A 72,089-nucleotide genomic window follows, 5' to 3' on the forward strand; every position below is an offset into this window, starting at 1 on the left:
CAGTTTAACTCCACCATTTTGTCTCAGTGCACACGTGTGAGCCCACTCACCCAACTCCTGAGATCTTATCAGGAAGCCTCTGATCACCAGTTTCAGGTGTTTCTGTCTATTTAGAGACTGCCTTTCTCCAGCACTGGCTATGACCAATTATGCTTTTAGAGAGACAGTTAACATCTGCTTGATCATCATCTGATGGTGAGGATAGTGTGTGCTGGTAGGGGGAGCTATCTCCTGCCATACTTATCTACCTACTGTAACAGCTGGATGCTGAGAAGTCCAAGATCAAGGCACCAGCAGGTTCAGTGTCCAGTGAGGCACCATTGCTCATTGATAGTACACTGTTACTGCATCTTTACATTGTAAAAGGCAGAGGGGAAAGAGAGCAAGATAAAGTGAGGCAACTGTCTGAAGCCTCTATTCTAATTTCATTAAGTCATGAGGGCATAGCCCCAAAAGCCCCACCTCTTAGTACTCTCACATTTTGCATTATGTTTCAACACATGAATTCTGGGTGGGACACAGCTTGTAAACCATAGCTCATCTATATTCCAGTTTTATGTTGCCAGACCAAAGTGATGTTTCTTAACATGCCATATTACACTTAGTTTATCATCCTAAAGTTTTGTTTGCATATTTAAAATGAGAGGCCTTTAGCTACTAATCTGTCATCTATTTCAAAAACTAACTGATAGGGAACATAACCTTCGTTTTTGAACAAAATTCAACCCTAATCTTCCACTTTAAAAATAGATTTGGGCAAAAAGTTATATAACTTGTTGTTAGAATATTATCACTATACTTTATATGTCCCTGTGGAAATAGGGTCTCTCTTTCCTTTCTATTTCCATCACGTTTTATTTATGCCCTTCAACACTGTGCACTGGCACAATACCCGTTACAGGAAACATGTGTCCCAATGGGCCGCCTGCCTGTTTAGTTCTGCAGAATTTCTCTCCCTTATTCCCCTAAGACTTTGCAAAGAATGCTCCGGTTTGGCAGCCAACTCTAGGTGCATACACAGATTGTGAATGCCTCTGAATCAGCTGCATTTGGCCCGGGGCGGTGGCTCATGCCGGTGGTTCTGGCCCTGTGGGAAGCCGAGGCCAGTGGATCACGAGGTCAGGAGTTCCTATGGTGAAACCTCATCTCTACTAAAAATACAAAAATTAGCCGGGCATGGTGGCACGCATCTGTGATCACAGCTACTCGGGAGACCGAGGCAGAAGATTCACTTGAACCTGGGAGGCGGAGTCTGCAGTGAGCTGAGGTGGCACCACTGTACTCCAGCCTGGGCGACAGAGCAAGATTCTATCTTTAAAAAAAAAAAAAAAAAAAATCTGCTGCATTTTAACATTTTTAAATCCAAATGAACTAACATCAATACCTAATAGAATAAAATTCATAAATTGCCTATTGCTGGCTAAATATTGTTAATTAAGGTGTAGCTCTAATAAAATTGAGGCCTGGTGTCTGACCTCAGGATATTGGACTGTGTCACAACGGGGATTATTTAGCCATTTTCTTTGTTATAGTCAGGGATTGAATTGCCAAACCCAGCCATGCGAATTCAATCAACTAGAATGCCTTGAACATCTACTGTGTTCTGGCTTTCAATTGCAAGGTATGTGTCACAAGGGAAAATGACTCCAAGAAAATCCTTTTCCATCACATAACAAATGAAGTCAAAGCCCATGCCTATCACCTGATGTGTCAATAGCCTCATCTTAGTATTCCCGTGACTGGAGTACCCAGTAGTTTGTCAATAATTGTTGCAAAGAAAATCATCCTTTAGGATATAACATAAAAAATTTGTGTATGCAAATTTTTTCCTTTAAGGAAAACTATAGCTTTCACTGAAATAAATTTTCATCTTAGGAGTTTAATTAGCATACACGATACAAAAGTCCTGACAAGTTGAAACAGTAGTTTTCAATCTTTAAAATGTTAAATCGTTGTTTGTGGTTATGGGTTGTTTTCACATGGGCTATTTTGTTAGCTATTTAGTACTACCCGCTGAAGAGGCAACAATAACTTTATTGATAAGATAACTGATGCTCCGGGTGCTTAAGAAACTCTTCTCAATTTAACACTTCCCTTCTCCAGAGAATGAAATGGCGTTGGGAAATCAAGCTAAACCTTTGGAGAAAAAAATTAAACTTGCTTCCTTTTCTGCCTTTCTTAGGCAGAAATCGATTTTCTATGAATTAAAAATGCACATGTAAAAACAATGCTACAAATGGAAATAATAGTGTTGGGTGTTTTTTTTTTTTTTTTTTTGTAATCATTGTTTAGGATTAGCCTTACTAAGCAAAAATAAATGCCAAATTGTCTAAAGGAATAAAACCGGTTAAATTTTATAAAAATTTTCAGTTTTATGTGCGTATAAAATATTTCCTTCAAAACATCAGAATGTAATGAATTAGCTAATTACTTTTAGCCATTAGCATCTTTGCTGCTAAGAATTTAACCTACAGGTAAACAAATATATAGGATGCTCAATGAAAACTGCTTTAAATAGAAAATTATGACAAATTTCTGTCATAATTAAACACCAAAAAAACCTTTAAATAACCCCAAAGAACAAAAATTTAGTAAACATTTTGTTGGATACAACTGACAAACATCACCTTTATTTTCTTTTTCCAAGATATGACAAGAATGAGTACTAAAAAGGAAAACACTGTTATCTTCTGTAACACCCTCATGTGGTGTAAAAAAAAATAAAATAAAATTATCTCTTAGAGAATAAAAAAGAGATCTTAACCTTAGAAATTATCTTCTTCTGTCTTTACAGGCATGCATAAAAGTAGAGCTGCTATAAGAGTGGGTCACCTTTTCACATTACACAACATAAAAAAAAATACCTTCATAGCAGAATGAAATCTATTTCCTTTGATCTTGTTACAGTGAGAAAGGGCCAGAATGGACGTAAGGTCTCATTTCTCATGTATTTACGATGAAGGCATTAATCAAGATAACACCATGTCTCCTGTAGCGAAATCTGTGAATCAGGAAACATACGGAAACAGTTTCAGAGGAGTACGTATTTTCTTGAGATTCTCTGCATTCACAATCAAAACACCCCCTGTTCAATACACCTCGTATATTTCCAACCCAACATCTCCATTTGTGTTTCCCAGAACTGCAGTTAAAATGATATATTAGCTCATGTTGGATGATGTGTAAGAGCACCCCATGAAACATTCTGGCAGCGGTGGACCTTCTAAGACAGTGTGGGGAATCATAACACCTACCCCTGGGGAAATAGTCAACTCTAGCCACTGCAGACTGCGTGTGCTTTCGGCGACTTAAAAAAAAAAAAAAAATGATGATTTTACTTACCAAATGTCATTCATTTGAGGTTCTTATGAGGGTGGTCAGAATGGGGCATCCTTGTTCATATGAATTACCAGACTTAGTAATATAAAGAGCATTCGGAGCCCAAATGCCAGGGAAACTTCTACATCTCTATGTCAATAGTCACAGCTTATTATCAGTTCCCATCAAGAAAAGACATTTCCCACAAAATCAAAATATTATTACAGGCTCTCCAGTTCCATTATTGCATTATCATCAGCTTCTCAGTTGAGTTGTTGGTGCATTATTTTCAACAGCTTAGAGAAGCTTCAGCTCTTTGTCTGTCTACCTTGGACCATACCAAGTGTTTAGCTTCTGTTTGGGCAATGTGCTCCTGGATGCCACCAGTATAGGACAACAGTCTCTAAAAATCTGATTTAACAGTATGTGAACATGATATCGCTGTTTTAGCATCACAATTGATGACCTGGTTAGGAAAAGTTGCCTCTTTGGGCTTTTTATTCAATAATCAGCTATTAAAATCAATTTTAATTGTTTTAAAAGGACTTCACGTGAAAGTAGTTACTGATAATGAGAATTTAGGACTACATTTTAACATTTCATCCACTTTTTAGTATGTTAGTTAAGGAATTAGAAAAAGTCCAAGAATTATTAAAAGGTATTCATCTCACTCTCACACTAATTACTGATATTTTAAAATCCATTTTTGTTGTTAATTGACAAATTATAATTGTATATATTTACAGAGTACAATGTCATGTTATGATATATGTATATGATGGGGAATGGTTAAATCAAGCTAATTAATACATTGCGTACTTATTTTCAAATAAGAATATTTGAAATTTATGCTCAGCAAGTTTGAAACACATGATACATTACTATTAACTATAGTCACCATGCTGTGAGTAGAGCACAACCACTGTATTCACCCTATCTAACTACTCGATGCCCTTTGACCAACGTCTCTCTATTGCCCTGTCATCCTCTAGTCTCTGATAAATGCCATCCTACTTTCTGATTCTTTGAGTTTGATTGTTTTGGATTCTACATATAAGTATTTGTCTTTCTGTGGCTGACTTATTTAATTTAGTACAATGTCAGCTGGGTTTATTCACATTGTTACAAATGACAGAATTTCCTTCTTTTTAAAGGCTGAATGATGTTCCATTTCATATACATACATTTTATTTATCCATTCATCCACTGATGAACACTTAGGTTGATTCTACATCTTGGTAATTGTGAATAATGCTGCGATGAACATGGGTGCACATATCTCTTCAACATACTGATTTCAAGTCCTCTGAGTGGATACCTAGAAGTAGAATCAATTGTATTCCATCATATATATATATACATATATATATATATATATACACACCACAGTTTCTTTATCCACTTGTTGACTGATGGGCATTTGGGTTGGTTCCTCGATTTTGCAATTGTGAATTGTTCTGCTATAAACATGCATATGCAAGTATCTTTTTCATATAATGACTTATTTTCCTCTAGGTAAATACCCAGAAGTGGGAATGCTGGATCAAATGATAGTTCTACTTTTAGCTCTTTAAGGAATCTCCATACTGTTTTCCATAGTGGCTGCACTAGTTTCCAACAGTGTACAAGTGTTCCCTGATCACTGCATTCATGCTAACATCTACTGGAATACTACTTAGCCATATAAAGGAATGAATTAACAGCATTTTCTGTGACCTGGATGAGATTGGAGACTATAATTCTAAGTGAAGTGACTCAGGAATGGAAAAGCAAATATCGTATGCTCTCACTGATATGTGGGAGCTAAGCTATGAGGACACAAAGACATAAGAATGATAAAATAGATTTGGGGGACTTTGGGGGAAGAGTGTGGGTGGCAAGGGATAAAAGGCAACAAACATGGTTCAGTGTATACTGCTTCAGTGATGGGTGAACAAAATCTCACAAATCACCACTAAAGAACTTACTCATTAACCAAATACCACCTGTACCCAAATAACTTATGGAAAAATAAAATAAAAATAAATAAATAAGTAGCTCATATTAAGTTCTAGTATTCAATAGTATTGTAAGTCAATTATGCTTAATACTTATTTATTATATAATTCAAAATATTTAGAAGAATTTTAATGTTGCCAACACAAGAAAAGATAAATGTTTGAGGTGACAGAGATCCCAGTTACCCTGTCTTGATAATTACACATTGTGTAAATGTATCAAAATGTCACAAATACTTCCAAATTATGCACAACTATAATATACCAATGAAAATACAAAAAAAAAAAAGAATCCCTTGAAAAGTTTAGATCAAATAAGATTAGTATGAGTAAATTAATGGAGTATCTGTTTTTAAGTTAGTGAACATTTAGAAAAAAAATAAAAGCTTCTGCATGGTAAAGGAAATGAGAGTGAAGAAACAGCCTATAGATTAAGAGAAAATATTTGCAAACCTTGTATCTGATAATGAGTAAATATCCAAAATACATGAGAAACTCAAACAACTCAGTAGCAAGAAAACAAATAACCCAATTTAAAAACTGATTGCTGGATTTTTTTATTTGTCAAACTATGTTTGTCTCCAGTGTTCAAAGAACGGGCTTTTGCACTAACTGACCTAGGTTTGATTCTTACTTCTACGACTAATCAGCCGTGTTAGTTTGGATAACATACCTACCCTCCTTGATTTAAATAGGAGCAACTCTTCTAATTGCAAATTGCAGAAACCTGACTTAATTACCTTGCAAATAAAAAACAAAACATAGTGGTTCACATGACAGAAACACAAAACTGCAGCGTTTAAGCTGAATTTAGAAAGGACATAATTCCAGGGCTTCACAGCATCTATTTCTCTCTTTTCTCTGTCTCAAATTCATTTGCTTTTAATACATATAGGCTTTCTCAAGCATCATGAAATAGTTGATTTTAGTTTTTATTCCAATGATTTTATTTAATAATGTTTAAAATCATTAACACATTGAACAAATATTTCTTTAAGAATGCAGTTAGCGGCCAGGTGAGGTGACTCACGCCTGTAATCCCAGCACTTTGGCTGGGGCGAGCAGATCACCTGAGGTCAGGAGTCCAAGACTGGCCTGGCCAACATGGTAAAACCCTGTCTCTACTAAAAATACAAAAAATTAGCCGGGCATGGTGGCACATGCCTGTAATCCCAGCTACTCAAGAGGCCGAGGCATGAGAATCGCTTAAACCTGGAGGTTATAGTGAGCCGAGATTGTGCCACTGCACTCCAGCCTGGGTGACAGAGTGAGACTCCATCTCAAAATATATACATATATAAATATATATAATTAGCACACCAAAAAGCAAATTAATATTTTAACATTAAATATGGAACAAAAAGCTGATGCATTAGTATTTTTAATGAGAATATAAAACATCAAATAGAAAAATAATTCAAATAAGGACAGAAATTAATGGCTTGCTCATTATTAATGAATACTCTTCATTATAAATATAATTTGGGGGCAGCAAATATTTAATCACGTCTCACTACACACAAGGAAATAATTAGAATGAACAGTTATAAAGCTAGTGTCATTTTTAGTGAGCATGCTCTATATTTCAGATGCTTTACACATATTCTCACGTCTGTTTGTCTCAATTCCTATGGGTTTAAGTATTATTATTATTTCTCCGTTTTAACATTCAGCAAACTAAGGCACAGAACAATCAAGTAACTTAAGCTCATACCACCTAGTTAATAGTACAGTGTGTACTTGAACCTAGCTTATTTGAATTAAAAGCCTATGCTACTGACTACTAAAAAACACTGAGCAAAAACGTATAGATCAAAACCATCAGGGCTTGTACATCTGTGTGTTTTTTTGCAGCACTTTTCCTATAACCAGTTCTGACTACCTCTCAATTCAAAGCACTCTTGCTCCAGGGAAGGTAATTAAGAGTTATGGCTTCAAGGGACTTCCTGCTAGGTCACCAGCTGAATTTCCACGTGTTAACAAAGATAATGTGAGATGTAAATACACAACATAATTAGGCAAAAATGGGTGTTTAAATTAGGAGCAAAAGGCCCAATTTGCTGGAAATATGCACAATGAAAACCAATTACCCATGTGGAATGTGCTGACACTATTATTTCCCACCATATCAGACACATGCCATTGCTTATAAAATTGTCTGTTCTTCAGTTTTTACATTGTTTTAAGCTGCCATTGCTGTTTAAATCAAAGTAACACTGATGTAATGCTTACCATTTCAGGATGGTCCTTCCGCTTGTAAAATTCCTGTGTATTCTTTCTCTAATTTCCTTTGACTACCAGCTTGTCTTTCTTTTCCTATTACCAGCATAGTAACCCAGTAAAGTATGGCCAGCATTCTGCAAAGTGTTTTCTATAAAAGTTCTATAGGATATAATTGATATTACATGAGATCTATATTTAGGAAGTTTTAAAAGGACCGGGAGATGTTTTGAAATATTTTGCAGAACTTCTCAAGGATATTGATACGCAAATAGGTTCAGAAAGAAGATAGAAAATGCAACGTTTCCTCAATATGTTTGATCCAGAAACACTGTTCCTCGAAGCGTGTCTCTAAACTAGTGGTTCATTACACACGGGGGGACACACCAATAGGAAACATTTCAGTATACTATTTCTGCCTCCTGTTCATTCTTTTTCTAACTGTCAACAGATGTAGTTATCTGTCTGATATTAACATGCATCAATACATGTACACTTATTACATACATACTTATGTGATGGAGTCTGCCTAAGAAGCTTTACTTGATTTAACTCAAAGCAATCCTTTGAAGTGTTCTTGTGAAGCCAATTTTACAGATAAGAAAAATGAAAATCTGAGAGGGTATGGGAAGTGCCCAAAGTCACTTGGCTATTTAATGGTAGAACAGATGTAGGAACTCAGGCTATCAGATTCTAATGTTACCGTTCAAATGTTTTAGCAAAGGATGTAAAGAAAGGCCTTCATGTCTCAAACACTGTTGCTTTTCTTTCTAATACTATACCACCCAGCCTTTTTATTATATTCCCTCTATGAATTACATGGTAATGGAACAATTTATAAGCTTTTTAAAACCATGTTACTAAATTTGATACTACTATAAGATAAGCAAGTTTACACTTTAATAAAAAAAAAAAAAAAAACTAGGAGTTTTTAAAGTCATCTGGATAATCAATACTCCTAAAAATATTTTACTGATATTTTATAATAATGTTAATATAATACCCTACAAACTGAATGTATATGCAGAAATGTACGGATTTGTCTACCTGTAGAAAAAATAGCAAAAAAAGGTGTGAATGAAAACATCAAGATCATTTTCTTGATCTCATCAGCTTTAACTACATTGGAAACAAATGGAGAAATTACTGTTTAATCCAAGTTTTCAATAAAACAAATGGCAACATTTCTAGTCATGTATTTCCCATGTCAGTTTAAAACCCTCAGGTATTTAAAAATACCTGATTTTAAAATATCAAATATTTCAGTTTGGGATAACATTTTTTATATGAGACAGAGAAACTACAACCATTATCTGTGATATTGCTTAATATCTACCAAGAAAGAGGCATTTGAATGTAATTCAAAGAAATATTTAACAAATGCATTATATGTCTTAGTCTGTCATGAGATTTTTTTTCAAAACAGGAAGTACATTTATTTGGTTTAAATGTGTGTCCTCCTTTTTCTTTTTCTTTTTTTAAATATATTTTAAATTCTAGGGTACATGTGCATAACATGCAGGTTTATTAGATATGTATACATGTGCCATGTTGGTGTGCTGCACCCATGAAACTCATCATTTACATTAGGTATATCTGCTAATGCTATCCCACCCACCCCCCACCCTGTGTGATGTTCCCCACCCTTTGCCCAAGTGTTCTCGTTGTTCAGTTCCCACCTGTGAGTGAGAACATGCAGTGTTTGGTTTTCTGTCCTTGTGATACTTTGCTCAGAATGATGGCTTCCAGTTTTATCCATGTTCCTACAAAGGACATGAATTCATCCCTTTTTGATGGCTGCATAGTATTCCATGGTGTATATGTGCCACATTTTCTTAATCCAGTCTGTCACTGGTGGACATTTGGGTTGGTTCCAAGTCTTTGCTATTGTGAATAGTGCCGTAGTAAACATACGTGTGCATGTGTCTTTATAGCAGCATGATTTCTACTCCTTTAGATATATACCCAGTAATGGGATGGCTAGGTCAAATGGTATTTCTTGTTCTAGATCCTTGAGGAATCGCCACACTGTCTTCCACAATGGTTGAACTAGTTTACAGTCCCACCAACAGTGTAAAAGTCTTTCTATTTCTCCACATCCTCTCCAGCACCTGTTGTTTTCTGATTTTTTTAATGATTGCCATTCTCACTGGTGTGAGATGGTATCTCATTGTGGTTTTTATTTGCATTTCTCTGACGGCCAGTGATGATGAACATTTTTTTCATGTGTCTGTTGGCTGCATAAATGTCTTCTTTTGAGAGGTGTCTGTTCACATCCTTTGCCCACTTCTTGATGGTGGTGTTTGATTTTTTCTTGTAAATTTATTTAAGTTCTTTGTAGATTCTGGATATTAGCCCTTTGTCAGATGGGTAGATTGTAAAAATTTTCTCCCATTCTGTAGGTTGCCTGTTCATTCTGATGGTAGTTGCTTTTGCTGTGCAGAAGCTCTTTACTTTAATTAGATCCCATTTGTCTATTTTGGCTTTTGTTGCCATTGCGTTTGGTGTTTTGTCATGAAGTCCTTGCCCATGCCTATGTCCGGAATGGTATTGCCTAGGTTTTCTTCTAGGGTTTTAATGGTTTTAGGTCTAACATTTAGGTCTTTACTCCATCTTGAATTAATTTTTGTGTAGGGTGTAAGGACGGGATCCAGTTTCAGCTTTCTACATATGGCTAGCCAGTTTCCCCAGCATCATTTATTAAATAGGGAATCCTTTCCCCATTTCTTGTTTTTCTCAGGTTTGTCAAAGATCAGATGATTGCTGATGTGTGGTATTATTTCTGAGTACTCTGTTCTGTTCCATTGGTCTATATCTCTGCTTTGGTACCAGTACCATGCTGTTTCAGTTACTGTAGCCTTGTAGTGTAGTTCGAAGTCAGGTAGTGTGATGCCTCCAGCTTTATTCTTTCGGCATAGGATTGTCTTGGCAATGCGGGCTCTTTTTTGGTTGCATATGAACTTTAAAGTTGTTTTTTCAAATTCTGTGAAGAATGACATTGGTAGCTTGATGGGGATGGCACTGAATCTATAAATTACCTTGGGCAGTATGGCCATTTTCACAATATTGATTCTTCCTATCCATGAGCATGGAATGTTCTTCCATTTGTTTGTGTCCTCTTTTATTTCATTGAGCAGTGGTTTGTAGTTCTCCTTGAAGAGGTCCTTCTCATTCCTTGTAAGTTAGATTCCTAGGTATTTTATTCTCTTTGAAGCAATTGTGAATGGGAGTTCACTCATGATTTGGCTCTCTGCTTGTCTGTTATTGGTGTATAGGCATGCTTGTGATTTTTGCATATTGATTTTGTATCCTGAGACTTTGCTGAAGTTGCTTATCAGCTTAAGGAGATTTTGGGGTGAGACAATGGGGTTTTCTAAATATACAATCTTGTCATCTGCAAACAGGGACAATTTTATATCCTCTTTTCCTAAATGAATACCCTTTATTTCTTTCTCCTGCCTGATTGCCCTGACCAGAACTTCCAACACTATGTTGAATATGAGTGGTGAGAGAGGGCATCTGTGTCTTGTGTCAGTTTTCAGAGGGAATGCTTCCAGTTTTTGCCCATTCAGTATGATATTGGCTGTGGGTTTGTTATAAATAGCTCTTATTATTTTGAGATACATCCCATCAATACATAGTTTATTGAGAATTTTTAGCAAGAAGGGTTGTTGAATTTTGTCAAAGGCCTTTTCTGCATATATCGAGATAATCATGTGGTTTTTTCTTTGGTTCTTTTTATATTATGGATTACATTTATTGATTTGTGCATGTTAAACCAGTCTTGCATCACAGGGATGAAGCCAACTTGATTGTGGTGGATAAACTTTTTGATGTGCTGCTGAATTCGGTTTGCCAGTATTTTATTGAGAATTTTTGCATCTATATTCATCAGAGATATTGGTCTAAAATTATCTTCTTTTTTGTTGTGTCTCTGCCAGGCTTTGGTATCAGGATGATGCTGGCCTCATAAAATGAGTTAGGGAGGATTCCCTCTTTTTCTATTGATTGGAATAGTTTCAGAAGGAATGGTACCAGCTCCTCTGTGTACCTCTAATAGAATTCGGCTGTGAATCCGTCTGGACCTGGACTTTTTTTGGTTGGTAGGCTCTTAATTTTTCCTTCAATTTCAGAGCCTAATATTGATCTATTCAGAGTTTAGTCTTGGGAGGGTGTATGTGTCCAGGAATTTATCCATTTCTTCTAGATTTTCTAGTTTATTTGTGTATAGGTGTTTATAGTATTCTCTGATGGTAGTTTGCATTTCTGTGGGATTGGTGGTGATATGCCCCTTATCATTTTTTATTGTGTTTATTTGATTCTTCTCTCTTTTCTTCTTTATTACTCTTGCTAGTAGTCTATCAATTTTGTTGATCTTTTTAAAAAAACAGCTCCTGGATTCACTGACTTTTTGAAGGGTAACCTGACCTTTCTGTCTGGCTGCCATTAACATTTTTTCCTTCATTTCAACTTTGGTGAATCTGACAATTATGTGTCTTGAAGTTGCTCTTCTCGAGGAATATCTTTGTGGCATTCTCTGTATTTCCTGAATTTGAATGTTGGCCTGCCTTGCTAGGTTGGGGAAGTTCTCCTGGATAATATCCTGAAGAGTGTTTTCACACTTGGTTCCATTCTCACCGTCACTTTCAGATACACCAATCAGACATAGAATTAGTATTTTCACATAGTCCCATATTTCTTGGAGGCTTTGTTCATTTCTTTTTACTCTTTTTGCTCTAGACTTCTCTTCTCACTTCATTTCATTCATTTGATCTTCAATCCCTGATACCCTTTCTTCCACTTGATTGAATCAGCTACTGAAGCTTGTGCATGAGTCATATAGTTCTTGTGCTATGGTTTTCAGCTCCATCAGGTCATTTAAGGTCTTCTCTACACTGTTTATTCTAGTTAGCCATTCGTCTAATCTTTTTTCAAGGTTTTTAGCTTCTTTGCAATGGGTTCAAACATCCTCCTTTAGCTCAGAGAAGTTTGTTACTACTGATTGTCTGAAGCCTTCTCTCAACTTGTCAAAGTCATTCTCCATCCAGCTTTGCTCTGTTGCTGGCAAGGAGCTGCATTCCTTTGGAGAAGAGGCTCTCTGATTTTTGAAATTTTCAGCTTTTCTGCTCTGGTTTCTCCTCATCTTTTTGGTTTTATCTACCTTTGGTCTTTGATGATGGTGACTTACAGATGGGATTTTCGTGTGGATGTCCTTTCTGTTTGTTAGCTTTCCTTCTAACGATCAGGACCCTCAGCTGCAGGTCTGTTAGAGTTTGCTAGAGGTCCACTCCAGATCCTGTTTGCCTGGGTATCACCAGCGGAGGCTGCAGAACAGCAAATACTGCAGAATGGCAAATGTTGCTGCCTAATCCTTCCTCTGGAAGCTCCGTCTCAGAGGGGCATCTGGCTGTATGAGGTGTCAGTTGGACTCTTCTGGGAGGTGTCTCCCAGTTAGGCTACTTGGGGGTCAGGGACCCACTTGAGGAGGCAGTCTGTCCATTCTCAGATCTCAAACTCCATGCTAGGAGAACCACTACTCTCTTCAAAGCTGTTAGACAGGGATGTTTAAGCCTGCAGAATTTTGTGCTGTCTTTTGTTCAGCTATGCCCTGTCCCCAGAGGTGGAGTCTACAGAGGCAGGCAGGACTTCTTGAGCTGAGGTGGGCTCCACCCAGTTCGAGCTTCCTGGATGCTTTGTTTACCTAGTCAAGCCTCAGCAATGGCAGACGTCCCTCCCCCAGCCTTGCTGCCACCTTGCAGTTCGATCTCAGATTGCTGTGCTAGCAGTGAATGAGGCTCCGTGGGCATGGGACCTTCCAAGCCAGCACGGGATATAATCTCCTGGTGTGCCATTTGCTAAGACCATTGGAAAAGCACAGTATTAGGGTGGGAGTGTCCCGATTTTCAAGGTACTCTCCATCACGGCTTCCCTTTGCTAGGAAAGGGAATTCCCTGACTCCTTGCTCTTCCCGGGTGAGGTGATGCCCCACCCTGCTTCAGCTCACACTCAGTTTGCTGAACCCACTGTCTGACAAACCCCAGTGAGATGAACCTGACACCGTAGTTGGAAATGGAGAAATCACCTGTCTTTTGCGTTGCTCATGCTGGGAACTGTAGACTGGAGTTGTTCCTATTCAGCCATCTTGGATCCTCTGACCTGTGCTCCTTTTTCTAATAAACATTAGTTAAAACTATATTAATTGTGTGGAATAAGATGCTATAACTACAATATCTTTCTTGGGAATGCTTTTTAAGTTAGGCACGAAGCATACATTTAACATTTCTGACTATAAACACTACATATAATCTCTATGAGGGTAGGAAATTTTTTCTTGTGTTTGCTGGCTTCATTAATTAATAAATCTCTAGCTCCTGGAATGATGCCACCATATAGTAGCCTTGTCATAAATATTTGCTGAACTTGAATATTCAAGGTAGAAATAGCAGATTAAGGTAAAAATATAGAAACTGTGAAAAAGAAAAATTCGTAGTAGTGACAGGATTTGTACAGAAATACAAACTTTGGATGTCTGGGAATAAAGGCATCCTTAAATGCAGTGTTTCTCATATTTCAGTCCCCAGATCAGCAGCACCAGTAGCATCACATGGGAACATATTAGGAATGCCAATTCTTGCTGTGCCCTTCAACCCTGGATCTGCTGAATCAGGCACTCCGGAGGGGAGGACAAGCAATTTGCGTTTAACAACCCAACAGGTGATTCTGATGCACAAACATTTGAGAATCATTGCCTGTTTAGACCATAAACAACCACATCCCCAGGGAGCTCAGGCTTCTGGCAGCAAGTATGTAAAACTGAATCATCCCTAGAGAATGTCACTTGTCATCAGCTAAAGCAGAGATCTATGGTTGGCATTAGGACTCCACAGTGAAATCGATCATGTGACTCAACATTTGACCTGAAAGTCTTATCATTTAATGATTCTGTAATTATATTTTGGATAAGGACCAAAAGTCACTAAATATTGATCGGTCTACTCCTTAGAAGAACTTCATAAAAAACATATCCCTTTCTCTGTTTCTTCGGAGAAAGATTCCCAAAGAGACATTTAATGTTACAGTGTGCACATGCATTCCAGATATGTGCTAAACAGTCATTAAACCCAGTTTATAGTTGCTAAAATTGTTCACCACATCTCTTTTATTTTTTGCATCTGTTCACTCATTTAATCAACAAGTAAAATATTGTGTACCTGCTATGTCGTATGTGTAGTGCTAGGTGCTAAAGTTAGAATTTTATGAAAAAGAGCAAGCATGGTCTCCGCCTTCAAAGAGCTTATTATCCAATGATAAAACCAATGCCAATTGAATAATCAAATAGACACATGTAAAATCTCAACTGCTGATACAAATTACAAATGATCTGTGTCATGAGAATATGTGATAGTTGGATTTCCCATTTAAAGGTCAGGAAAGATTTTCTTGAGAAAAGATTATTATTCTGAGAGCTGAAGGATAAAGTTTTTTTTTTTTTTTTTTTGATTCTGCATTTATTAACTCCCCTTTCTCTGAACTCCTAATCTATTTGAGTTCAATAATACTCACAGCACTTTTCCTCGACATTTTATGTATGAATTGCAAGTTACCTAGGGAAGTCTCTTAATTCCTATTCTTTTCCATATTCTTCATCTCCCATAATGCTTGATATGAATTAAGAAATCAGCTTTTATATTTTATTAATTACTAGTGTTTTAACAGTTGTTTACAGTATCACTCTGATAGGTTAGAGTTTCAAGAGGAATGAGATGGTATGCTCATTTGGTATTATAGAGGAAAATATGTATAATAAAATAATTTTTCAAAAATAGTTGTATAGCATTCCAGAATTAACAAGAACTGGGAACTGTTACCACATCCAGGTTTGACGGAGAAAAGAGGAATGATCCTTGAAACCCTGACAGAAAGATGGAGCTATAGGATAGGTAACTAAGAGGTACCCTGGTCATCATTGACTGGAAACACAGTCCATGCCAACCTATGACACAGCAGGTTGTGGACATGGGACAATATCCCCAACTGTATTACTTCACTCCCCTCCCACTTTTCAATTTACTACCAGTGCTTTCAATTGACCATTCCCAACTGCAAGCTAGAAGACAGGAAATCAAGTTGACAACACCCATAATGATTAAATGAGTGAATAAATGAAAAAAAATACTACTTCAAGGAACACAGTACAGGATGGATAAGGGTAGGGAGTAAGAGTGGATGGGGAAATGAATAATATCCAATATAATCAAGACACATATACTGGACTGTTAGAAGAAGGAGGGAAGGAAGGAAGGAAGGAAGGAAGGAAGGAAGGAAGGAAGGAAGGAAGGAAGGAAGGAAGGAAGGAAGGAAGGAAGGAAGGAAGGAAGGAAGAAGGGAGGGAGGGAAGGAAGGAAGGGATGAAGGAAGAAGGGAGGGAGGGAGGGGGGGAGGGAGGGAAGGTTCTTGTGATGTGGATGGCATTTAATCATAAGCCAAGGTCAGATGTCAGTCAACTTCTCTGAGCTGATGAGATTCATGGTGCTAAAAAACAGAAATTGCTATTTTTAACCTTTTTCAAGTGACACAGAACTTTTCTGTCCCTTGGCTTCAAATTTTTATCATTTAGCTAGATAGCCAGAATTTGTCTTTCAGTAATGGGTGGTGAGCAGGGTCATTTCATACTTAAGAAAAGGAAAACAGAAAAGTAGTAATTAGATAGATTCATTGTCACAATCATGTTAAAGCCCAGTACAACAATACTGTAATTTTAAAGTAATTTTAATACTGTAATTTTAAAATCCATCCAATTCCCCATAATAGTTGAATACAAAAATAATTACTTTATAATCATGTAATAACCTTTGTTGAAAAAAATTTCTATTTGATAAAACACAAAACCTTCAAAAATATAGAGTCTCTGCAATAACTCAATCAGTGAATTCAAGCCTATGAACAGATAAAATACATTCCGTGAATCTCATTTCTCATAGCACTTATTTCCAAAGTTGATATTTAATTTTAATATTCTTTTTTAATATTACAACCCAACAAACTACAGTCTAATAAAAAAGTTTAATATTTAATTTTGACTTTAATTCAACAAATACTGACACCTAAAATCTACTGAGAATTACTTACGTACTAGATAACCATAAAAAGTGCTATGTGACAAATTCAAGAGAGAGTGTCCTGAAGTAATATGAGAAATCTATGGGAATTATTTTTTCCTTTAGAGTATAGGACATTTCATAGATATCTACTGTACAAGATGAACAGCACAATCAGACCTTAAGTAGATATGAAATAAGAAATCAGCTTTTATATGTTATTAATTACTAGTGTTTTAATAGTTGTTCACAGTTTAAAGATGTTTCCATATTTACTATCTCATTTGTACTCACAAGCATTATAAGATGGGTTCATTTATATATCATCTTTTATAGATGAAATTATTTTTGCCATTTCATAGATGAAAACAATTATGATTCAAAATAAGAGATTCAGTAAGGGGTTGAAACTAGGCTTTTGTTATATTTTGTTTTAGTCTATTAATTTATCCTAATTCAACATGCTGCTCCACCTCAAAGAAAAGAAAGAAAAGATCTGCTTGTGAGAATGAGAAAATAAAGAGATACGATAAATACAGTGGATGGATTCATCCAAATTTGAGCCTGCCTACGTTGGTGTTAAAGGCTTATCTATTCTAGGTTTTCTAAAACATTGGCCAGTTTCTCTCTCCTGTCTAGAGCAAGAAACATTCTCCTCTGTCACTTTGCACAAGAATGGGAGTGTTAACCATATGTCAGGACAGATCCCAACAGTGGTAATTACATTTTTGTTTCTGCGCATCCATTAAATTGCTGCCATGTTCCCAACCAAGGTGGCAGTCCATCTAGTGAGGCTGATGAAATGACCCTCAGCTTCCTATCTGTCTGAGTCTGTTACTTATAAGAGTGCTTCAGGCACACTTCCAGGTGGCAAAGCATGTGTGTCAGAACAAGCTCATTTATTGTCAGCAATCGAGGGCATGGAAGGCCCTGTGCTAAGATTTCCACAGAGATAGTCTCCTTGGTAAAGAAAATGACTCCCTTCCCACCGTCCTCTGCTTCCTGTAAATGTCTAGGTAAACTGTCATCTGGAAGAAAGCTTGAGTTCTATCTCTGAGCTCTCCTGGCTGGTGCCCTAATCCTTCCACCAGTGTGACTCCTGTCACATTAATTACAGCCTTTTCAGTGGCCTTTATGTTTCCTAAGGCTCCAAGGAGCAATTAGCACCGTTCGCTGCCTCAAACAGATTCTCACTCACAGAGGCCTTATTTCTAAACTTGTTTGTCATTATTTGATCTTAAGACATACACTTTCCCCTCTTTAATTACTGAAATTGGCAGAAATATGAAGTCTACTGCAAGGGATTCAATGGCAAATAATTGAATATCATTTTTAACAAGCTTTTGATTGAAATTTAACATACATGTAGAATATTACACAACTCTTCCTATCATCAAATTAATAGACACTATGTAACCACCACCAGGGCCAAGAAAGAAAATATTACCTGCATGCTGGAAGCATTCCTAATGTTTCCTCCCAGTGACTACATTTATGGTAATCACTGTCCTTACTTCTAAATTCATAGATCATTGTAGCTATTTTTACCTTTATACAAACAAAATAATACTGTATGTCATTTTTTGTATATTGTTTCCTTTGTTCTATATTGCGTTTGTGAAATTCATTTATTTCTCTTGTGTAGCAGTTAGGGTGTTCGCTCTCACTGTTAAATATTGTAGGAATATACCAACTTTCCATTGCAGGAATGTACTGGAATGTATCTATCCATTTGACTGTTAGTGGTAATTTTGAGTAGCTTTCAGTTGGAGGCTATTACAAATAATGTTATCATGAACCTTCTTATGCATGACTTTGTTTAATCATGTGTGTGCAGTTTTGTTGAGTATATAATTAGGAATGGAAATAGTAGAAAAGTGAGCATATGTATTTTTAGCTTGAGAAGATTCTGCCAAACAATTTTCCAAAGTGTTTTTACTAACTGACAGGCCAACAACAGTTTATGAAAGTTCTAGTTATCTACCTTCTGTGAATACTTGGTCTGGTCAATCTTTTCTCATGTAGGCTGTTCTATGGGTTTTGTGGTGATAGCTCATTGTGAATTTAATTTGCATTCCTTTGATGATAATGATATTGAGTATTTTTTCATATGCCTGTTGGCATTTAAGTATCATCTTTTGTGAACTGGCTTTAATATATTTAACTCATTTTTATGGTGAGGGGAGGTGGTTGGCTATCTGTTTATTAATAAGTAGAAGTTCTTTATATATATAGTAGAGGTCCTTGTAGGATACATGTATAACAGCTTCCCCATGCCTGACTTTTATTGTCATAACAGTATCTTTTGATAAGCAAGACTTCTTCATCATAATGTAGTCCATTTTTATCACTATTTCTTTATGGTTGGTACTTCTCAATGTCCTATTTAAGAAATGTTTGCTACCCAGAGTCATGAGGATGTTCTTTTATGTTTTCTTCTTAAGTGCAAAGTAGCAGCCAAGAGTTTTCTTCCTTTAGTATAAATCAAAGGTCAAGATTCACTTTTTCCCACATGAACTTCTAACTTTCTGATTGACTCAGTCCTGTTTATTTAAAAGAAAAAAAAAAGCCCTTCCCTGGAGCACTTCAGTAGAGCCTTTTTCATAAATCAGGTGATTATATGCATCTGAATCTGTTTCTTGACTCTATTCTTTTTCCATTGATCTATATATCTGTCTTTGCTCCAATACCACATGTTCTTAATTTCCATGGCACTATAGTAAGTCTCAATATCTGAAAAGTCTTTCAACGTTGTTATTCTTTAAGATTATATTGGTCATTTTGGTCCTTTTCATTTCCATGTATACGTTAAAATCAGTTTATTAATTTCCGCACACAAATTCCCACAATATATAGTTTATAAGACATCCTCCTTCACCACCTCATAATTATTATAATTATTACCAATGTTATTATTCTGCTGTTGTTGTCCTGTATAGGGATATTCATATATGCTCACACATTTACCTTTATCATTGCTTTTTTATTCCCTCATGCCTTACTATTTTTCTATCTCAGATCATTTTTATTTGCCTGAATAAAAAAAAATTTAGTATTTGCATTAGTGTAAGTACACTGATGACAAATTATTTTATTTTTTACACCTAAAAATATATTTATTTTGTTGCTGCTTTAAAATTATTTTATTGCATCATCTTAGAGATTAATAATACTGATAATCCCACTGACTTGTTTAATAAGATTAATTCTACTCTCTTCTCTTTACTGTTTCTACTGAAATGTTAGATGTCAGATTGGTACTGATTTGAGGCAATGGTTACTTGACATTGGAAGTCAGCAGTATTCCTCTAATGCCTTTGGGTGTGAATATTTTCATATTTAATCTGGTTGGGTTTTAAAACAAAATTTATAAATTAATAAATTTGCAAGTTAATGTCTTTAGTTTTGGAAAATCTTTTTTTTCAAATATTGCTTCTGCTTCTCATTTTTTCTCTCCTACACATCTGGAACTGCAATTACAAATATATTACATATTTTTTGCTAACCCCATATTATCTATTGTGTCCTTTTACATAGCTATTACCTTTTCTGCTCTCTATGCTTCAGGCTATAAATATTCAACTGCCTCATCTTCTGTTTGTCTACTAGTATCTGAAAGTTATCATTCAACTCATGTATTAAATTTTGAGTGTTAATCACTCAATTCTTTCAGATTTAGACATCTAATATGATTCTGTTTCACTGGTTTTAATTCTCTACGGACAACATATCCATTGTGTATTTACTTTCTTGAAGATATTAATTAAGTGACTTTAAAGTCTGTATTTGATAACTCCAATAACTGGGTCATCTGTCTTTTTTTTTTCCCCCTCTTGGCCTTATCTTTTATATCCCTAGGAATTTTTTATTGAATGCCAAATATTACATATAATATTACTTGTAGAATCTCAGAATGTTGTTACCTTCTGTGAGGATTCATCTTTTTTCTTGTAGATCAGTTGGAATAAGGGCAGATAACCTTAATTAGCTCAAGGTCAGAACTGACTCTAAGCTGTTTTGCAGTTTTTTAAGACCAGATCTGCCTCTGATTCTCCGCTACTCCTAAGTGTAAGGGTTCCAACTGAGAGCCTGCATTGTTAATAGGCTGAGTCCTGAACTACTTTCCATGTAGCAGTAGCAAGCACCCCTCCTGACTGGAGATATTCGGGATTTATTACAAACATTCCAGACCTCTAATATTTAAATAACAATAGCAGTATAAACATTCTGAAACAAAGGGTCAGTAGTTAAGTTTAATTCCATATTGTACCATCAACATAATGATAGAAATGTGAGTTATCTTATAAGGTAAATTAACAGCAACAAAAAAGACTCTGGTATATTGATATCAATGTACGGAATTTACTTATATATGTGCAAAAAAAAAAAGATTAAATTTTTCTTGATTAGTTCTAAATATATAACAATGGAAATTCATGCACTCGAGTGATTTTTCTGTAAAATTATTGTGTCAAAATCTGAGCTTGTAGAAACTTAAAAATTGACTTGGATCATGGCATTTTGTAATTTCAACCTCTCTTTTTTCCTTAAATGAAAGGCACAAGGGGTTTCTTGTTCTTTTCATTTTTTTTTTGTTTGTTTGCTTGCTCTTTTTTTGTCAAAATCAGCAAGTAAAACAAAAATCAAAATTTCAGCATACTTCTTAAAGTTCCATATGTCTGTGGCAACTAGAATAAAAAGATTCAGGGAAAAAAGGCACTACGCTGTCAAAGCGAATTCACCCAATAGTCAGAATGTACTTTATAAATATGTAATTGGTGTTTCTTCAAGATTATCCCTGGGTAAATATAATAAGGTGACTAATTATTTGGAAGATTTACAAAATGAGATGCAGAGATGTCAGACACCATTCATGGAGAATGAGATTGTATGGCCAAAGCCCTTTAATTTGCTCTAGTGTATGTGAAATTTTAGAGTTAGTTTGTTATCTTCTCTAAAATTAATAACTGCTTTTCACATAATAAAAAGCCTTTTATATTGTACATAATGGTCATTGGTTCTCATCACTACAACGAGGAGAAGATGAAAAATAATAGATTTCATTTACTTGAATAAGGAATTAAATGAGCTAACATATACGACCTCTCAAAAATAATAGGAGATATGTTCTCAAAAGAACAACCTAATGATGGTTTCAGAGATCTTTAAAACGACAGACTGATTTATATCCTTAATGAAAGAACCTAATTTAGTGGATGAAAGCATTTTGGGTGGGTTGGGAAGCCTGGGAAGGGGAAGGGTATGCATTTGAATTTGAAATTCTGTTCCACTATTTAAAAGCTGAGTAACCTTAGGCAAATCACTTAAGGACTCTAAGTCTCAGTTTCTTCTGCTATAAGTTAGAGGTAAAAATGACTTCCTTGTATGTTTGTTCTATGATTTAATGAATTAATTTGCAGGGCTTGATATATGATCTTGGCTAATATAAAAAAAGCTTACATTTAATCCTCATAAACACATTATTGAAAAGGTATTATTAGTTCTTTAGGAAGAAGTAAGGCACGTGCCCAAGGCCACACAGCTACTAAATAATGGGGCCAGGATTTAAGGCAATCTTTCAGGCAATCTTGCCCTACAGTTTATGTTTCAAACTGCCTCTCTGAATAAATACTTGTTCTCTTATTACAAGTATGCTAAAAATAAAGGCACATGGATTGATTGATGGCAATATACCAGTTGGTGGTTGTTACAAGGGGATCTTCTTACATTTTTGAGAGGAGATAGTCCTATGCTGTTGTTTTTCTCTTGTAAGGAAGACATAACATATTCATTTGCTATCTAAGCCTATTCAACCCTGTGTCAGTAGCTATAATTATTTGTCACTTCTTTCTGTTATTGTATTTGCTTTCATATTCCACCCCTTATTTTAGAGAATTAAAGCTAAAAATAGGATTTCAATTCCAAAAACACAGTAACACACCCCATGTTATTGCCAAGGCTTACCTTCTTTTGTTTGTGTTTTATTTTCTTAATCTGTGATCTTTTACTTTATGACATGTCATTGGAAAACTTAGTTGTCTAAAACAGTGGTACCCAGCCTTCTTGGCACCAGGGACCAGTTTCATGGAAGACAATTTTTCCACAGACCAGAGGGGCAAGGGGAGTGTTTCAGGATGATTCAAGCACATTACATTTACTTTGCACTTAATTTCTATCATTATGACATTGTACTATATGGTGAAATAATTATACAGCTCACCACAATGTGGAATCGGTGGGAGCCCTGAGCTTGTTTACCTGCAACGATGTGGTCCCTGATATTGTTTGGCTGTGTCCCCACCCAAATCTTTTCCTGAATTGTAGTTCCCATAATCCAAACGTGTCATGGGAGGGACCTGGTAGGAGGTAACTGAATCATGGGGGCAGCTACCTCCATGCTGTTCTTGTGATAGTGAATGAGTTCTCACAAAATCTGATGGCGTTATAAGGGGCTTCTCCCCACCTTTGCTCTGCACTTCTTTTTGCTGCTGCCTCATGAAGAAGGACGTATTTGTTTCCCCTTCCACCATGACTATAGGTTTCCTGAGGCCTCCCCATCCATGCTGAACTGCGAGTCAATTAAATACATCTCTTTCCTTTGTAAATTACCCAGTCTCCGGTATGTCTTTATTAGCAGCATGAGAACAGACTAATACAGTCTTATCTAAGGGTGATGAGAGACAGTGACAGGAGCATTAAGTCCCATAAGGAGCACACAACCTAGATCCCTCACATGCATGGTTAACAATAGGGTTTGAATTCCTATGAGATCTAATGCCATCGCTGATCTGACGGGAGGTGGAGTTCAGGTGGTAACGCGAGTGCTGGGGAGTTGCCATAAATACAGATAAAGCTTCTATCACTTGCCCACCACTCATCTTATGCTATGAGACCCGGTTGCTAACAGTTCCAAACAGGTCTGTGGCCAGAGTTAGAGACACCTGGTCTAAAAGCATCTCATGCCAGGGCATTCATGAATACTTCAGTATTCATCATGTACTGGGTGTAACAATGCTTCAACATCCTGTGAATGTTATGCAATTTTTTTTTTTTTTTTGAGACAGAGTCTCACTCTGTTGCCCAGGCTGGAGTGCAGTGGCATGATCTTGGCTCACTGCATCCTCCGTCTCCCGGGTTCAAGTGATTCTTCTGCCTTAACCTCCCAAGTAGCTGGGACTACAGGTGCCTGCCACAATGCCCAGCTAATTTTTTGTATTTTTAGTAGAGACGGGGTTTCACCATATTAGCTAGGATGGTCTCGATCTCCTGACCTCATGATCCGCCCGCCTTGCCCTCCCAAAGTGCTGGGATTACAGGCACAAACATTTTTTAAAACAAACTTCTATTGAAATTCATAAAGTGAACACTCTTGTAACCAGCACCCGGATCAAAGAAGGAAACATTACCAGCACCTGAAGACACAAGATCCCTATGACCTGACCCAGTCACCTCCCCGCAAGGGTAAGCACACTGTGCTGTCTTACAATGCTACAGGGTAGTTGTAGTAGTTTCAATTTCATATAAATAAAATCATAGTATGCACTTTAAAAAGAAGTTTTCTTTGCATAGTTTGTTAGGTTTATCTATGTTGTGTGTAGCTGTAGTCTATTCATTCTTATTGGTCCATAGAGTTTCACTGTAACTATAATACAGTGCATATATATTCATTATACAATTTAAAGATTTTAGGATTATTTCCAATTTGAAGCTTTTAAGAACAGTAATGCTATAAACATTGCTGTACATTTATTATATGAATATATGTACATATTTCTATTTATTATATACCTAGAAATAGAATTGCTGAGACATAGGAGGGCTCATTATTTTTCAATATATTTCATTTTTCAAAGAGTTTTAGATTTTTAGAAAAATTGAGAAACTACTACAGAGAGTTTCCATATACTTGCATCCAATTTCCCACATGATTATCATTTTGTTATACTACATTTGTTACAATTAATAAGTGGTATTCATGTATTAACAAACTTTCATGTGGATGGTTCCTGACTTGCTATGGTTTGTCCTAGATGTTTTTCACTTTATGATGGTGCAAAAGTGATTCACATTCAGTACAAATCATACTTTGAGTGCCTATATAACCATTCTATTTTTTACTTTCAGTGCAGTATTTAATAAATCACATGAGATATACAAAAAATCCATTATAAAATAGGCTTTGTGTGAGATGATTTTGCCTAATAGTAAGCTAATGTAAGTGTTTTGAGCATGTTTAAGGTAGCCTAAGCTAAGCTAAAGTGTTTGGTAGGTTAGATGTATTAAATACATTTTAGCCTTACGACATTTTCAACAAAGATGAGTTTATCAGAAAATAACCTATTGAAAGTCAAGGAGCATCTTTTGTTTTTTGTTTTTTGTTTGTTTTTGTTTTGTAATTTTCTTTAACTTAATGTATTTTTTTTTTATTATACTTTAAGTTCTAGGGTACATGTGCATAACGTGCAGATTTGTTACATATGTATACTTGTGCCATGCTGGTGTGCTACACCCATCAACTCGTCATTTACATCAGGTATAACTCCCAGTGCAATCCCTCCCCCCTCCCCCCTCCCCATGATAGGCCCCGGTGTGTGATGTTCCCCTTCCCGAGTCCAAGTGATCTCATTGTTCAGTTCCCACCTATGAGTGAGAACATGCGGTGTTTGGTTTTCTGTTCTTGCGATAGCTTGCTGAGAATGATGGTTTCCAGCTGCATCCATGTCCCGACAAAGGACACAAACTCATCCTTTTTTATGGCTGCATAGTATTCCATGGTGTATATGTGCCACATTTTCTTAATCCAGTCTGTCACTGATGGACATTTGGGTTGATTCCAAGTCTTTGCTATTGTGAATAGTAACCTAATGTATTTTTTCTGTTCCAGGTTCTCAGCCAAAATATCAGATTATATTTTGTAGTCATGTCTACTTAAGTTCTTCTTGGCTATGGCAATTTCACAGACTTTTTTTGTTGTTGTTTTTGAGGACTATATTAGTATGTTCTCACATTGTTATAAAGAACTACCTGAGACTGAGTAGTTTATAAAGAAAAAAGGTTTGACTCACAGTTCTGTAGGCTGTACAGGAGGTATGGCTGGGGAGGCCTCAGGAAACTTACTATCGTGGTAGAAGGGTGAAGGGAAAGTAAGCACCTTCTCTTGGCAGCAGGAGAGAGAGAGAGAAGGGGGACATGCCACACACTTTTCAAACAAACAGTTCTCATGAGAACTCACTCACTATCAAGAGAACAGCAAGGGTGGATGTCGGCCCCATGATTAAATCACCTCCTACCAGGCCCCTCCTCCAACACATGGGAATTACAATTTGACATGAGATTTGGGTGAGGACACAGAGCCAAACCACATTAAGGATTTTGAGTGTTTTGAGGAGTAGTGGCAAGTATTTTGTACAATACTCCACACTGGAATTTTTCTCATGTTTTTCTCATGATAAGACTGAGATTGTGGGTTATTTGGAGAAACACCTCAGAGATAAAATGCCATTGCCATCATATCATATTCAGAATACATACTAGCAACGTGATATGACTGTTGTTGGACTTTATCACCTAAATTATGTAGGGTTTGTCCTTTTTCTCCACTGTAAATTTTCTTTTCTTCTCCTACCCCACTCTAATTTTTGTATACTTTGGAAGGAAGTCACTGTGTTTAACCCACACTTACAGAGAACAGAATTACTCTCCCACTCTTTGAAGACAGAGTATTTACATAAATTATTTGGAATTCTTCTATATGGGAGATTTGTTTCCTTTCCTCCATGTATAAATTTACTCATTCATTTATATCAGTATGGACTTATAAATATTTAATTTATACTTTGAATTGTAATGAGCATGTTATTGATTAATGTCCATACTGTAAGAATTTAATATCCACCAACTCAATGTGGAATTCCCAAACAATACTGTGATGTCCTTCTGGGAGACAGTGCTCTGTGAGTCTCCCCACGAAACTCTACATATATGTCAGGCAGAGACACTGTATTAGTCAGGATTCTTCAAAGACACAGAACTAATAGAATGGATGGATTGATTGATAGATAGAGAGAAAGATAGATAGATAGATAGATAGATAGATAGATAGATAGATGATTGATAGATAGATGGATAGATGATAGATAGATAGATAGATAGATAGATAGATAGATAGATAGAGGATAAAGGGGATTTATTAAAGGAATTGGCTCATGTGATTATGGAGGTTAAGGAATCCCATCATAAACTGTCTGTAAGCTGGGGAACCCAGAGAATCCAGTGACATTGGTTCATTCCAACTCCAAATGCCTCACAACCAAGGAAGCCAATTGTGTAACTCTCAGTCTGAGGCCAAGGCCCAAGACCTCTTGGCAATTGCTGGTGCAGGTTTCAGAGTCCAAAGACTAGAGAATCTGGAGTCCTAGTGTCCATGGGCAGGAGAAGAAGGGTGACCCAGCTTCAGAATAAAGAGCAAATTTGCCTTTCCTCTGCTTTTTATTCTCTCCAGGATCCCTGCTGATTGGATAGTGCCCCCCACATTGAGGGCTGATCTTTCATACTAAGTCCATCCACTCATAGGCCAGTCTCCTCCAGAAATGCCCTCACAGACACACCCAGGAATACTTTACCAGTTATCAGGTATCTTTTAATCCACTTCAAATTAACCATCAAAGACACTAACTCCGTTTTTGCTTTGGACTAAATTTTCAGGGATGTTTGGATACCAAACAGCCTTACATGATGAAGTACTGTGTACCTCCAGGGCAGAAGGCCATTGTGTTTACTGCTCTGTATAAAACACTTGGGTCCCCTAAGGTCAGAATTACTCATAAATGATGCTAACCCATTGTGTGGGTGGTGTCTCTATAGACTCCTCTACATTGTCCTTATGGGATTTGGGAGCAAAGTGAATTGGTACTCATGATTGTTTTGCTGTTAGTAGTAAACTCCTTTGTCTTTTACTCTGCAGTCTAATGACTTCTGCAAGCTTTCAAAAAGCTGTGCTATACTGACTTCTTAGCTTGCAAGCAAAGTAACATCTCAAGTCCTTCACAGTTCTGACAACCCCTCACAAAAAACTCACCAAAAAAAATTAATGCTCACAACAAAATATGTCTACTACTCTCCCATGTCAAAGTTTTAATATAATTTATGTTCAACTGCCAGTCGCCCCGCCCACCTCCCTGCACTGATGGCACCTACTCTCAAAGCCACTTGTAAGAGTCTCACCTTTGCCCTGGCATATGATGCCACATAGTGAGCCAGTGTCTGTGCCAAGGGCACTGAGTCTCATTGCTCACAAAACTCAGACTCTTGGAGTGAGACCAGTGCTGGCTATGAGAAGCAGCAAAGAAAACGTCTCCCTCTCCAATTTGATGTTCCACGCAATCTGATACATGAACCCAAACTACTTCTTTAACCTAGAATCCATTTTTTTTGAGACAGAGTCTTGCTCTGTCACCAGGCTGGAGTGCAGTGGTACAATCTTGGCTCACTGCAACCTCCGCCTCCCAGGTTCAAGCAATTCTCCTGCCTCAATCTCCCAAATAGCTGGGATTATAGGCACCCATCACCACGCCCGGCTAATTTTTTGTATTTTTAGTAGAGGCGGAGTTTCACCATGTTGGTCAGGTTGGTCTCGAACTCCTGACCTCAGATGATCCACCTGCCTCGGCCTCCCAAAGTGCTGGGATTAGAAGCATGAGGCAACGTGCCCAGCCCAAAAACACTTTCACACACATGTGTTTCTTCTTTCTGCATTGAGGTTTCAAAAATATTTGGGAATTTCCTAACTAAAGTTACCCATAAGGGTTGCAGCTATATCTTATTCAGTCTAAAGGTTTTCTCTAAACAAAGCAAGGGTGTGAAATTTGGTTTCTGCAGATGTAGCTTTTGTGCAACACTTAGGGTTATTTTGGTCATGAATAATAGAAACCACAACCCAAGTTGGCTTATGTTAAAAAAGAATTAATTTCCCTTCTTAACAGATTGAATTAAAAAGGAACAAAAAAAAAGGCCATGCAAAGCTTGATCCGGTTTACATATGTACTTAGCCTGTTGTTCTCAATGGCAATGTTTTTTCAGCCTGCAAGGGTGCAGTTTCATTGCAAAGCAGACTATGTGTGGCTTCAAGATGGCAGCAAATAGCTACCAGGAACGATGCTCTCTCATTTCTCATTTTCTGAATGAGAGAGAGCATGACTGCCACTACAATCAAACAACAAAAACCTTAGTCTTCACTTCGTTGTCTCTGTACATCTTGAACCCATCACTTTGACAAGGGTATTAATCTGTAAAGATCATTTTAGATTGGCAAGGAAATGTGTATAATTCCATGTAAACCATTGGCAGATACATAATGACACAATGCAACATGTAGCTAATGAGTACTGGAGAAGCACAAATATGTATTAGTGTGATAGAAATCACTGGGAAGTCAGGAGGCTCATTTCTGCTACTAACTGGCTGTTGAATTGCACATTCATCATTCAAACTCAGCTAAATGACCCCATTTGTGAGATGGAGATAATAATTCCTGAATCTATCTTTGTATACACACACAGACACACACACACACACACACACGCACAGACACACATACACACCAGTTTCTCACCAGGGTTCTCAGTGATATTTCATATATCAAATAACCTAGTGAAGGTAAAAATATATTGAAAATGATGAGGCATTATACGCATTTTACCTCCCATCTAGCATTAAAATTTATTCCCTATTTGCCAGATCTATATTTAAATGAGGCCAATTGCTCATAAATTATCTAGTAATCATCAGTCAGCTTCAAATGTTGCAATATCAAAGGTTTTTTGTTTTTTGTTTTTTTTTTTCCTCCTTTCACTGTCCTTCTGAAATCTCCTGCAATATCAGATATTTTCTACTCAGGCAGTAAAATGTGTTTCTCTAATGCCAAGGAAACAATTATTTAAAGCTCACCACACACACTAAGAGACAACATGCTTATGTATGAGATGGGTAGAAGGTAGCATCAATCAATATTATAATGCCAGGCACACAGGAGAAAATAAATATTAGGTGATTTGATTACTCTTTTCTTCCAAGTATCAAATGCTCTTTAAAGTTTCTTACTGAAATCACTCTTTATCTTTCCCATTAGATAAGGTATGGGTGTTAGCCAAGAAAGTAATGGTTTTGTATGTGTAGCCCAATAAATAGAGCTTAAAAGTTTATTATCAAACATATTGCATGCTGCAATAAAAGTGATCTATGCTCCTGAAGCCCATTCAGCACATAGAAAAATGCTGAAGGGCCACGATGGGTGTTTGTCAGCCCCTTGGAAAGGCAGCTCCACGTGGACGGAAACATCAGCTTGCCAGAATTACATTCTTCTTTCAGTCTCGAATACAAAATCAGTTCCAATTGAAAATGCTTTAGAGAACATGCTATGCAAATGGAATGGATTTAGCATTTACCAAATGAATCAAATCTGGGCTCTGTAGGAGCCTGGATCTTGAACCACATACTGAACCTGAAGTCTAATTCCTTTAACTTCCTAAAAGTTCTTATCTTTGCAATCATATGGCACCCTTCTCTTCTACATCAGAAGTTGCGCCCCGGTGGCGGATGAGGCCATTCTTGCCTATAGATGTGCATTGTTTGGCTTGCACAGTGTTTCAAAAACACTAACAGCTGCTCCACATAGACAGAGAAGGAGCCCAGGCAGGCTGGTTCCTTGGGCTTAATATTGCCTCATGATGGGAGGTCAAGTATCAATTATAATCTATCTATATGTCTGCCCTGCTGCTTTTGGCTTTGTTTCTTCATTTGTTTGTTTTAAGGGAGAAATGATCCTGTAAGCCTACGTTGCAGAGAGGACAGGAAGCAGAGAAAGAAAAGGAAAGAGGTGTTTTTCTTGTGGAAGTGAAGAACATTTCACCTTCTTTAAGAATAAGCAAAATTTTAAAAAAGTGGTAAAGTATACTCTGCAGCTTGCTCTTCTCATTTCTGTTGCGTTTTCACCCTATGAGGAATCTGAGTTTGAATTTCCTGTACTAGATCAACCAGAATTCAAGTGATAGCTGTCATCCTGCCATACTCAGCGTGCAACTTGTGTTTTCCCCCCAATTATTTACACTGTTCTCAGGCCTTGGCATGACTTCCTTGCCCCTCATCCTCTTAAATTGAAAGCCCCTTCACTGACAGGTAATATCCCATTTCCTCTTTGAAGGCTCTATCATGCCCATAATTGTAAAGCAATAGTTAACAAGGTGACATCTCTCATTGCTATGCTTCAAATATCCCCTCAAAAACTCACGTTGAAATTTCATCCCCCAATGTGGCAGTGTTGAGAGGCAGTTAGGTGGTGAGGTTTCTGTCCTCATGAATGAGCTAATCCTTTCATGAATTAACGGGCTAATAAATTAATAGGTTAGCATGAGAGGGAAAATAGGGGCTTTATAGAAAGAGGGGAAGCGATCTGAATTGGCATGTTAGTATGCTCAGTTTCCTCACCATGTGCTGCCAGGCATTACCTTGGGACTTTGCAATGAGTTTCCACCAGCACGAAGGCTGTCACAAGATGCACCTCTGAACTTTGGACTTCCCAGTCTCCAAAACAGTAAGACATAATTGTATTTTCTTTATAAACTATCCAGCTTTAGGTGCTCTTACACTCATGTGGATAACTTTTGTATTATTAAATTCTTGTCTTATCACACCATCAAAATGGTAAACAGACAACAAGCTCCAGTTGCCCTGTGTTTCCTACCTGTTTTGTACATACCTAATATTCTTCCATTGGCTTCCTGATTGATTCTTATCCAAGCAGCAAAGAGCAAAGATGTTGTAAGACCTCCAAAACGGCATTGGCAAGTTTAGAGCAGGGAAGTCACTCAGCATAAATTATCTCCTCCTTTCTTTTGTTCATTTCCCTCCCTCCTTGAACACAGGCTGAAATACCATCCGGACACTAAAGCCCCGCACCCACATCTTGAACCAGTCTGGTAAGCCACCTGGACCCAGACCCATATGCATGGTATGAATTTTCTCTTTAATAGACAATACAGTGAGTAGTTAAACATGTGTAAACATATAAATCAACTAGAGAAAAGTAATCCTTAGGGATACAGACTGCTCAGTGTGTTTTGAAAACATTCAGCAGGAAGATAATGCCAAAGGGATTTCACTAGAAAACTACACTTTATTTCTGTGGCTTCTTGAGTAGCTAGGTTTTAAATATTTGGGTTTGGAGGCTTTACTCTTAACTCTGTGGCCTGCTATGTTTAGTGTCTGTCTTTTTATAAAATAATGTCAAAAAGAAGCTGTCAAGTTCATCCTAAAGTAAGCATATCCGGTAATTTTCATCTTTTACCGAAGGTTTTGTTCAGGAAAAGAGCCTGCAAATCTCATAGGATGAAGAACTTTTCAGAACTCATAGATCTCATTTAATTCTTTGATCTAGAGAACAATGCCATCTTTCTTACTGTATTTGGGTATTTCAGAGGATTCCATTCCTGGTTCCAAACAGGAATCATTGACATATGCAAAAAAAAAAAAAAAAAAAGCAACAGAACTGAGGACCTCCCAAAAAGTTTGTAGTTTGGTTCTGTGTGGTTTATTTTTATTCATGCTTTACTCAAGCTGGTTTGCCTATTTCACAAGCATATGCACCATATGCGAGCAAAGACTGCTAAAAGCTTTTTTAAACAGAAATCCTAAGAAGGAAGAAATGAAACTAAACAGAAAGAAAATGAAATTAGCAGTTCTTTGTAATGTATGCTTAGAAAGGAAGGCTGACAAAAGAGGATTCATGTTCCTAAATTCTTAGTAGATGCAGCAATACGTTTATAAGGAGTGGAGGATTGAAGAGATAAATTTAAAATTATGTTTCATTTAAAAACACAGCTCCCTAAATGAGAACCAAGAATAAACACAAATACCCACTGCCTTGGTTTTTCTGATAGTTGTATTTGAAATGGAATCATCTAGTAGGATACAAAAACACACAGTTGAAATCATCTGACATTTTTCTTTGTTCCTTAGCATATTGAATATGTGTAGCTTATGAGTACAGATTTAAAGATCCGGAAGAAACCAGATTTTATCTAACAGCCCAATAAATCAGGACTTCTTTGTTTTTGTCTTATAGTCAGAGAGGCAAGTCATACAACTCACTAAAATTCCAGCTTGTTAAAGGAGAGAATAAATCAATTTTTAAGGAATCTGTGAAGATTAATAACACTCGGTACTGAGTAGGCCCTCATTAAATGAGTTTTGAAATGTAATTTAGATGTGTAAGCTAATATTTTATAAATGCTTATCTTTTGAGAAAAAAATAGCTTTTACAGTCATCATTGTGTGGTACAATCAATAGATTTCTTTTCAAGTTGGAAATTTAATAAAATATTGCCAATGTAACAAAGAAAACTGAGGCAGAAGGCAACATGTGAATTTTCTAAGTTCATTCAAATAAGAATAGTACCACTTCCAAAAAATAAATGTTGCTACTTGCAACCTACATCTGATCCTATCCACCAATTACACTAAATATTTCTAAATATGAAGTAGAGGAAAACAACTAGCCTTTTTGTCATTACTAACCTCATAGACACCTTGTGTTAGTCTGTTCTCACATCGCTATAAAGAACTCCCCGAGACTGGGTAATTTGTAAAGAAAAGAGGTTTAATTGGCTCATTGTCCCACAGGCTGCACAGGAGGCATGGTTGGGGAGGCCTCAGGAAACTTACAATCATGGGGGAAGATGCAGGGGAAGCTGGCATGTCCTATATGGCTGGAGCAGGAGGAGGAGAGAGCAAAGGGAGGGGTGGTACATACTTTCAAACAACCAGATCTCATGAGAGCTCTCTCATGAAACAGCACTTGAGAGATGGTGCTAAACCATTAGAAGCCCCACCCACTGATGCAGTCACCTCCCACCAGGCCCCGTCTCCAACACTTGGGAAATGTTAGATTCCACATGAGATTTCAACATGATGAATTCAACATGAGATTTGGGTGGGGACAAAGAGCCAAACCATATCACACCTGGACCACAGAGTACACAGCTGTACAGCTGTGTATCTATAGGATACCAGATACCAAGCTGCAGCTCTGAGAGGCTGGATGTCACTATGAATGCAAACTTGAAAGCCAGACTTCCTGAGTTCAAAACTCATCTTCATCCCTGTATTGGTCTTCTGCTGCTATGTAATAAAATACCACTAACTTAGTGGTGGAATTTAAACTGGGAGACATTCATTGTCTCCCCGTTTCTGTGGTTCTGGAGTCCAGGCACAGCATAGCTGAATTCTCTGCTCATGGTTTCACAAGGCTACAATAAAGCATAAGATAGATGCATTGTCACCTGAAGCTCAGTGTCCTCTTCCGAGGTCATTTAGGTTGTTGGCAGGTTCAACCTTTGTGGCTACAGAGTTCATCGCTTGCTTCTTCAAGTTCAGCAGGCAAACTGTTTGCTAAAGGAAATTTTCCGGTCTCTTGTTTAAACACTTTCACTTGATTAGACTGGGGCCCCCCTCCAAGAAAAACTGCCTTTTTAATTAACTCAAAATAAACTTATTAAAGACCTGTATTAAATTGGCAAAACCCCTTCACTATTGCCATATGCCATTGGTTGGAAGCAAGGCACAGGTTCTACCCATACTCTAGGATACAAAATTGTACAATGGAATGACTCATTGGGGTAACTTTAGAGTGTATCTGCATCAATCACCTCTAAGACACTCAGTTTTGTACAAGCTGTTGAACGGCTCTGAGGCTCCCCTTTTCGAATCTGTAAAAGAGAACAGATGAACCTGCCTCCTAGGATTGTTTGAGGATTAAATAAAAGCTTATATTTAGAGCACTTAGCACAATTACAACACATTCTTAGAATGTGTTAGTTATTACTTTTCAATGAGTATATTGTGCAGAAGATAAATGAACCATTGTAAAGCAAGTTTGAGCTACCTTGAATAGTGAAGTAATAGTGTGTGTGTGTATGTGTTTGTGTATATATATATACACACATATTTTTATGTGTATGTAGGTGTGAATAATTCATGTATACCTCACATATATATAAGGTAGTCTCAACAAACCTTTAAAACTTATATTCTCCGGTCCTGCTTTAAGATTAATTATAGGGAGAAGTGTATCTTGAATTAACAAATTATCATCTCTTTAATTTCTAATTGCACAGTCTTTCAAATAAGTGTTAGAACTTCATTTATAAGAATCTGGTAAATAGAAGTGTTTCCCAATCATGTTTTATAAAACTCTTATTATTAATAAACTTTTATTTTATTAGATGTATTAGGTCTTGAAAGGATCACTCAGTCAAATAAATCCACAATATTTGGTTTTAAATAATGTTTTAAAGTTTATTTCAAAATTTTCAAAGTGCTGTGGAACATGGAATCTCTTTTCTCCCTTATAAGTTATTCTAGGTCTCTTATTTTTCAAAAGACCCTCCAGGTTAACTCTGGGCTAGAAGTTCACACTAGGAGGAAAAATCTCAAACACATGCCTTTAATCGTAACTTATTTTCCCTCTTCAGCTCCTATCCATCTCTGCATGACAATTCATGTTTCGTTTTGTGTTTGCACTCTTGTGTACCAGATGTAGTCCTTAAGATATTTAACTTAATTTTCACAATGCCACTAGGAGATAAATAATTGAGACTTCATTTTATGGAGTCTCATGAAGATTAATTCACTTAAACATGTCCCACCGTTACTAGAAGCCAGTTGTCAAAGTCAAGTCTTCCCAAATCTGTGTGATTTCCATTCCATGGCTGATGGCTTTCTAGGATAAAAGTTAGTGTGGTCTAATGCTCAGATATAGCAGCAAAGAGCACACACAGCTAATTAAATCATTACCCTTTACTAGGGAAGAGGGCATAAAGAATATTTTGAACTCTTGAATCACAAATATATGCCTTGGTAAGAATTTTCTGCATACTAAATTCCACTATGTAGCTAATAATATTTTAATGCGTTTTAAACACATTTCTATATGAATGAGGTTAGGCATGATTGCCCTTGTAATAAGAAGGAAAGAGTGGGAAAAATTAGTTCACTAAATAGACAAGTCTTCAATTTTCAAAATTTCATTGTACAATAAAATAACCTGTAATGTTTTTAATTTTTTTAATTTAGGCCTTACGGGAAGGAATATGCTTATACATTTAAGAATAGCAAGTCTACTACTCAACACAAAGAAAGGAGCAGTATCCAAGATGTGTTTTCTGAGAAAAAAAAACAAAAAACAAAAAACGAACAAAAGTAGCATGCTGATCGCTTTTTAAAAATTAAATAATTTCTCTTAAAAAAAAAAATTATTTGAGTTCTGGGATACAAGTGCAGCTTTATTATATAGGTAAATTAATGTCCCAAATGTTTATACAGATTATTTGGTCACTCAGGTACTTAGCCTGGTACCCAATAGTTATTTTTTTTTCTGATCCTCTCCTTTCTTCCACCCATCACCTTTAAGTAAATCCCAGTGTTTATTGTTCTCCTCTTTGTGACCATGTGTTCTCATTATTTAGCTTCCACTTATAAGTGAGAACATTTGATTTTCACTTCCTACATTAGTTTCCTAAACATGATGGCCTTCAGCTCCCTCTATGTTCCTGCAAAGGACATGATCTCTTTCTTTTTTATGGTTGCATAGTATTCTATGGTGGATATATACCACATTTTTTAATCCAATTTGTCATTGATAGGCATTTAGGTTCTTTCCATGTCTTTGCTGTTGTGAGTAATGCTGCAACAAACGTATGTCTCCATGTGTCTTTATGGTAGAATGATTTATATTCTGGCCAAGGCTGTGGGAGCCTACCTCTTGTATCAGTGAGACCTGGATGTGAGACATGGAGTCAAAGGAGATCATTTTGGAGTTTTAAGATTTGACTGCTCCGCTGGATTTTGGACTTGCATGGGGCCTGCAGCCCCTTTGTTTTGGCCAATTTCTCCCATTTGGCATAGCTGTATTTACCCAATGCCTGTATCCCCATTGTATCCAGAAAGTAACTAACTTGCTTGCGATTTTACAGGCTCATAAGTCGAAGGGACTTGCATTCTCTCAGATGAGATGTTGCACTGTGGACTTTTGAGTTAATGCTGAAATGAGTTAAGACATTGGGAGACTACTGGGAAGGCATCATTCATTTTGAAATGTGAGGACATGAGATTTGGGAGGGGTGAGGGGCGGAATGATATGGTTTTTCTGTGTTCCCACCCAAATCTCATCTTGAATTCCCACATGTTGTGGGAGGGAGTTGGTGGGAGGTAATTGAATCATGGGGGCAGGTCTTTCCCATGCTGTTCTCATGATAGTGAGTAAGTCTCACCAGATTTGATGGTTTTAAAAACAGGAGTATCCCTGCACAAGCTCTCTTCTTGTCTGCCACCACGTGAGAGGTGCCTTTCACCTTCCACCATGATTGTGCGGCCTCCCCAACCATGTGATACTGTTAGTTCATTGAACCTCTTTCTTTTGTGAATTGCCCAGTCTCGGGTATGTCTGTATGAGCAGTCGGAAAACGAACTAATACATATTCCTTTGGGTACATAGCCAGTAATGAGATTGCTGGGTCAAATGGTAGTTCTGTTTTACTTCTTTGAGGAATAGCTACATTGCATTCCACAATAGTTGAACTAATTTTCACTCTTACCAACAGTGTATAAGTGTTCCCTTTACTCCACCACTTCACCAGCATGCTATATTTTGACTTAAAAATAAATAATTTCATAGTGTTTTGTTGTTATATTACATTTGCTCTTTGTGAAAAAGTACTACACTCTTGCAAATGGAACGTATGTGGTTGTCAAAACTTCTGGAAGTTCCACCATGTTGTAAAGTTCAGGTGCTCTAAGTCTTATTGTGGGAAATAAGGCATATGGCTAGAAATAAAAGGAAAATTAAAAAGAAAGATAAGGAAAATATTACCATAAATATGGTAAGTTTTTATGTCTCTTATTGTACCAAAGATAACTGAATGCATTTGCCCTTCACAACTTAATTTTACTATTGAAGAGTTGACCAAGATATATTTTATGCTTCATCTCCACTTCTTCACCTTTTCCCTGTGGGCATCCTTTAAATTCCCTTTCACCTGAAATAATCAGTGTGAAAATTGTGGGGCATGGAAGAGTTCTGAATTGTTTATTCCAGGTCCTGGATTAACCCCTGAAATAAGTTTCTATCCATGCCAGGAACAGTTATGTTATTTCCTGTGATATCTTTCAAACATTTATTTTTTTTCCAAATTTATTACACATATTTTATTCTTTTCATGTGCTTATTTGATTTATATAGTTAACTCAATATGCAGGGTATTTTAAGATAAAGAAATGAAAAACTTTTAGTGTATATTTGGTTACAATGAAGGCTAACCTAGGCCTTGCCCTCTAGATCAGTGTTATTCAATAGAAATTTCTGCAAGGAAATGTTCTACAATTTCTTCAGTGTCCAACAAAGTAGCCACAGGGGTTATGGAGCACAGAACATGTGGCTAGAGTAGCTCAGAAATTATATTTTACATTATATTTATCTTTAGTTCATTTAAATTTGAAGAGCCACATATGACTAGTGGCTATCATGCTGGAAAGCACAGACATGTACTTCTAACATGCTTGTATTATTATCACTCTTATCAGTTAAGATAAAGTTTGGTTCTGTGAAATAGTTGATTAAACGAGGTGGGAGTTTACTTCTTTCAAGATCAAAAATTTTTAGTGGAAATCTGTCTAAAATGAAAGGAATAGGAAATTATATTTCAGAGATGTTAGCAATCCTTACTCCATCTTACATTTGGTTCCACCCCTACGTGATCCCTACTCCTAGGACTATTTTATAACCCAAGATGTATGGAATTCCTTGTACCAGCTAGAAATTAGGTAGAGATTTTTAAAAAGAAAAAAACAAGGCACATTGTTATTTCCATCAGTCTTTTAAATCTCATTCCCTGGTTCTCAGAACCTGATCTTGACACCTGCTCACATTATGCTGTCTACAATTAGTCTCAAGATTACATGTGACTGCAAAGGGCAATTGGGAATGTGCAGCCATTTGTTCAGAAAAAAATAAAATTAGTGATTTTATTGCTATGGAAGGAAGGGAAAATGCAGGTTGAAATGATCATCAGCCTGTTCTTCATCACTTACTAAAAAGAAAATAAACTTAAAAGAGGCAGAGAAAGAGTGTATCAGGGGAAAGGCTGGCTGCTGAAAAAGAAAGAAAACATTCTAAAGATGAAATAATGTCACTCAGTTTAATTCCCTAAGATGGCTTCCATTTTATATTTGTAGGTTTCACAAAGATGAATTTGGAAACAAACAGATGTAATTGCCAACATTTCAGGGTACATGTATGTATCTTTTGATGTTACTTTTGAAAATTTCACGCAGATCCGTTTCCCCCAGACTATGGGCTACTGTTCAATATAGTTCTGCTCACACACACACACACACGCACACACACACATATATAAAGCACTTTTTCACTTCTAAATTCCATCAACAGCTACTACCTTACTGCCTAGAGGACAATTCTCTTCTTTTAGATAAATCAGAAAGCAACTTGTGTTAATGCAGAGAAACAGTGGTAGCCCTGACTAAGCAAGGTGTTATATATAGATTTATTTAAAGCTGTGTCATTTGCTCTGGGATTTCCTGACTGCTTTCAGAATCCTCTAAGCTGGTGCTACTCCAAATATGGTTGGTCCAATCACTAGAGTCTTCCTCTGAAATATAGAGAGATAAGTACAGAAATTGTGAGTAAGCATTTAGGAACCTGTATAGTGCTTGACAGACAAAAATATGCCTGTTGAACTGAGAATAAAAATTGGAGTCTTATGGTTTGCATGTCTTGTTAATTTTTCCTGTAACCTTTATTATATTTTATAAAAGTAATGGTCCTAGTTATATTGGATTCTTTTAAAAAAGAAAACAACTAGTTATTCACTGCAGATAGTCAGAAGCAAAAATCTAAGCCCCTCTTCCCACCTTTCATTTTTGCTATGTAATGCAAATGCTATGAAATTTTTTCCAGCAAAGTTTCAACTGTGACCACAACCACAATTAAAAGGCAATTGTTGTTTTACAAATGTTAACAAACACAAAACAAATCTCTGCACAACATTCTTGAGTTGCACACTGAAAGAAGAGTACCGTTGTCCTATCTCTGTTCCAGGGAATGTGCTCAGTGGCTGGCCAATTATGCTTAACTTGGGACATATTCTGAAAATTACAAGAGGAAGGGAAAAATTCAGATTAGCAGGGTTGTGATTGTCGCACAGGTTTTGTGTGGTGGTTTTACACATTAAAATAGCACTGCGGAAAGAAAATCCCCAGAGCTGGCTGCTTACTAAAGGAAGACACTACCAATATGTGCCTTAGTTTCAGGACCGTATCACAGCCTTCAATCCATCCTCTGTTGACTCATTCCACCACCAATTAAACATATGTAAGTTACAGAGACCCAGAATTCCCACAAAGTGCTCCTGCATCAGCCTAATTTCTCATTATCACTCACAGATTAGAATTCTCTTGCTTAAACCCTAAAATAAAGTTAAAGACAGTAGAAAATAGCAAGTCTAAAAACACTCCCAAAAGCATAAAAGCAAAAACACAATTTAAAATGTATCATTTTCATTAAGGTGAAAAAAATGTAAATCAATTTGCAAGTGTAATGAATTTACATTTCACAATCTCTACAAAATTTCTTTCTTCTATCCTCTTTTTCTAAATATATATTTGTCTTTATATGTAAATATTATATAAATTTATGTATAGAAATACATTTATTTATATATGAATTATATACTTCTATTTCATATATATAAAATGTAAGAAAAGTAAATCCTTTTCATATAGATTTATGACTTTGTTACTTTTTTGGTTATAGAAAAGAATCAAAAAGAAAGAGCATTAACATCTTAGTTTTTTAATAAGTCATTCTAGAAGTTGGCTCCAATATATTTTTCCAACCTCTTGTCTTCCATATCTCATGTTCCATCACATCCTGGCTACTTACTACCACACAAACTTGCTATAAATGTTTTGCTTATGTCTTCAATTCCTTATTCTGAAAGAATTCTTGAGGACAAAGACTAAGTCTTCTTTATCCTTGTCTACCCAGAACACTGAAAAGGGAGTAGCTCATAGAAGGCATTCAGTGACTGTTTTTCAATTAAAGATTTTCCTTATTCTCTCTTCCTCATCCAAGTGCTTAGACAATTGCTTCCAGGATAACTAAATTTTCAGAGAACCTCTTCTAACGTATCTTTATTCTTCATATTACTAAAGCAATTAAACATACACATATAGAATCCCACTTATTAGATATAGAGGAAAAAAAACAAATTAAAATATCACACATTTTTCCCCTCTCTCAATAACACAGAATAATATCCTTCTATTCTAGGCATAGTTTTCTAAAAAAAGGTTGATACAAGCAAAAACGGTGATATTAATGAACTTATTAATATTAAGAACATGATGGATGGATATCCATTTTTAGTTGCTTGGTTTATTTCTAGGGGAAATTTGCAAGGGGTAAAAATGCTTTTTGGGGTATTCTTGGGACTGCAAGTTGTTTACAGCATTAGTGTTAATTTCTTCCTTTCATGCTACATTCACTCCTAGCTATACAGCTTGTCCACTGGAGTTAGGTAGCTTTACACTGCTCCATCTCCCCAAAAGCAATTGAATCAGACAAAGAAAGCTTATCTCTCCTGTGGTTTATTTCATTCTAAGACATAGTAAAATAACAAGAGGTGCTGCTAATTTTAGCTGAAATATTTTTACCTAAATAGGGAGACACATTTATTAAATCACACTATTCCAGATGAGTAATTTTCATCAGTTAAAAATTATTTTTTGATTCATAATATAGCCTGAGTCAAAACATATTAACTATATGAACACTGACTATTAGTTTCATCTTAGATTTTATCAATCAGTAAGTTTAAAGGTGAGTAGGGAGACAAAGGAATGTAAAAATTTCTATAGGAAAAAAAATTGCTGACACTCATGACCATTTTTTAACCCAGTCCATAAAAGTAGAATATGCCACCAAATGTTCAATCCATAACTTCAAAACAACCAGATTATTTGATTATTTCATATCCAGTTCAATTTTTAATTCCTACAAATAATTTTAAAGATTTTTTGTTATTTGCATCACTTCAAGGACTTTGCTTGCTTTCTAGGTTTTAGCATGTCTCTATGCAGAGAATGCCATCTTGTTTTCAGTCATGGGGTAGGTCTGGAAGACATGGTGTTCTCCTTAACCACCTAGCCATCTTGAAAAATCAGGCTCAGAAAAGCTGTGTTTACTGAATGCCTGATGCAAAATAGACACAAAATAAGCATTCCAGAAATGGTATTGACAGAAGAATTTAAGCCAGTTGTCTAAGGCCCTCTTGTTCACTTCTGACTGAATGCCATCTGTTCCTTAGTTATAGCACTCAATAATGAGGGGAGTGACTGGATACCCCCACAATCCAGAAAGTACAAAAATATTGTTATTTTACTAACAAATTAAGAATATTGCAGGGTAAAATCACGGGCAAGAGTGTCAGACTGCTTAATGCCAATGTGTTTTTCTACCACCCACTAATTGGCAGATCATCAACTTATTCCATTTCCCTTTGCCTCAATTTTATCTTTAGGAAACATAGGGAAATTCATCCTATGTCCCTAAGAGGGTTATAATGATTAAGTGAAATGTTTAGAACATGTTTAGAATCATGTACAAAGTAATCTCTCACAAAATTGTTGAGATTATCTGAATTAGTCCATTCTCATGCTGCTAATAAAGACATAAGCAAGAGTGGATAATTTAGAAAGGAAAGAGGTTTAACTGACTCACACTTCAGCATGGCTCGATAGGCCTCAGGAAACTTACAATGATGGCAGAAGGGGAAGCAAACACTTTCTTCTTCACATGGCAGCAGCAAGGAGACGAACTGAGCAAAAGGGGGGAAAATCCCTTATAAAACCATCAGATCTTGTGAGAACTGATGTTTTTTCCTATAGAAATTCTCGCTATCATGAGAATAGCAGCATGGCAGTTACTGGCCCCATGATTCAATTATCCCCCATGAGGTCCCTCCCATGGGATTTTGGCCCCTCCAAAATCTCATGTCCTCACATTTCAAAACACAATCATGCCTTTTCAACAGTGCCCCAAAGACTTAGCTCATGCCAGCATTAACCCAAAAGCCCAAGTCCAAAGCCTCATCTCAGACAAGTCATGTCCCTTTTACTTATGAGCTTGTAAAATCAAAAGTAAGTTAGTTACTTCCCAGATACAATGGAGGTACAGTTATTAGGTAAATACACCTGTTCCAAATGGAAGAAATTGGCCAAAATGAAGGGACTACAGGCCCCATGCAAGTCAGAAATTCAACAAGGCAGTCATTTAAACCTTAGAGTTCCAAAATGTTCTCCTTTGACTCTGTATCTCACATCCAGATCACACTGATGCAAGAGGTGGGCTCCCACAGCCTTGGACAGCTCTGCACCTGTGGCTTTGCAGGGTAAACCCCTGCTCTAGGCTGCTTTCACAGGGTGGTGTTAAGTGCTGGTGGCTTTTTCAGGCAAATGGGTGCAAGCTGTAGGTAGATCTACCACTCTGGGCTCTGGAGGATCATGATCCTCTTCTCACAGTTCCAGTAGGCAGTGCCCCAGTGGGGACTCTGTGTGGGGCCACCAACCCCACATTTTCCTTCTGCACTGCTCTAGCAGAGGTTCTCCATGAGAGTTCTACCCCTGCAGCAGACTTCTGCCTGGATATTTAGATGTTTCCATACATCCTCTGAAACCTAGGCAGAGGTTTCCAAACCTCAATTCTTGACTTCTGTGCACCAACAGAACCAACACCATGTGGAAGCTGCCAAGGCTTAAGGTTTGCAGCCTCTGAAGCTGTGGCCTGAGGTGTACTTTGGCCCTTTTTAGGCATGGCTGGAGCAGGCTGGACTCAAGGCATCAAATCCCTAGGCTGCACACAATAGAAGAACCCTGGGCCTAGCCCAGAAACCATTTTTTCCTCCTAGGCATCCAGTCCTGTTAAGGAAGGGGACTTCCATAAAGGTCTCTGACATGCCCTAGAGACATTTCCTCATTGTCTTGTTAATTAACATTCAGCTTCTTGTTACTTACATAAATTTCTGCAGCAGGCTTGACTTTCTCTTAAGAAATGAGTTTTTCTTTTCTATTGCATCATCAGGCTACAGATTTTCCAAACTTTTGTGCTCTGTTTCATTTTGAAAGCTTTGCCACTTAGAAATCTCTTTTGCCAGATACCCTAAATCATCTCTCTCAAGTTCAAAGTTCCACAAACTTCTAGGGCAGGGGCAAAATGCCACCAATCTCTTTGCTAAAGCATAACAAGGGTCACCTTTGCTCTAGTTCCCAACAAGTTTCTTATCTCCATCTGACATCACCTCAGCCTGGACTTTATTATCCATATCACTGTTAGCATTGTGGTCAAAGCCATTCAACAAGTCTCTAGGAAGTTCCAAACCTTCCCACATCTTCCTGTCTTCTGAGTCCTTCAAGTCTCTAGGAAATTCCAAAGTTTTCCCTATTTTCCTGTCTTCTTCTGAGTCCTCCAAACTGTTCCATCCTTTACCTGTTACCCCGTTCCAAAGTTGTTTCCACATTTCGGGATATCCTGATAGTAGCACCCCACTCTACTGGTACCAATTTACTGTATTAGTCTGTTCCCACACTGCTAATAAAGACATACTTGAGACTAGGTAGTTTACAAAGGAAAGAGGTTTAAGTGACCTACATTTCAGCGGGCCTTGGGAGGCTTTAGGAAACTTACAATCATGAAGGAAGGGGAAGCAAACACGTCCTTCTTCACCTGGTGGCAGCAAGGAGAAAATTCCCAGCAAAAGGGAAAAAAAAGTCACTTATAAAACCATCAGATCTCGTGAGAACTCACTATCACAAGAATAGCAGCATGGGGGTAAATGCCCCCATGATTCAATTACCTCCCAGTGGGTCCCTCCAACAACACATGGGGACTGTGGGAGCTACAATTCAAGATGAGATTTAGGTGGAGACATAGCCAAACCATATCGTTATTGTTGTTGCTGCTGCTATGGCTACTTTACTCTCTGAGGAATTTAAAGTGCATTCTCTTCTCTCATCTACTAGATACTCTTAGCCTCCCATTCTATTACTACCAATTGTTATCACAAATCAGATTGTAGGAAACTGTACCTTGAAGGTGCTTCTCGAAGAAGATACAGTCAATCTTTTTCCAGGTTTCATTCTTTTTAAATTGCACCCTTTGGAATGCTGTAAGTCAGTGTTCACCACATCGTCTCCTCACCCCAGTCCCCAACACCAATACTCTCGTTTTTTCAGGTGTTGCTGTTGTTGTTGTTAATTTATATAACAAGACTTTTGGTATAATTCTATTAGAACTATGTATTACCTCAAGGGAAACTTTATGAAAAATGATTTTACATAGTTTGTGGTATCCTGAAACCTTTTCAGAGATCTGCATAACTGCTCTACATTTTGGGAGGTTTTCATAAAACCGTGTGTAGGAATTTTTGCTTTAGCATTTTGTCACTGTCCTGAACTGAGGGACATTATTATTAAAAATCCTATTAAACTCTCTACTGTATCCATTTCAGAGTGTTGTTTATCAGAGCACACTTGATAAGCCAGGAGCTGTGCTAAGAGCTTTACTTGTATTAGTTCAAGTAGTCTCACTACAGGTCTATGAGTTACATAGTAACATCACTGTCCTTCTTTTACATATAAGGGAACCGATGTTTAGAGGTATCAAGTGTCTTGCCCAGCATCTCACAATAAGTGATATGGCCAGGATGTAAATTCATCCAGGGTGTACTGGGTTGAATGATGCCTGTCCCTTCAAAATTAATGTCCACTAGGAACCTCAGAATGTGATAGATTATTTGGAAAGAGGATCTTAGAAGATGTAATCAGCTAATATGATGTCATACTGGGTTGTTCCTAATCCAATGACTGGTATCCATATAATAGAAAACAGAGACGGGGGGACACAAACCGAGGGAAGACAGCTGTGTGAAGACAGAGGCGGGAATTGGAGTGCTGCAGCTGCAAGTCAAGAAACACCCAGGATTGCCAGCAACACCAGAAACTAGGAAACGGCCAGAAAGGATTCTGCCCTAGAGCCTTCAGAGAGGCCCTGCCAACATTTTGATTTCAGATTTCTGGGTTCCTGTTATTTTAAGCCAACTGGTTTGTGGGATTTGTTACAACAGCCCCCGGAAATTAAAACATGTGTGTACAGAAGACAAATAAGCATTCTCTATGTTATAAAAATACTCAGGATAAATTTAATTGCTTATATTTTAGACATGTTTTGTCAAATATGCTTTGTTGATTTGGGAGCTGGAATCATTCTCCTTGCTCTGTACAAAAGCTAATAGTAGTTAGTTATTCTATAAATACATACTGAGTATGTATTTCCTACAAAAATATATATAAAGTACTGATGATGCAAAGATGACTAAAACATTGTGTGTTAGTATAACAGAGTGGAAGGGGAAAAATTCTGAATATTGCAGTCTATAAAGAAATGCAATTTATTTAACCCTATAAGCAACTTATTTTGCACTCTTTTGTGGATAACCCAACACCAAGATTTTAACAATGACACAGCAAAAAAAAAAAAAAAAAAATGTATCAGGCTGAATCATCTTGAATCAGTGAGATTCCACACACGAATAGGATAGAGCATTGATTGCTTTTCTATTTTCAAAATCCCACGCACATCCTTCCAAAAGTATTAGTTTGTTCTTTTTCCTTTTCTTGCACTCACTGATGCATAGTTTTAGCTTTCCCTTTAAGGAAATGAAGTCCTGTTTTGTCCACTGTTCTTACTATGGCAAACAAAAGAGAATAAATCCTACAGTAGTCAGTGCTCCATTTTTTAAGGGACTCATTAAAAATGAACACTAGAGAAGAGGCAATTACTGTTAACAAACATAGGCATAAAAACACAAATAAAGGACCATTAACACGGAAAAATAATTACTCAATCTTTCATCCAGACGCTTTTGTCAGTTACATGCGCTGACACTGACAAACAATTTCATGAGAGGCGGCTGCCGGCTGCAGCTCATCCGTTCAACATTTCCCCTCTTATGTCTCACAGGAAGAGAAAAATGATCAGTAATGTTAGTGAATTCTACTAAAATCTATTTAATGCATGGCCCTGGCTCCTCTGTTTTTCTTTCTTCTTGTTTTTCAGATTTTATGCTTCTTATGAATACAAAGTGGTGATGTAAAAATAATCATTATGAGACCTGTTTTATTAATGGATGTAAGCAAAGGTAAAATAAATTTGCTTCATTTGTAAGGATATGGGGTTCGACAGAAGAAGGATTTGCATGTGGGAAAAAGCACAGGAAATAATATGCAAGGTATGTTTCATCAACCCACAGTGTACCTTTGCAGCTGCTTGACCTGACATACCTTTAATTAATCCTCAAAAGCTACATGAGAGTGTGAGTTTGTGTGCACGTCTTTGAAGAAAAAAGATAAAAAGGCAATATATTAATGTTAACACAACTCTAACTATCTGGATTATCTGAGGGATAAAAACCAATATGAAGTAAACGTTTTGGTTCGTTCAACGAAATGAACTCATGCAGACCTCACAGGATACAGTGTTATTAAGAATTACACTGACACACTAAGGGTTGAATCTGCCAACCGCTGTATTAAAATCACCTTCATCATTGCCACATCACAAAGCAGAACATCCTGTCAGAAGAAACTCTTGTTCAAGTCTCCAAGTGATGTTATATCAAGACTTCCTAAGATTTGGACACTAAAATACCATCAGTAAAGATGTTCATGATTTACTGATGAAAAAATGTGCCAAAACTTGTGATAAAAATAATAACTAAAACACACATACTATGAACAAGTTGCTCATTGTACGTACAGTTGTGGTATCTCTTTTCTCTAGCACACATGACTCACACTGAGCATGAAATTCAAGTTGAAAAATCAGACTTTTTCTCAGCATCAGTATAGTACATATTTCCATAGAGAATGGAAATTCACTAGGAGTCAAGTGCTCTGAACTGGACCACTAGCTTATGATGTGGTTTTGAGAAAAGTGCATTACCTTTCAGTGACTGAGTTTTCTTCCCCAAATAAGAAAATTGAATAAAGGGATCTTCAATATTTTTTTCCAAGTCTCGTATTCTGTGATACTAACTTACAGTTATGTGTGCCTCCAACTCAATCCTCTGCCCATCTTTCTGGTTCCTGTTAACAGCTAATGAGCAACTTACCAGGAGAGTGCTGAGGCCTCATGATCTCTGCTTCAGGGCTGCCACTGCTTAGAGTAGCAGCTGAATGAGTAAACTTATACATTCAGTCAAAACCTAAATGTTTATAGAAAATGAAAATGCAGGTCACTTCATATGCCAGCTAGACTTAAACCTACAATAAAGGATAATTGAAGCTTTTTAAAAGAAAAATATACTTTGCACATGCTGCTATGAAAGAAGTCTATGTACAGTCAAATAAACATCAGCCCTGCTCCAACGAAGCACTTTGGCTACCTTATCATCGCATGGTTTTGTCAATTATTCTACAGGGTAGTATGGGAAAAAGCAGAAATTGAGTTTGAATCCTGGCTGAACAATGTACTGTCTCTGTGACCTTGAGGAAGTTACTTATTCTCATATATTTTCATCTATCTATCAGGAATTATTGCAGCACATATAGTTAAAGATGACTTTGAAATAGCAAACCCTCAATAAATGATAGCTATTATTGTCACTCTAAGTCTCTGATATGGCTAGAAAAATGTTGCATGCAGTCCATTTACTAAATTATGGCCCATGGCATAGTTTTATTCTTCAGGGCCACGAAAGAGTTATCAAAAAGTACCTGGCATGTCAGGTGATTTTTTTCAGCGTTATTAAGTGATCATCTGGTACATCAGAAATTCTTTTATGTGTCTCTGACTTCAGAATATTGGACTATAAAAATCATCCGGTAATTTCCTTGTACAATTTATTTTTTACTGTTTTCAACATTTCATTTTATTTAATGTGTAAGACAGAATTTTTAGCATCTGATAAATGCAAAGATAATCTTTCAACCTAAGGATAATGGAAATCAGGTTGGTAAGTTATTTGAGAGAAAAGTGAATACAACGATTTAACCAAATTCCTGTACCATTATAGCCAGCCAACAACAGAAAGAAAAGAGTGAAAGAGGAAGGAGAGAGATTACATGATAAATTACATGCAGTATTTTCTCAGGTTGGAATTTTCATGAATGCTTCCTTTGCATTGACTGTGATGGTATATAAAAATGGGGAACTATCTTCAATGTCCAGAAGAAAAAGAAAGGGAGAGAGAGAAAAAGATAGCTAACAATGGGTAAAATCCATACGACTATGGAATTTATTGATAATTCGTGCTTGAAGCTTATGACTATCATATAAACTCAGAGGCAAGTGGCCGAAGGAACGCTATGCCCTTTGTTCAGCACCATCTCGGTGGAATGGGCAATTTGTTGAGTCTAATTCGTCTGCTAGAAATAAGAAATCATTAGGTTGTCATTTGTACTTAGAATTTTCAGTTATGCAGATATATCACCTGTAATAATTAATTTAAAATAGTGTGTAAAATTATTTTCACTACTACCTCTAGCACATTGACAAAAGAGAAATTAATCTTTGCCTCAATTATTAGGCAATAAATACGTTAACAAGTAACGCCATAATTTCTGAAGCTACATAAGATTTTCTTCCTTAAGAAGAATTTCAAAGTGATGTTCTTAGGAGGCTCTATTGTTCTGAGGAGAGGAAGAAAGAGTAATCGTGCTTCAGTTCTGAGAGATACTCAATATATGCTCAAGTAAATCTCTCTCAATGTAAACTAAAATCTTATTTCATTGTCCTAGCAACCAGAGAGTTTCTCAATCAGTACCAGAGTCAATGTCTTTTTTTTTTTTTTTTGAGACGGCGTCTCGCTCTGTCGCCCAGGCTGGAGTGCAGTGGCGCGATATCGGCTCACTGCAAGCTCCGCCTCCCGGATTCACGCCATTCTCCTGCCTCAGCCTCCCGAGTAGCTGGGACTACAGGCGCCCGCCACCGCGCCCGGCTAATTTTTTGTATTTTTAGTAGAGACGGTGTTTCACCATGTTAGCCAGGCTGGTCTCGATCTCCTGACCTCATGATCCGCCCGCCTTGGCCTCCCAAAGTGCTGAGATTACAGGCGTGAGCCACCGCACCCGCCCTGAGTCAATGTCTTCATATTCTCTGGAACAAGGATATTCAGTGACAGGCTCCTATGGCTCTGCCCACTTTATAATGAAGAAATAAAAGTGTGCAACAATAAGTTGACCAGATCTGGCCAACAGACACAAGGAGAAAGACAGACAAAGAGTCTTGCATGGGAGAACTTAAAGGACTAGTTTTGAAAGTGTCAAACGTCACTTTCAACCACATTCTACTGCTCGCACTTTCTAAGGCCACACCTATTTGCTAGGGAGACTGGAAATAGGTAGGATGGCTATTTGTTAGGAGAAGGGAAAACAGATTTGGTGAGCTTCCAGTCAATCTCTGCCAGCATGGTGTTCTGTCATTTCTTTTATTAAAAATAATCACCGGGTATCTAGTACAGGCTGCTGATGCCAAAGATCCAACACTGAGAAAAACCAGCCAGTTCTTTTCTCACCAGAGAGCTCGACAACAACAAAAAATGTAAAAATCCTTCACAAATGCTCTCAGACGTTTGGGTTTCAGGAACAAGTAAAATACAAAATTTGACAAGTTCAAAGGAATAGTGCTCCCTGGACTTACAAATATTTTAGAAAATAAAGGGGGCATTTTAACAATTGAGTATTTGAAAAATAGAGCTGCATCGTAAGATGTGGTCCTTGAAATTGAGTAAATTCAACTTTATGAAAAAGCTACTTTGTTCAGTTTCTTGTGGGCCAGTGACACTTTATCATAGACATCCCCCAGTGTCCAGTCCTAAATTGGAAAATTATAGCTCCAGAATTTGCCATTTGAGTCAACCTTGTAGAGATTCTCCTATGACAAGTACAACATAATCTTCCCAGAAGTATACTGTATTTTTAGACAATTCAGTTATGCTTTTTTGTATAGTTATCTGATAGTTATTCTCTATAGTAATCTGTATAGTTTAACTGTAGGTGAAGAGCTGTTCAATCTTAACAAATTATATTATTGGCCACCTAACAACTTGCTGGAAACCTAGTGATCCTCCGAGATTGTCCCTTTTCCTGTCTTACTACAGGTAATCAGTTATAGAGTCTGTTAGAACTAACATTTTGAATAAATTTTGTGAATCGTATTCGGTACTATTGCTTTGTGGTCAGAGAAGGTCACCTGTGAAAATTTTCCCTTGACATGTTTTTTGAGGTTCATTTGAATGCCAAAAGCATGATTATTTGTATGTGTGAGAGTGTGTGTGTGTGTGTGTATGTGTGTGAACACTCTATCTACTTAAAATGTTGTTTGTAGTACAGTAATGTTCAAAAATATCCACTCCTCTTATCTCTAACTCACTTCCATTGGAGGAGTTTACTTTCCTACTTCATCAGTGTTGAGCTTGGTCATGTGACTTGCTTTGGGCAAAGTGGGTAGTGCGTGCTTGCCAGTCCTTTTGCATTTGGACTCACCCTTGTCTGACTCGGCTAGTGGAAATCAGATGGAAGTGGCAGCGAGCTAGTTTCATCGTGTGTTCCCATTTGCTGCTTGTGCTACTACCATTGCCATGAGAAGAAGATGTGCTGACTGGTTTGTGGGGCCAAGGAGAAGGAAAGATTTATGAAACAGACCCCATTGTTTGAAACCTGACTGTTTCAAGTTGCCAAGTTCAGTCAAGCTCAGTCTAAATTTGTCAACCTAACTGGTGCATAACATCGGTACAGCTGAGATTAGCACAATGGGCCCAAGTGGTCTAAAGAGACCTAGGAAATAACAGCATAGTTTAATGACACTGAAATTTTGTCCTGGTTATTAGGCAGCAGTCGCTTACTGATAGAGTGCTGCAATGCTCTGTTTGTGGGGTAGAGAGGTTGTTTACATACAGGCATGCCTTGTTTTATTGTACTTTATTGCATTTCATAGATACTGCATTTTCTAAAAATTGAGGTTTCTGGCAACCCTGCATTGAGCAAGTCTATTAGTGCCACTTTTCTAACAGTATGTGCTTGCGTACTTCATGTCTCTGTGTCACATTTTGGTAATTACAATTTGGTAATTACATTTCAAACTTTATAATTATTATTATATCTGTTATGATGATCTGTGATCAGGGATCTTTGATGTTACTATTGAACTTAAATGTATATGTTCTTACTGTTCTTTCCTCATCTCTCTCCCTTTCCTCAGGTCCCTCTATTCCCTAAGACATAGCAATATTGAAATTCGGCCAGTTAATAATCCTACAATGGCCTTTATGTGTTCAAGTGAAAGCAAGAGTAACATGTCTCTCATTTTAAATCAAAAGTTAGAAATGATTAAGCTCCACAAGGGAGGCATGTTGAACACTGAGATACCTGAAAGAAAGCTAGGTCTCTTGCACAAAACAGTTAGCCAAGTTGTGAATGCAAAGCAAAAGTTATTGCAGGAAATTAAAGATGCCACTCCAGTGAATACATGAATGATAAGAAAGCAAAACAGACATATTGCTAATATAAAGTTTTGGTGATCCGGGTTGAAGATCAAGCCAGCTACAATATTCCCTTAAACCAAAGCCTAATCCTTACCAAGGCTCTAACTCTCTTAAATTCTATAAAGTCTAGAGATGCGGAAGCTGTAGTAAAAATGTTTAAAGCTAGCAGAGGTCGGTTTATGAAGCTTAAAGAAAGAAGCTATATTCATAACACAAAAGTGCAAGGTGAAGCAGCCAGTGTTGATGTTGAAGCTGCAGCAAATTATCCGGAAGATCTAGCTAAGATCATTGACGAAGGTGGCTACATTAAACAACAGATTTTCATTGTAAATAAAACAGCATTTTATTCAGAAGATGCCATCCAAAGCTTTCATAATTAAAGAAGAAAAGTCAATGCTTGGCTTAAAAGCTTTAAAAAACAGGCTGACTCTCTTAGGCGCTAATGCTGCTGGTGACTTTAAGTTGAAGCTCATACTCACTCGCCATTCTGAAAATGCTAGAGCCCCTAAAGATATATTAAATCTACTTTGTCTGTGCTCTATATATGGAACAACAAATCCTGGATGACAGCACATCTGTTTATAGCATGGTTTACTGAATATTTTCACTTCACTGTTGAGATCTACTGCTCCAAAAAAGATTCCTTCTAAAATATTACTGTCCATTGGCAATGCACCTGGTCACCCAGGAGGTCTGATGGAGATGTCAAAGGATATCAGTGTTGTTTTTATGATTGCTAACACAACTTCTATTCTATAGCACATGGATCGAAGAGTAATTTCATATGGTTATAAGATCAAGAATTAAAATTCAAAAGGCTGTACTGCCATAAAGAGTGATTCCTCCAAGGGCTCTGGGCAAAGTAAATGGAAAATCTTCTGGAAAGGATTCATCATTCTAGATACCATTAAGAACACTCGTCATACATAAAGTTACTGAAATGGCAGAGATTCAATCTGGGTCTCACAGCTCACCACACAGAATGCCAATCACTGAGATAACAGGTTGCTGAGCATAGGAGATCAGTCTCAAATATGTCTCCCCAACCAATAAAAATGAGGGCTGTTTATAGCAGGGAAAAAGTTGTAACTAAGTATGGGGGAACAGGAATTAGTGGTGGGTGTGAAAGAGAAGTTGGTCACAGGCAGCAGGTGAGTAGTTAAGCAATCATGACAGGTGAAAGTTCTGGTGTTTCTGTCCAAATGCAGCGTCCTGGTAAGTTGCAGTTCCTTGAAGAGAGACATGATGATTGGTTTCCTGAGAAAGGAACTCAAATAAGACAAATGTAAGCTTCAAGCTTTAAGACTAGGATACTCAGTTTCTATATTTAACCAAAAAATCCATAAGTATCTGTTCTATTTGAGAGTTGGAAATTAAACATTAGCAGGAGTTTCCAATTTCACTTGGAAATGAACATTAGCAAGAGTTTGAAAGAAATTAATTTCAACCCTCGTGGATGACTTTGAGGGGTTCAACACTCCAGTGGTGGAAGTCACTTCAGATGTGGTGGAAATATCGAGAGAACTAGAATTAAAAGTTGAGCCTGAAGATGGAACTGAATTGTTATCATCTCGTGATAAAACTTGGATGGTTGAGTTGATTCTTATGTATGAACAAAGAAGGTGTTTTCTTGAGATGGCATCTACAGGTGAAGATAATGTGCACATCGCCAAAATTACAACAAAGAATTTAGAATATTACATAAACTTAGTTAATAAGGCAGTACCAGAGTTTAAGAGGATTAACTCCAATTTGAAGGAAGTTCTACCATGGGGAAAATGCTATCAAACAGCATATTGCACCCAATGGGAAAATCTTACTCAAAGGAAAAGTTGATCGATGTGGCAAACTTCACTTTTGTCTTATTTTAAGAAATTACCATGTGGGTGCAGTGGCACATGCTTGTAATCCCAGTGTTTTGAGAGGCTGAGACAGCAGAACCACTTGAGGCCAGTAATTTGAGACCAGCCTGGACAACAAAGTGAGACCGCATAATCTCTACAGTTTTTTTTTTTTTTTTAATTAGCTGGGTGTGGTGGCACATGCCTGTAGTCCCCTCTACTCAATAGGGCTTTATAATAGTGACACTGCACTCCAGCCTGGATGACACAGAGATACAGTCTCAATAAATAAATAAATAAATAATAAATAAATAAATAAATAAATAAATAAAAAAGAGAGACAGGGAGAACCCTGATCACTCTAATCAGTCAGCAGCCAACAACATCAAGGAAAGACTCTCCACCAGCAAAAAGATTCCAACTCCTTGCTGAAGGCTCACGTGATTGGTAGCACTTTAATTAAAGTATGTCCATTGCTTTTATAGACAATATTACTGCACACCAAATAGACTACAGTATAGTGTAAACATAACTTTTACATGCACTAGGAAACCAAAAAAAAACTGTGTATGACTTGCTTTATTACAGCGGTCTGGAAATAAACCCTCAATATCTCTAAGGTATGCCTATGTATTAAATAAAATATATTAATATGATATTTAAATTCTCTAAATTAACTTTATATATTTTATCCATAAGGGCTAAGAAAGCTATATAAAACTCTTTAACATGTTTAAGATTATTTCGTATGCACCTCACATTTCTAAAAGTTTTGCTTTATGAATTTTTATGTCCAAATGTAATCTCTTAGTGGTATTTCAAAGATTTTGGTCAATCTTAATGGTGTAAGTTGTAGCACTAACCTAAAGAGATATAGTAATATTATACAAAATTCCTTGTAGTATTAATTGCATTTTAATAGTGATTTTTGAAACATGATGACTGATGACTGTAAGTCAAGAAGAGACCTGAAATAATGCAATTTTAGAGACTCTGGGAGGCAGATGGAATATTTATTTTAAGGGTAGTGCCTTTCAATATCAGATCTCAAATTATATTAAATATATGACTACTTAGCTTATTTTTTGGGACAGTCCTAATTATGAAACCTGGAGACACATGTGAAATGGGACACTTTGGAAGCAGAAATTCACTTACAAGATGAAATGTAAAATTCAGTTCTGTGAAGTACATACTGAAAATATGGGCATTAACAGAGTATTGTTTATTTTTTCACAAATCTACTTATTTTTGCTTTGTGTATATTTCATTGTGGCATTATAAATTAGTAATGGAAGTATCTTACAATTAAAAATTTAGTACTACCAAGTTAATATTTGGGGTGAAATTTTCTCTTTCATTCTGTTTTACTGTAAGTTATTATACATATTAGATATATATTAATTTTTTTCTTGAACTGTTGCCTTATGTGTTTAACTAGGAGTCTTTATTTGGGGTCTTGAAATATTTTCTGAATCTTTGACATAAAAAGTACAGCTTTCAGAAATGCAAAGCCATTCTACATCAATAAGATTTATTAAAACTTCATAAAATTATTACAGCTTTTACCAAATAGCATTTTGGTTGAGATTTATTTTAGTTTCGAATGATGTAAAAATTTCATATTTGTTTATAATGATGAAGGATTATTAAAGCACTCATGTAATTATATCTAAGCACTCAAAACATAGATATTATTTCAATATGTAAATTGGGCCCAAAATATAAATGCAATCTTGACTATGTATTTTACAAATAGAATATTTCTGTTGTATTAGATTCTGGCACATTTTAGCAGGCAATGATTATGAGTTTGTGAAACTGTAGCTAACTGTTCTCTTTGCTTTAGAAAATCAAGCTTCTCTTACTTATTAGCAAGTTTACAGTCTATTTTTTTCAATGCTCTAAAGCAATAGTACACTAAAATTTTATAATTCCTATCTAGGTTTACAGTTTTTATTCAAATATATGAAGATGAAGATGATTTTTCAGTGGGCTTTCTTATTTGATATTTGGCTCTGGGGAATAGCAGTAATTCAGGACACTCTTGTGGGCATTCAAAATTGTTGAGGTGCACCTTGTGCCTTTCAAATGATAGGTATTCCTAGGGGCAACTAGGTTACTGGCCCACTCATAGTTTCTATACTCTAATTACCACACACACACACAGACACACACACACACACACACACACATACACAACAAAACCAAAACCCAACAAAACAAAAGAAAACAAAACAGAAGATGAAGAAGACACAGAATGACCCTAGACCCAGACTTCTACATGATCTATATCCAAAACTGTAGTGAGAGAGACTATTCCCTGATTGCTACAACTTCCGACATATGCAGTTTCTTGGGCACAGCAAGATTACATTGCCATGTCTCTTTTTCAGTTAAGAAGTGGCAAGATGATATTCTTTTCAATGGAAGGGGAATTTCATTCAATAGAATAGTGAAAACTATACTTTATAAAATCAAATGTTTTAATCCTAAATTAAACATTGATTCTCAGAAAACTTACTGTGTCAAATATTTCAGCTTTACGTTTTGACAAATCTTGGCACACATTTGGAATTGGGTTTTGGATGTTAAAATTATTATTCATCAGACAGTGTTATTATAATCTTAAAACAAAATGAAACTTTCTGTAAATAGTAGGAAAAAATGGAAAGCAATTTGAGCGTTTCTTGGACTGGCCCATGAAAACATCCAAACCACTATCATACACATTATATTTCTAAAGATGCAGGATTTCTGTTGACTCATGCTGAAGCGATATAGGAAAATGATGGAATTTCAAGAAGAAAAAAGCCTAAGTTACCATTGGAAGAGATTCTCCCCATTACATGTATCCATGAGAATTGTGAACTGCACAAAACTAGGAAAGAAACTTTCGGTCCTAGATTGCTCCCTAATCCCTTCCCAACTCTTCCCATGTATAGAGATACACATGCATTCGTAAGAAACTACACAAAAAAATTCCTTGTACATTTTACCATTTCTCTCAATGGCAACATTTTATAAGATTATGGTATATCACATTAACATCAATATAAACAAAAATATTCAGATTTCATCAGTTTTGCATCTATTTCTCTGTGTGTGTGTGTGTGTTTAGTAGTATGCAATCTTATCACATTATAGACCCATGTGTCCACCACCACAGTTGACGTTCAGAACAGTTTCATCACAACAGGTATTGCCTCGTGTTGCCCTTTTATGACACAACCACCTCCCCTCTCTCAACTTTATCCCTGGCCTCTGGAAACCATTAATCTGTTCCCTATTTCTATATTTTGTCATTTTAAGGCTGTTTTGCCAATGGAATTGTACAGGAAGTCACATTTTAGCAGTGGCTTTTTCACTCAGTATAATTCCCTGGAGATAAATCCGAGTTGGTGTACACGTCAATAAATCCTTCCTTTTATTACTGAGTAGTATTCTATGGTGTGGATAGAGTTTGGCCAGTCATCTGCTGAAGGACATCTGATTTGTTTTCAATTTTTTAGTTATTCTAATAAAGCTGCTATGAACATTCTTGTACAGATTTTTGTGTGAATGTAAGTTTTCATTTCTCTGAAATGAATACCCTTGTGTGCAATAGCTGAGGAATACAGTAATTTCATGTTTAGTTCTCTAAAGAATATGCAATACTTTTTTAGAATGGCAGCACCATTTTACCTTCCCATCAGCAGTTTATGAGTGAGGCAGATTCTCTGCATTTTTGCCAGGATTTGATGTTGTCACTATTTTTTTTTTTTTTTAATCATTGTGATAGATATGTAGTGATGTTTCTTTGTGGCTTCAGTTTGCATTTCCCTGATGGCTAATGATATTGAACACTTTTCAAGTGCTTCTTTGCCATCTGTACATCCTCTTCAGAAAAATATCTGTTTGGATAGTTCTTTATATATTCTAGACACTAGACCTTTGATAGATAGATGATTTGCAAATGTTTTCTCCCAGTCTCTAGATTGTCTTTTCTTTCTCTTCAGGCTTTTGCAAACCAAATGTTTTTAATTTTAATGAGATCCAATTTATAACATTTTTATTTCATAAATCATACTTTTGGTATCAAGTCTAAAAACTTTTTTCCTAACTTTTGTTTTTAAAGATGTTCTCTTTTTTTTCCTAAATATTTTATAGCTTTGTATTTTATATTTAAGTGTCTGATTCACTTTGAGCTGATTTTTGTATAAGGCATGAGATTTAGATCAAGGTTTATTTTTTATCTTATGAATGTCCAGTTATTTCAGCATCATTTGTTGAAAAAGCTGTCCTTCCTACATTGAATTACTTTTTTACCGTTGTCAAAAATCAGTTGAGCATATTCGTGAGTGGCTATTTCTGAGTTCTTTATTCTTTTCCACTTGTCTATATGACTATCCCTCTGACAATAATACATTGCTTCAATTACTGTAGCTGTAGAGTAAGCCCGATTATTAGGTAGTGTGATTCTTCAAACTTTATTCTTCTTTACCAAGATTGCTTTTGCTAGTATACAGCCTGTGCTTTTCCATATGTATTTTAGAGTCAGCTTGTCTATGTCTACAAAAATTCTTGCTAGAATTTTGGTAACAACTGTGTTAAACCTATGCATAAAGAAGGTAAGAATTGACATTATAAATATTTTGAGGCTTCCACTTCATAAACACAATATGCTTCTCTATTTTTTTAGGTCTTCTTTGATTTCTTTCAACAGTAGTTTCATAATTTTAATCATATAGATCCTATATGTTTTTTTATTAAGTGAATACCTAAACATTTTCTTTGGAGAGCTTGAATATGCTATTATGTTTTCAATTTTGGTTCTTATATGTACATTGATGGTATACATAAATGTGATTGATATTTGCACATGGATCTTCTATCTTACAACCTTGCTGAACTCGTGTATTTGTTCTTGGAAGTATTTTTGTAGATTTCCTAGGAATTTCTAGAGAGATAATAATTCCATGTGCAAATAGAGGCAGTTTTATTTCTTTCTTTTCAATATATTATTTATTTATTTATTTATTTATTTATTTATTTATTTTACATTATGAAAGTGGTTGGAACTTTCAGTACTATTTTGGATAAGAGTGGTGCCTTATCTTAGGAAAAAACCATTTGTGCCTTATCTTAGAAAAAAACATTCAGCATCTGTCTCACCATTATGTTAGCTCTAGATTTTTTTGTACGTGCTCTTCATCAAGTTGAAGTAATATCCTTCCATTACTAACTTGCTGAGTGTTTTTTTTTATGTTTGGGTGTTGGAAATTGTTAATGGTTAAGACTTCATGAGTTTTCTCCATTAGCTCATTGACATGATTTATTGCATTGATTAGGTTTTAGAGATCCAACTGGCCTTGTATGCCTAGAATAAATCCCACTTGGTCATAGTGTGTAATTCTTATACATTGTTAGATTTGGTTTGTTAATTTTTTAAAGGATTTTTGTCTCTAAATTTATGGGAGATATTGATCTGTAGTTTTCATTTTTTTTTCCTGTATTTTCTCTGTTTTTTTGTATTAGAGTGATAATACCCTCGTAAAACAAGTTGGGGAGTGTTCGCTACTTTTATATTTTCTGAAAGAGATTGTGCAAAATTTGTGATAATTCTGTAAAAATATTTGGTAGAATTGCCCATGAAAAAAATCTGGTCCTAGAGAATAATTTTTGTGAGCTTTTAAATAATTTTCAATTTTTTTTTTTACTAATTCTAGGGCTATTGCAATTATCTAATTCATGTTGATTAAGTACTAGTACTTTGTGGGTTTCAGTGAATTGGTTTATTTTTCTCTAAGTTGTCAAATTTATAATTGTAAAATTATTTACAATATTCCCTTTTTATCTTTTTAATGGCTATGGAATGTAGTGCTTTCCCTTTACTTTTTATAATATTGATTATTTGTTTCTTTTTTTAATTCAGTCTTACTAGATGTTTGCTAGTTTTACTGATGTTTTCAAAGAATGCCCTTTTTGTTTTACTGAAATTCTCTATTGCGTTTTTTATATTCCATTTCATTCTCTCTTCTCTGATCTTTACCATTTCCTTCCTTCTGCTTGTGTTGTGCTCTTCTTTTTTCTAGTTTCTCATAGGAACATAAAAAATTGAATTGAGAAATTTCTTCATTTCTTATGCCCCATTATGTCCTTTTTTAATGTAGTTTTATCATTTCTACCATCAAGAATAGGAGTCTAATTTCTCTCCACCTAAGTCTCAACTCTCAATTGGTTCTGTGACTTTCTTGGGCCAATGGAAAGCAGCAAAAGTGAAGTTCTGTGCCTTTTGGGACTAAGCCTTATAAAGACTATCAGCTTTGTTTTTACTGTCATGGAAGCCAGGCACCATACAAAGAAACATGCGCTAGACCACAGAATAATGAGAGACCAGGTGGAGAGAAAAGCCACCAGGGGGAGAAATAGGGTACCACAAAGTGGTAACTAAAACCAGGAACCCAAAATATGAATCAGTCATCTGTTTGTGTCACCCCAAAATTTATATATTAAAACCTATCTTAGGAGGTGAGTCTTTGAGAAGTAATTATATCATGAGGGCAGAGGCCTTATGAATGGGATTAGCACCCTTGTAAAAGAAATCCTAGACAGCTCTCTTGCTCTTTCTCTCATGTGAGGACATAGCACAAAGTTAGCTCTTTCTGAAGTAGGAAGCTGAACCTCAGCAGACACCAAATTTGTCAGCACTTGATCTTGGACTTCCTAGACCCTGAAACTGTGAGAAATAAATTCCTGTTGTTTATTCTTAGTTTATGGCACTTGTCATGACAATCCAAATGGACTAAGTTAACAATTTAGATCCTGGAGCTGCAGCCAAGCTATCCCAGGCAACACCATTTAGAGCAGAAGTGAGGCTTGCCATCTGGAACCTGCCGGAATTCTTGACCCAAACGATAGTGAGCAGTTCAATAGTGGTTATCTTCTTGACCTAAACGATAGTGAGCAATTCAATGGTTGTTATCTTAAGCCACGAAGTCAATGAGTTGTTTTTTACTCAGTAATAGATAACCAGAACATTTTTACTTGTTAACCTACTGAGATTTTTGATTTGTTTCTTAGTGTCTAGCATTTTCCTAACTCGTGGAAAGGTCAGTCAAGAAATCCTCCAAAATGAAGTTTTTTTTTTTAATAAATAAGATAATTATGTAACATAGATAGTAATATTCATATATTTTATTCATTTTATTTTTTATTATTTTTTGAGACAGAGTCTCACTCTGTTGGTCATGCTGGAGTGCAGTGGAATGATCTCAGCTCCCTGCAACCTTTGCCTCCTGGATTCAAGCAATGCTCCTGCCTCAGCACCCAAGTAGCTGGTATTACAGGCATGTACCACCACAGCTGGCTAATTTTTGTATTTTTCGTAGAGACAGAGTTTCACCATGTTGGCCAAGCTGGTCTTGAACTCCTGACCTCACGTGATCCACCTGTCTCAGCCTCATAGAAAGCTGGGACTACAGGCATGAGACACTGTGCCCAGAGGAAGTATTTCACAAATTTTAAATACAAATCGTTCCCAACTCACCATGATTCAACTTATATTTTTTGACTTTATGATGGGTTTAATGGGGTGCTAATGCATTTTTGACTTATGATATTTTTGACTTATGATGGGTTTATTAGCATATAGTCCCATTATAATCCAAGGAACATTTTTATTTTATTTAAGGTGATGGTAAAAACTATACTTTCAGGGCCGAACGCGGTGGCTCATGTATTGTCCCATGTATTGATCAGTGCTTGGCATACTTTTGGAACTGAGTTTCAAGAACTCAAATTAGTATTATATTTTAGATAGTGACATTATTACTTAAAGATACTTAAAAATTCTCAAAATAATATAAAAATAAAAATAAAAAGTAAAAAAGTATTAATTTCATGATCTGACAAGCAATGTTGAAAGAAGGAAGGCGTATGGAGAACTGGATTATCAGTATCATAGGTACCATAAGTAAAGTTCCATATCTACTGTTCGTTCCTACTTAAGCTATCAATAGTCCTTTTTACTGGAACTAATTCTGTAGAAGGAATGAAATCAAGAAAGGGTTAACATTCAAAAGTAATTCACAAGTTGTTGGTTATAGTCCTAGCTCTGCCATTGTTTTCTTTTCAGCAGATTACTTCGTCATTTGACCTCAATTTTCTAATAAGTAAGACTTTATAATCTTATGCTTCAAAAATAATTCTCTCCTAACCCTATAAAGGTCACACATCCTTAAAGCAGGCTATAGAATCTACATTTTTCTGCTCATAATTTAAGAAATTTTTGGAAAATGCCAAGTGCTTTGGAATGCTTGCTTATTCTTTCCTATTTAATATGACTCTTATTAATAAAATAAAGCTTTTCAGATATCCCCAATATGTATTTCCAATTTAATAAAATGTTAAGGTCTGTTTAATATATGGCATGAAGCCATCAATATTTTCTAATTCTTTGTGTATCATTTGAGCCTCATATTCTTGCTTCCTTGTAATTTGATAAAATGGATATAGATCACCTCACCTAAGAAAATGGAGGCCCATCTGTTATATTTTAAATGCATCTGTTCATCTGCTAAATCCATTTGTCAAATTCATTTAAGTTAACAGAGATTTCTTCTAAGTACATAAAATGATATGTGAGAAAAAGAGTTAAGGCAGAGTTCTGTTTTACTAGATATGGGGAGGGGGTGACGGACGTTTATCCAAATCCAACTATTTTTCCAAATGTTTTAAAATGTTTTTAATATATTGTAACTAAATTTTATAAAGCACATTTAATCTGCTTTGAAAACTATCCTCAAATAAGTTAAAGTCAGAGTGGATAATTTTTAGGCAATGGAACTGTGTTAACTGTTAAAGTATATTTTTAACTTTGTGGAAAAATTAAAATAAGTATTTGCATTAAGATATATAGGGGAGAGAATATTGAAAGGAAAGGATCTATTCAGCCTTCTGAAGGTATTCTGCACATTCATTAGTTTTCATTAGCAGGAATTTATAAAACAATATGCGTTTGTAGTGAATTCTACCTCTTTCCCTTTAACATTGAGCCTTGGACAGAATGGGTATTCTTCCAAGGTCCACAGACTTTTGGAAAACATTGAGAAGATAGGTCCAAAAGATGCCTGAGGCAGTGAAATTGATTAGCTGTTCAAAGCATCTCTGGTACCTTAAGCAAATGGCCTGTCTTCCTATTTCATTTACATTGATCTCACCCTGGGAAAATTTCTTTCATATTCTTACCCAACTTTGTTAACATGACATTTAATCTGGACCAAATCAGCCTCTTCATATTGTGTATACTTCCTATATTTTTTACAATAAATCTGAATCTTTCTATTGTTTATAAATAATGTCAACCATTATTTGTAACTCTCTGAACCTCATTGTCCTAATCTGAACAATAGGATAATATTTCTACTTCCACATTAGGCTGCTATAAAGACTTACAAAAATAAAAACGATAAAGCAGTAAAATAATGTATAAAGTCTAAATTTACCATATATGAATGTAAGGAATTATCTCTGATTCACATAATTTACATAACTACTTTCATTGCAGAATTTACCACAGTTTTTATAAATCTAAAACTGCTTTGAATGCTCTTTTCTCTGTTTGGATTATTCTTACTCAACCTTTCTCCATGTTTTTTATCTATGTAATTCTTACTTATCTCCAAAGACCCAGGTCTCCTATTAACTCCATTTGAGAAACCTCTAAGCCTGGGCCTCTCTTCTCCTAGTCAGACTTGAGTACTCTTTTCCTGGTTCTCTTTTACATATCACTTGTGATTCTTCATTTATGTATAATCCATCTCTCCCCCAACCCCTGTGCTGTGAACTGCAAAATGGTGGAGAGACTTTCTAATTCAACTTTATATTCCCAAATGTGCAGCATGTTAAAGGTATTTAAGAATTGTTTTCCAGAGAAAAGAAGCCAAGAATTATATTATTACGCCATGTTCTTTTTTATTTTAAATGTTTCCCAGATCTAGAATATTCCTTCCGTACTTTGAAGTGTGTCTTCTTGTCACTTCTTGTATCAAACACATCATGATTTCTCAGCAGGGAGTGAAAGGGCCTCTTTCGTGTGCTTGTAATTTTCTGTTTACAACTTTCTTTTTTTTTTTTTTTTGAGACGGAGTCTCGCTCTGTCGCCCAGGCTGGAGTGCAGTGGCCGGATCTCAGCTCACTGCAAGCTCCGCCTCCCAGGTTTACGCCATTCTCCTGCCTCAGCCTCCCGAGTAGCTGGGACTACAGGCGCCCGCCACCTCGCCCGGCTAGTTTTTTGTACTTTTTAGTAGAGACGGGGTTTCACCGTGTTAGCCAGGATGGTCTCGATCTCCTGACCTCGTGATCCGCCCGTCTCGGCCTCCCAAAGTGCTGGGATTACAGGCTTGAGCCACCGCGCCCGGCCTGTTTACAACTTTCATTGTCACTTTTGTGTTTGCCATCTTGCCTGTTCTCACTATGTTATGTCTGTTTAAATTTCTTAATTCTAAAGATATGTATCCCATATTTGAATGCCAAATGGGTCAGAAAATCACGAAAATAAAATGGAACAGGGTGGTGTTATAACAGTTAACATTTGTTTAACTTTTAGTGCATTCCAGATATTGGAATCGATTAACTCTTTTAGCCTCACCCCAATTCTATGTGCTGGAGAATATTTTTATACTGTTTAAAAATAAACTGAAGCACAGAGAGGTTCAGTAATTTGCTGAAGTGGAAGAGGCAGGATTTGAACCCAGAGAGGCCTCCTCCAGGATCCACATGCTTGATCACTAGAGTACATAACACTGTGAAGTGGGAAGGTGAGGTAGGTACTGTGGCTGCTGAAGAAGCACAAGACCTTTCTAAACAGTCTCCCAAACTCACTGCCTTAACACAGTAAGTTATATTAATGATCATGCAAAGTTTATGCTAGTTGGGTGATTTTCCATGTGACTTAGCCTACCCCAATTTGATTAATACACAGAAAATAACATCTTCTTATAAGGGGGAAAAAACCCCTATTCTGAACTCAAAATCATAGGGTAATTACGTAAAGTGCCAGAGCAACACTCAGACATATATAAATGCTCCCATATGTTGTATGAAACATTCCACTGTGAATTCAAAATTCATTCACTCCCATGAATGAAATAATTCTTACACTGTTTCTTCTGTTTTTTGAACAGTTGCCTATCTATAGAAAGTATCCAAAGTTTTTAGATGAATATATAAATGAGTGGTTAGATAAAAGAGGAATGTTAAGGGTAATGTAGTCTATCCTAAAATTTTCACTCATTATTATTAGAATCAAATAATCTCTAGAATACCATATACTCCTGGATTTGGAGGAGAATGATTTACAAAAGAGCTGTTGTTCCCCCACTAAACGTAGTAAACACAGATGTTACAATATGGTGAAAAGAAATTAAAATAAGGTAATTCCTCAATATGGCTTTGGTTCAAAAGCCTTTTTTGACGTGGTAGAAGTCACGCCCAACCAATGAATTATGGTAATTAACTCAGTGTCTCAAGGGAAATTTTCCTCATACTTTATCTCTTACAACACAGTTTATCTAAGATTAGTCACAGTTTACAAAATGGATATTAGACAGATAATTAGTATTTCTGGTATAATTGTTTTATTTTTTAACAAAGAAGATATTTGAAAGAAAGATATATGTAGAACCTAACAAGGCTTCAGGCTTGTTTTTCTGTTTTTTCCCCCTGAAATCTTATTTGAGAGGGGAAGAAAATCAACACTTTCCTGAACTCAAAATGGGATGTTTTATACTAAGGAAAGATAAAAACTAGGACAGGTTTTTACTATAAACACTAAGATGGTCAAAAGTAGTTCACCTATCTCACAGCCCATTTTAATATTTAACTTAAAACAGAAAGATAAATGTAAAAATGTGGATAGTTTAGATAAATTTGTGATTATCATTCTGATGTCAACAAATCATCCAATAATTGTAATATACATGCATTCTTTTGGTTTAAACTCTACTCCGGCAATTGTCAATTCTTGATTAAAAAAAAAAAAAAAATTGATGGATTTCTTACTCATTCTAGGTTTTTTTTTTTTTTTTTTTTTAGATGGAGTTTTGCACTCACTGCCCAGGCTGGAGTGCAGTGGTTCAGTCTCAGCTCACGGCAACCTCTGTCTCCTGAGTTCAAGTGACTCTGCTGCCTCAGCCTCCCAAGTAGCTGAGATTACAGGTGTGCACCAACACACCTGGCTAATTTTTGTATTTGTGCAGAGACAGGGTTTCACCCTGTTGGCCAGGCTGGTCTTGAGCTCCTGACCTCAAGTGATCTACCTGCCTTGGCCTCCCAAAGTGCTGGGATTACAGGCATGAGCCACCTTGCCCAGCCATTCTAGTTCTCCTTTTATATCTTGTTTGGAAATTTCTGTTTTTCCTTCAAAACATTTGAAGGAATTCTATTTCTAGTAATATGTCTAACTTATTATTGTGAGAAATAGCATTCTACAACAAATTCTATTTCACACATATACACATAATCGTAATATTCTGGATAAAATGTAGACAAACTTTTTTTTCTTCAACTTTTATTTTAAGTACCAGGGTACATGTGCAGGATATGCAGGTTTGTTTCATAGGTTAAAGTGTGCCATGGTGGTTTGCTGCACAGATCAACCCATCACCTGTGTGTACATGTGTTCTCATCATTCAGCTCCCATTTATAAATGAGAACATGCAATATTTGGTTTTCTGTTCTGGTGTTAGTTTGCTGAGGATAATAGCTTCCAGCTCCATCCATGTCCCTACAAAGGACGTGATCTTGTTCTTTTTATGGCTGCATAGTATTCCATAGTATAGATGTACCACATTTTCTTTATCCAGTTGATGGGATTTGGGTTGATTCCATGTCTTTGCTATTGTGAACAGTGCTGCAATGAACATACGTGTGCTTGTATCTTTATATTAGAATGATTTCTATTTCTTTGGATCAATACCTGGTAATGGGATTGCTCAGTCAAATGGTATTTCTGCTTGTAGATCTCAGATAAATCGCACACTGTCTTCAGCAATGGTTGAGCTAATTTACACTCCCACCAACAGTGTAAAAGTGTTCCTTTTTCTCCACAACCTCACCAGCATCTGTTGTTTCTTGACTTTTTAATAATCACCATTCTGACTGCCATGAGATGATATCTTGGTGTGGTTTTGATTTGCATTTCTGTAATGATTAGTGATGTTGAGCTTTTTTTTCACATGTTTGTTGGCCTCATGAATGTTTTATCTAGAGAAATGTCTGTTCAGGTCCTTTGGCCACTTTTTAATGGGGTTGTTTGTTTTTTTTCTTGCAAGTATGTTTAAGTTCCTTGTAGATTCTGGATATTAGATTTTTGTCAGATGGATAGATTGCAAAAATTTTCTCCCATTCTATAGGTTGTCCACTCTGATGATAGTTTCTTTTGCTGTGTAGAAGCTGTTTAGTTTAATTTGATCCCATTTGTCAATTTTTGCTGTTGTTGCAATTGCTTTTGACATTTTAATCATGAAATCTTTGCCTGGGCATATGTCCTGCATGGTATTAACTAAATTTTCTTATAGGGTTTTTTTTTACAGTTTTCGGTTTTATAACTAAGTCTTCAATCCATCCTGAGTTCATTTTTGTATCAAGTGTAAGGAAGGGGTCCAGTTTCAATTTTCTGCATGTGGCTAGCCAGTTCTCCTAGGACCGTCTATTAGATAGGGAATCCTTTCTCCATTGCTTGTTTGTTTTTTTCAGGTTTGTTGAAGCTAAGAGGGTTGTAAGTGTGTGGTTTTATTTCTGAGTTCTCTATTCTGTTCCATTAGTCTATGCATCTGTTTTTTTTGTTTTGTTTTTTTTTTTTTTTTTTTTTTTTTTACCAGTACCACACTGGACAAACATTTTTTAATAGACTTTATTTTTAAAGTACTGTTTGGTTCACAAGTAAACATGTTTTTTCTTTAAATCATACAGGAGCTCTCATGAAAAAAAGAAAATCCTCAGGTTGTCAAAAATGAAGAATACACACACACACACACACACACACACAACAAGGAAAGGCTGAAGTTATGAGTTTCCTGAGGATACCTGTCAATTTTGGCAAATTGAGATTGGGTTTTAATGTTCATATAAAGGATATAATAGAAGCCTTGGATCTAAACAAAATATAGAATTAGAGCTAGTATATCCCATTCCTCTACAACACACACACACAAAGCCAGGGTCCTTGAAATACTAAACCAGGAGTGAAAGAGTAGACTAAAAAACATTCTTTTATATGCAAAATGAGCTACTGAAGAAAATTAGTGTTTCTGCCACAACCTGTGATCTGGATGACAAAAAATCTTCGTGAATATTCAAAATCTCAGAATAACAAAATTTAAGGCACTCTTGGAAAAGCAAAAGCAAGTTCTACCTAGAGGAAGAAATCTCAGTGTTTGTCTCACAAGATTCCCATGTTAAGCCCCACCAAACATGAGTTCACATGGCTAAAGTATAATACAAATAGGAAAATAAGTTTTGTGGAGTTGAGATTAAACAGTTAAAAAAAAAAGTTAGTGAACTGTAAGATCAAGTTTGGAAAAAATAATGTGGTATGCTTTAGAGAGAGTTAAAGAAATAAAAAAGATGAAAGTGAAGAGATAGGAAAACTATGCGTATCTAATCAGAATTCCACGTGGAGAGAAGAGCGGGAACATAGAAAACATAACATTTAAGAAGATAATGGCAAATGATTTCTCAGAATTCACAAAAGCCATGAATCCTTAGATTCAGGAAGCACAATAAATCCTAAGCAATATAAATAAAAGACTATCAATCTACATCTATTTATGTAATGGTAAAGCTGAGGAAGAGTTAAAGAGTTGGGAAAGCATAAATGTATATACACAGATCAACTGAGAGAGAGAGAGAGAAAGACTATATGAACATGTTGAATAGTAGAAGAGCAGTCTGGCAATAGGTGTCTGGCTACAAAACTATCCAAACATCTATTTTTGTAACTTTGAAAATTTTAATTAGCTTATCCCATTTCTGAAACATATTAGATTTTTCATAAGTGGAATAAACTTAAAGATAATTAAAGGTTAGTTAGATGTCTTCTTTCATATTAGATGTTTCCCATGAGAGTTCATTAAATTAATTTCTTGTGCCTTGTCCTTTTTGAAAAATAAAAACTTGAAAAATAACAATTGCGCAACTTTTTTGATAAACAAGATTTTTCTCATTCCAAAGCCATATGAACTAGTTGGCAACACAGCATTGTCTGATTTCACTCCATCCTGTTCCAGGCACCTTAATCAAACCAGCCATTGGCTCTGTAGTTCAAGCTGTTTTAAAAATTATTATTATTTTTGACATTTGAAAGGAAATAAAACTCTTCTTGTGACAAGTCCAGAAACTTAAGTACGTTTGAGCATTCTGAACTGCCCTGCTGTTAAATCTTACCTAATACACTGCCTTACATTTCCACACCTGACCTCCTGGCTTTTTTACCTCTCTGTGTGCCAAGGGCACAATGACCATCAAACACTCTGGACTTGTTTTAGGAAGTGAGCTCCAAAGTAATTCCTGGGTGGTAGATGAGGATGCCCCCAAGGAATGGATCAACATTTAAGTTGTTGTAAGGAGACACACAACAAAGCATCCATCCATCCATCTCCAAAAACGTTATGCCTCTTGACTGTGCTTCCTATGGTGATGTCTTTTTGCTATTAAATGGCTGCACAGCCAGGGAAAGCATGACAGGTTTTATCAGCCTTGACAGCTGTCTAGAAGAAACAGCAGGCAACCTGAAGCTTCAACGGCTGTGTGCGGCTCTCTCTTCAGGTCCTGCCAGCGCTCGCAAAGCTGAGTCTGATCAGCACTCAGATTGAAGCCCTCCCTGCTGAATTTCTACAGGCTTCTTCAAGGCAGCGTTCTTTTTGTGCAAGATTTATGGTTATGGTGAGGCTATATTAATTAGGTCTGGGTGATGACATGTAGAGCAGTTAAAAGAGTCAACCCAAATTCATGTATTTGTCCCTAGTATGTCTATGTGCCTGGTACTGGGGTAGGCTCTCCATGCCAAGGGAAATTGAACAGCAATCATGCCTGTAAGCAGCTTAGAGTCTAGGCTGCTGCAACTCTGACTAGGAATAAGCTCCCTTTTACAGGACAGACGCATGTTCAAGTCTTTTCTGCTGTCTCCTACCTTACCAATCTTCCTTGACCCTTCGTTCAACTCTATCCACTAGTTTTTGCCTTTCAAATTTATTGAAAAGGGGATTACAATGGCTGTTCCCATACCTTCACCACTTTTTGACCTTTCAAACTGCAGAATTACCGTTAGCCTCTCTCCTGCTATGAAAGTGTTTTCCCTATGAGAGCTGTTAAATTCCAGCCAAGGGCACCATTTCCCTGCCTATGTTACTTATCTATTCTAACCCTGAAATATCTACTTCCATGACTCCTGAGCTAGTTCTCTCTTTAGATTCTGCCAGGCAGCTTTGTGTAATAGAAATGATAGAAGCTGTGGAGTCAGAGTTTTAAGAGCCCTAAAGGTTATTCTTGGTACTGGCACTAATGACCTGTGGTGTGACTTAACTTTGCTAAGCCTGAATTTTCCGAAAGTGTGAAATCATTTTTGATACCGCCCTTGGAGAGTCACTGTGAATGCACTGAGAATGCATTTAAAATGACTAATTGCACAGTGACATGGTCTATAGGTTTGCATGTGTTTTATTTATTATTTATCCTCTGTCTCTCTGTCTCTCTTTCGCTCTCTGTTTCTCTCTCTCTCTCTTCACTTTTTATTGTCCTGCTCTGTTGCTTATTCCTATCTTGAAAAATAAGTGTGGCCGGGTGCGGTGGCTCAAGCCTGTAATCCCAGCACTTTGGGAGGCCGAGACGGGTGGATCACAAGGTCAGGAGATCGAGACCATACTGGCTAACGCGGTGAAATCCCGTCTCCACTAAAAAAAAATACAAAAAACTAGCCGGGCGAGGTGGCGGGCGCCTGTAGTCCCAGCTACTGGAGAGGCTGAGGCAGGAGAATGGCGTAAACCCGGGAGGCGGAGCTTGCAGTGAGCTGAGATCCGGCCACTGCACTCCAGCCTGGGCGACAGAGTGAGACTCTGTCTCAAAACAAAACAAAACAAAACGACAACAACAAAAAAAGTGTATCATCCAGGACAAGTTGTGCACTTCAGAACTAGAAACAACTGGGTTTCAATAAAGCACTACTTTTTGAAAATTATTTTAACATCCTTTTTGAAATAATTGAAGACTCCCAAGAAGTTGCTAAAAGAATACAAAGAAGTCCCATCTACTCTTTATCCAGCTTTCTCCAAAGATGATATTTTACAAAACCATAATACAATACTCAAAACCAGGAAATTGACATCAACACAACTACACAGCTCATTCGTATTCCACCAGTTTTTACATGCATTCCAAACACTGCCATTAACTGCTTTGGTACCTATAGACAATATACTTAACCTGTCTGAACCTCGGTCTTCAAAATAGAAATCATTTATCAGCACCCACCTCATACTCTATCTCTGAAGATTATAGGAGGCTCCAAACATAAATTCATGTACACTTAACCTATTGTAGGTTATAGCCTATAGCTATTGACTTGCCAGTATTGTTTTGTGGTTAGGAAGAGCATAGGAGCTCTCTACTGCCTAACTGGTAAACTCTAAGACCCTCAGTATCCTCATTGGAGAAATGGGAATAATAATAGCACTTGTACGATTATAGTTTTTGCTAGATGGTTAGATAATATTTCAAAAGTGTTTAAATGGTGCCTGATATCTAGTAAGCACTGAATGTGTTAGATCTTATTATTGTTATGGTGCCTATCACTTAATAGAAGGGTAATAAGTGTCAGCTTATATTTGTATTTTGTTCTCCTTCTTGCCCTATCTTGGTTTATTGAGTTCCTCCCTCAGCTGTCTTTCTTATTGAATACAGAGAATACCTATAAAT

The sequence above is a fragment of the Macaca mulatta genome, chromosome 7, assembly GCF_049350105.2.
Source record: "Macaca mulatta isolate MMU2019108-1 chromosome 7, T2T-MMU8v2.0, whole genome shotgun sequence".
In the NCBI taxonomy this organism is placed as follows: domain Eukaryota; kingdom Metazoa; phylum Chordata; class Mammalia; order Primates; family Cercopithecidae; genus Macaca; species Macaca mulatta.